Source organism: Pyrus communis, chromosome 6 (genome assembly GCF_963583255.1).
Source record: "Pyrus communis chromosome 6, drPyrComm1.1, whole genome shotgun sequence".
Taxonomy (NCBI): domain Eukaryota; kingdom Viridiplantae; phylum Streptophyta; class Magnoliopsida; order Rosales; family Rosaceae; genus Pyrus; species Pyrus communis.
In genome coordinates, this window is record NC_084808.1 from 24,742,270 (window position 1) to 24,811,968 (window position 69,699).

The following is a 69,699-nucleotide window of genomic DNA, read 5'->3' on the forward strand; positions in this document are numbered from 1 at the left end:
AGTAAAGTGTAGAATAATAACGTTAGTGAGTTAAATAATTAATTGTCATATAGAGGGGAATCGGTTTGAATCAAACTTGCATTATGTATATATGCATGGTTGCTTAACGTCATTGTGGTAAAATACTATTGCATAATATTGAGGATGCTATTGTTTGGTTGTTTTTTGTTGAATTGTTTTTTTTATATACAACAATATATTTACACTAAGAAATATGGAGAAATCAATTGATTGCGAACTCATCATTCTTCATATTCAATTTAAGACCTCTCACTTTCCTCGATATTATTCAAGATGTTTAGGTCAAATATTTTAATGTTTAAACCTTGGGGCATTAATGTTAAATACAAGTTTTTTTTATATATATATAAACAGAGCGCAAAGTGAGCAAAAAAAAATCAGTTTATTTACTTGGTGGGTTTATTGTGCACATGTCAACAGATATCGGCATATACCAAACCAATCTTATGAGTCATATAGAGAAAACTTGTTGGGTGCTGTCAATGCAACATGTCAAGATCTACCTATCATATATTACATCAATATTTAGTAGGCACAAAAAAGACTCGTACCAAACATTCAAAGGATTATCGAAAAATCTTCACATGTATGTTTTTCGGATTTGGATGGTCCTGGGACCGCCTTGATCCCTATTTCCACTTGTCCCTAATTTAATAAAATACTATTATTTCGCCTTAAAATTATACCACTAAACGGTAGTACAAGTTACATAAATCATTATGTTGTTAGTTAATTTGTTAGGTTGTTAGGATAAAGTACATGAATCTGTCAAGGTTAATTGACACATTGCAAAAAGTTTAGATTATCACGATCCAGTCACTGGTGGCGTCCACAGAGCAAAGAAAATACAGAGTTGTGGGTTCGTGTCTTAATTAATTACTAATTCAATATATTAATAATTTTAAATTTTTATTACATTTTTGAAGATAACGATACACTTGGATGAAGCCGTCAATTTAATACACAAGTAAAGGACATTTGACCTAAACTTTATACTCGATTAAATCTAAACAATTAGTATAAAAAATTAGTACGTGATTAGAAAAAGATTAATTACGCTATTGGAGGATAATGTTAATTAATACATTGTGGAACTGCTTTTCACTCTAAAAAGAGGCTTAATCGTAGGTGTTTAGGTTAATTAAGATATCCCTTGAGGTTTTGATAACTTCGAGAGCAATACAATTTCCGCACACTTTCTTTCAATGAATAATAATATTTTGCCTTACCTACCCCGCGACACTCACCAAATATTTTAACTTTGGTTAAATTAAGGTTGCCTTGAATTGGTCATTTATTATTATGGAAGACAAATTTGACTACATAAAATTAAGAGAATTTTAACGAAAAGTTATCGGTACTGTTCATTTTAACGAAAAACTATATTTTTACACTAAAAAGTCAATCCTGGTACTATTTACTTTACCCTTTATTATGTCCTTATCGTTAAAACTCAAAGTTTTTCAAGTCATTTTCATTAGTTTTCGTTAAAATTAAACCCTAGTGAAAACGTGAAACCAATCTACATCTATGATCTATACATTTTAATAGGACTAGTGGTATATTGGCTTGAATTTGAAGGAGGGCAACCAACAAATCAACAAGTGACAACATTAAATCTTATTATTTACGGGCTAAGTGCGACAAGTTTAACGACGGCATTGCTTCAAGACTCTTAGGATTTGGTTCATTGAGTTTCGGTGACATGGACTTTCAATTTTTGTACGGATTTTGTTTGTTTTGGTTTATTAGGTTTATTGTTGGAGTTTTTCTAATGAATTTGCTATTGGGGCTTTTGAATCTTAATGCTGGAAGAATATTAAAATTTAATAAAAACTTGATGTTAGATTAAATATTGATTTTAATCTTTCAATGCGTACTTAATTTAAATTTATATTATAAAACAAAAATAGATATCTTATTTAATATCATTACATTAAATTTTAAATTTATTCTTATACACATTTTTATTCATTAATTTTATTTAACTTCCTCTAATTAGTGTACCTAAACGTCAGTATCATAATGTATTTTACTAAAGGGAAGTGTTACTGTCACTTCAAAAATCTCATTCTACACTCCTCACAGGTGTATTTTTGTTCCTAAATATAGAAAGTTTGGAGTGTAGAATGAGGAATTTGGAGTGCCAATAACAATTTCCTTACTAAATTAGTGTACCGATATGTCCATACCTAAATATATTGTAGTGAATTAGTGGCACATAAGAAATATGTAAAAACATAAGTGTACCAAAAATTATGCACCTAAATATATGATACTAAACTAGTGTACTGAAATGTTGGTAACTAAATATATTATACTAAACTAGTATACCGAAATGTCTGTACCTAAACATATTATACTAAACTAGTGTACCGAAATGTCTTTACCTAAATATATTATACTAATCTAGTGTACCAAAATATTCTTACCTAAATATATTGTAATGAATTAGTGGCGCATAAGAAATATTGAAAAATATAAATGTACCGAAAAATCTCTATTTTCTTATATAAGATACTTACCATGATGAGAATTAAAATTTACAATATCTTCATAAAATTTAATTTATGAACACCATAAAATTATAAATAAAAAGGAGAGAAATTGAATATGGATGCTGGCATTAAATAGAGTTTTGGGACTAAAATTAATTTTTAATCTTGTATAAGATATATATTTTTCTAAACTTCATTTTATTTAAGAATTAAAATATAGTTCTCTGTTTACCATTTTGGATAAAATAAAAACTTTTGATCAATTCATTCATTTTATTTGTTCCACATTTTATTTTTCAAATTTTCTTTTGTCTTTACTAAAGTCGTAGCCTGGTAGTTGTCCATCCATAGTCACATAATGAGTCAGACAAATGCGACAAATTTCTTATATATACAAGTAATATTAATGAGGAGAGAATCGATCATAAGATCTAAGGTGAAGAGGCAATGTTTTTAAACTTACAAGTCATTTATGAACATACAAAAAATGTGCGAAAAAGGTTTGAAAATAATAAGTAGATAAATTAATTATTACGAATGCTAATTAAAATTATGTTCCAATTCTATATTTTTCCTTATTTAGCTCGATTGTATAATGGGTGGAGTCGTGTGGCTCCACTCTCATTTTCAACAAGGTACAAATCCCATAACGAAAATAAAATGAAGATAAGATATGGAGGATTTTTGTGCTTTAAATGTTGTGTGATTTATTCTGTTCATAATAAATTGTAGATTGAAAAGTGTATATATCCTTATCCACAACATTAAAACATGTGACCTTTCCTGTACAAAATGGTACGTCTCAATAAAATACAAGAAATGCCTAATGATTACGATAAATAAGTCTCGTATTCAGCATGACACGTCTTAAACTTTGACTTTGGGTGTTGATAAACCACAAAATGAGAGTTAAGGGAAGCTAAAATACTTTTATAAATCTTCCTATCCTCCTAATAATGGACCGCCGTGGTCAAGCCACAATCTTATTTTTTTTTTTTCAAAAAGAAAACGTTACCAAAAAACAAGAAAAACGCCAATTAGCTTCGTACTAGCATAAAACTTTTTTAAAAACTAGTGTATCATTCGTAACGCACTCCTCACGAACTTTTTCAGTTTTTATTCAAATTTAAGAAATGCTTTATTCGCAGGAAGTCCTACCGAATACCTTCCCGCAATCAGAAGAAGAAAACCAAAACTAACACAAACTGAAACAGTACTAACCAGTATCCAGGGGCATTATGGTCATTTAATAGTTTTAATTCTCAACGCTATCCAAATTAAAAATCCAACCCAACCCAATAGTTAAAATAATCTAACCGCGGTAAAAAAAAAAAAAAAAAAAACTCACATGGACCCCAATGCCCTCTCTCCCTCTCTCCCTCTCTCCCTCTCCTCTCCATCATCTCTCTCTTTCTCTCTCTAAAAACTTTCTTACCTTGTTTATATAACATTCCGATCTTTATCTCATTCTTTATTGCAAGTTTGTAACGCCCAGCGCAGCCTCTCTCCTCCCAACGTTTAAAACCATTTCGCCGTTCTCCGATATCCAACGGACCCCCGTCGCCGGACTCTCACCGGAAAGGTGAGCTCTCGCCTTCCCTCTCTGATCTCCCGCTTTCTCATTACGAGTCGGCCTCTTGAATTTTCCTTGCGGTCTGTTCGGTTCCCGAGAATTTGTGTGAGAAAACCATGACAAGTACGAGTCTTGATCTCAGTTTCCTGAATTCTCGCTCTTCACTTGTCTTCACACCACTACTAGCGGCCGTTTCCCGTTACGCACGAGCTTTTTATTTTCTCTAACAGTTTTATTTTCTCGGGAACCAAACAGACGGTATAAAGGCTTTAATCCGAAACGTTTTTTTTTTTCTTGTTCCGGCCGTTTGGTTTATTGAAATTTTGCATTTTTCTGTGTGATTTTTACAGATTTCGGGAGGAAGTTGTTGATTGAAGCTTCTTACGGGACTCTTAATTTCACATGTAAATTTCATTGGATTCGGGTAATGCTCACCTTTTTTTTCATATTACTTTTTATATTTTTTTTTTCACTGCCATCTTCGTTTACTTGTTACTGTAGCATATAGCTTTCACAGCGTACTGTATGTGTTATTTTTGGTTAATAAATTAGCGTTTTCTGGCTTCGAAAACAAGAAAGATTAGAATTTGAAGCATTGGTGTTTGTTTTGGTAGAAAAGCTCATTTTAGGGATTTAGAATATCGGTAGGTTACTGCCGTTGCTGAATTCGAAGGCCGGGGTTTTATCTGTTAGATTTGTGAACTATGATTGATCATTGATCTTCTTTTCGGTCGCCAAAGTTGATAATAGTGATAAAATTTTGGATGCGTATTGTTTACTTTTGTAATATGGAATAAATTGACTTGGTTGGATGTTGCTGCCACTCCGAAAAGGAACGAAGAAAGAAATTTCTTCTTGTATACTCGTGTGTTTTGTTTATCGTTGGTCAATTTTCGGCATCAGATTCAAGTAATACGTGGAGAAAGAATTCAGGGTAGGACAATGGTCAGTGTCTGATGGTACAAGGGGCATTGTATAGGCCTATAATTATGCTTTTTGTATGTCTGTATAACTCTCTTTGCTTTATTAGAAAAAAAAATCTTTGCAGTGTAAATTTCTTTTTTGCTATATCGGGATGCCAATGTGCCAGCTGTTGCAACTTCCTCTCGCCTTATTTATGCCGAAAAGGCATTTGTGCATTGGATGCTTGGTTACGTAGTTATGTTCTACCAATTTGCGTCGGTACTTTTTATTTTAAGATAAAGAAAGAATCGAAACTGGTGTATACAAACATGGGTTTCAATTTTCATAGCATGAGATAGATATTCGAACATGGAAGTAAATTGACCATGCTTGTTAGTTGACTTCCATTTTCAGTATGTTTTCTAGTGAATAAAATTTCTGTATTTCTTATGTCGCAACATAAAATGTGAGCATTAGTGAGCCTAAGCATGCTCTATGGATCATCATTATTTTGATTCTGTTAACCAGCAATAAAACTGGAGTATGACTAGTTTTAATGCTTTTAACTGTTGTAAGCGTGAAAATGGATTTGTTCAGTGGCAGCTATTTACTGATATGATCACACTTTCATTTTTGTTTTGCGTAGGTTTGTAGACTTCTCTGACCGTAGTCCAAAATCTTTTCCTGTACTGTGTTGATCTGTATGATTCAAGTAAAAAGAAATTCTAGCAATCATGGCGTCAAGATCTTGCAAAAACCTTTTTGATTGGGCATCTGGAGGCCTTTTGGATATTCCTTGTACTCCAAGGGCTCTTCCAAGGGTTATGACTGTTCCTGGTATTATATCAGATGTGGATAGTTATAGCAATGATGATGATTCGGATTCTAATTCATCCACATGTCGTGAGAGGAAAATTGTTGTGGCAAATATGTTACCGTTACATGCTAAAAGGGATCCAGAAACGAAGAAATGGCGTTTCAGTTTGGATGAGGATTCAATTTTGTTACAGTTAAAGGATGGGTTTTCATCTGAAAGTGAGGTTGTATATGTGGGGTCTCTCAAGGCTGAAATAGATGCCAGCGAACAAGAAGAAGTTGCGCAGAAACTGCTGGAGGAATTCAATTGCGTGCCAACTTTTCTGCCTAGTGATCTCCAGAAGAAGTTTTATTTGGGGTTCTGTAAGCAGCAATTGTGGCCTCTTTTTCATTACATGCTGCCCATGTGTCCAGACCACGGAGATCGCTTTGACCGCTCACTGTGGCAGGCCTATGTATCTGCCAACAAAATATTTGCGGACAAGGTGATGGAAGTTATTAATCCCGAGGACGATTGTGTCTGGGTTCATGATTATCACTTAATCGTTCTCCCAACATTTTTGAGGAAGCGGTACTACCGAGTAAAGCTTGGGTTCTTCCTTCACAGCCCGTTTCCATCTTCAGAAATTTATCGAACTTTGCCTGTCCGAGATGAAATTTTGAGGGGTTTGCTAAATTGTGATCTAATTGGGTTTCATACATTTGATTATGCGCGTCACTTCCTCTCATGCTGCAGTAGAATGCTGGGGCTGGACTATGAATCAAAGCGAGGGCATATTGGGCTTGATTATTTTGGCCGCACAGTGTACGTTAAAATTCTGCCTGTAGGTGTTCATATGGGTCGGCTTGAATTTGTGTTGAATCTTCCTGATACAACTGCCAAAATTGAAGAGATTCAAGAGCAGTATAAGGGGAAAAAACTGATTCTTGGCATTGATGACATGGATATATTTAAAGGAATCAGCTTAAAGTTTCTAGCTTTGGAACAACTCTTACAGCAGAATCGGGAGTCGCAGGGCAACATAGTACTTGTTCAAATTATAAATCCCGCAAGGGGATCTGGGAAAGATGTACAGGAAGCAAAGAGTGAGACATACTTGACTGCCAGAAGGATAAATGAGGCTTATGGTTCACCTAATTATGAGCCAGTGGTTCTGATTGATCGTCATGTTCCTCAGTACGAGAAGACAGCATATTATGCTGTAGCAGAATGTTGTATAGTGAATGCTGTGAGGGATGGAATGAACTTAGTTCCTTACAATTATATTGTTTGCAGGCAGGGAACACCGCCCATGAATGAAGCTTTAGGCGTGACAGCAGATTCTCCTCAGACAAGCATGCTTGTTGTGTCTGAATTTATTGGTTGCTCACCTTCTTTAAGTGGAGCAATCAGGGTTAACCCTTGGGACATTGATGCTGTGGCTGATGCCTTGAACTCGGCAATCACCATGTCTAAATCAGAGAAAGAGTTACGTCATGAGAAACACTATCGTTATGTTAGTTCTCATGATGTGGCTTATTGGGCGCGAAGCTTTGCACAGGATTTGGATAGAGCATGCCAAGATCATTATAGTAAACGATGCTGGGGCATTGGATTGGGCTTGAGGTTTAGAGTGGTTTCCCTTTCGCCAAACTTTAGAAAGTTGTCTATAGACCATATTGTTTCGGCATACAAAAGAACAAGCAGAAGGGCCATATTTCTGGACTATGATGGGACTGTTATTCCTGAAGCTTCCATTATTAAGGCCCCTAGCCCAGAAGTCCTTGCTCTTATGAATTCCCTGTGTAAGGATCCGAAGAACACTGTTTTCATTGTTAGTGGGAGGGGACGGACTTCTTTGAGCGATTGGTTTGCCTCATGTGAGACGCTTGGAATTGCTGCTGAACATGGGTACTTCTTAAGGTATGCTTGTAATATATGTTTTGAATGTTCAGTTAGCCCTTTGATATATATTTTTTTAAACTGAACTAAGGTATTTTGTTCTGTTCTTTGATGTAGGTGGAATAGAAGTTCCGAGTGGGAAACCAGTCCTGTTGGTGCCGATCTGGATTGGAAAGAAATTGTGGAGCCTGTGATGAGATTGTATACAGAGGCAACGGATGGCTCCAACATAGAAAGTAAAGAGAGTGCTTTGGTATGGCATCACCAAGATGCAGACCCCGACTTTGGATCCTGTCAAGCCAAGGAATTGTTGGATCATCTGGAAAATGTTCTTTTGAATGAACCAGCAGTTGTTAAGAGGGGCCAGCATATTGTCGAAGTTAAGCCACAGGTAAAACTGCTTTCACACAGTCCCTCTCGTCGCATGTGCATGTACACTTACACAAACACAATCCCAGTTGTGTAATTTGTTTCACTAATGCCTCTGATACATGCAGGGAGTAAGCAAAGGATTGGTTACTGAAAAAATTCTTTCGAGAATGGTCAACGATGGAAAGGCACCCGATTTTGTGATGTGCATTGGGGATGACAGATCTGATGAGGACATGTTCGAGAGCATATTAAGAACAGTTTCTTGTCCATCTTTGCCTTCTCCTCCCGAGATATTTGCCTGCACAGTCGGAAGAAAGCCAAGCAAGGCCAAGTACTATCTCGATGATGCCAGTGACGTGGTGAAACTACTTCAAGGCCTTGCTACTGCTTCGAGTCCAAAGCCAAGGCATCTCCCCCATGTCCAGGTTTCTTTCGAAAGCGTCTATTGATTTGAACAGTCACTGTATACTTGAAGTCCAGGAGGAAGTTTGGGATTCTCTTTAACCTCACAAGTGGTTCGATGCGAACGTGAAGAAGGTAACTTTTCAGTACGTGTCGGGACCGCGGACTTACTATTCTTGTTTTGTACATGGGGACATCAATATGGTATTTATCGGTGCCCAGGTAAAAAAGAGTAACCAGATGTTTACTGTTTTTTTTATCGTTCGCGGGCACCATTTAACTTGCATAAATACAATGCTCTTTGTCGCAATAGGTAATGTCTGGTTCGATCCATCCTAATTGTTAACTTCAGTTTCAGGTATATCAAAATGTCAACGTTTTCGTATGGTGTGTGTGTATATTGGTGAACCGGTTGAATGTACGCTCAAGAATTTATGAATTTGTTGACTCGGTATAGTGTACGTTCAAGAATTTAGAGAGATTTAAAGGTCAATCGGAGCCACCTAAGTGCAATTTGTATATAAAATGGAACACGCGTTGGACGTAATTAGGTTCTCAAACAGTGACAAACTCTAAAGACAGGAAGAGGACAATCCAGCCTGTATCCATCATGAAGGTATCTGCCAATATTCAAAGTCAATGGTGGAAAAGTTAGGTGGTCCACGGTGACTTTAAGAGAAGCTTAGGGTTCGGAACTTTCTAGATCGACTGGAATTAGTAAGATCACGTGAGACATTATTTAAGATTCGAACACCCAACCTTCATTTTTTAAGAGTCGAACACAAGACCTCCTTAACAGTCTATCACACTCTTTTGTTTTCTCAAAGACACATCGAACTTCAAATTCAAGTACTAAGATAAATGTTACTAAATATTTAAACTATAAATCTTTAAATTTTTAACCCTACGTTTGGTGGGCTGCCTAGTCCTGGACCTCCCAATAGTAGTGGGACTGTAGGATGCAAGCACTAGCCTGGGTAGGTGAAGATTGACATTTGCCAATCTAACATCGTTGGGCCTGGAAATGGGCCTCATGTTTCGTGACTGGGCCAAGGCCATAACTCACTTATCAATTCCTACGCTTTTTGTTTAAATTTTGTCTCTAATGTGAACAACTATAAATGTTTTCCATGGGCTTGCTTTTAAGCAACATGTTGGGTTGTGATGCTATTTCATTAGTCTTTCTTGTGACTTCATTTAAATGACCGTCTCGATTCACCTATTTCAAATCAAGACGCAAATTTAAATTAGAAAAGTAATTACTCTTCTCAATAAATTCATTATCAGAAACTGTCCAATTATAAAAGTTTAGGTGGCAACCGACTAAAAGCAAAGCTTATGGGAGAAATTGGCTAAAATAGAAGTTCATAAGAGAAATTAACAGCTCCTTACAAGTTCGTTAGAGGAAATATTCTATTATTTAGTGCATTTGAGTTTGATATGTTTTATTTTATTATCTTAAAGTTGGACGCTTGCGAATTTGTACCACGAGAATTTCACTGCTCTAAAATAAAGTTAGTGATTCATGTTAGGTGTTTTCAGCCAAAATAATTTATGATATTAGTATAACTTTTTATTTTGGTTCTTAGGATTTAAAATCGATAGAAATGCTTTATGAGTTTATCCACCGTCAATCATTTTTGTCACTTTATGAAAAATCTCCGTTAAATAAGACCAAAATAATTAGAATATTCTTAAATTTTGTCAAATCATTTTTGTCCATTGTTTGTCAATTTGAGGTATTTTTGTTATTTTGATTCTTATTTAACAAATTTTTTTTATGAAATAACTAAAATAATTAATGATAGACAAACTCAATGATTATTTTATCAATTTTAAATCTCAAGAACTAAAGTCACTCAGTCCTACGGTCTGTTGGTATTTCTCTTTACTTAGAAATGAGAGATCTTAAATTCAAATTCCGTAGATAACGAATTTGATATTGAATTAAGTTGTCAATTATATGCCTTCGTGTTAGATATGACACTTTTACGTTATGGGTAACAGCTTCATCCTCAAATTGTCTCTTTCACTTTAATAGGTTGCAATTTGCATCGGAATTGCAACCGGTCAAAATGGTAGCTCTAGTACGGTCAAACTGTTGAAACAAAGTTGACAAAAATGAGCTGGATTCTACAATAAAATACCGTTGCATTGGACAAGAGGGCAGCTGATCCACTGGGACAATAATACAGATGAGGATTATCTTCGGATTCTTAGGGATTTTAGAGATCCTTATATTCTAACAATTTATCGTATATTGTATGTTCAGTTTTTGTTAGATACTATTTATATTTAATTTTAAATAAAAAATTCAAAATGATTTTTGACTTTACGATGTACGATAAATAGTTAGGATGTGAGGATTCCCATAATTTGGATCAAAATGAAATCCGAATCCCGATAATCGGACCCAAATCCCAATAATACTAGTTACACATCTTTTTTAAGTAATAATGTTAAATTATAATTAGAGAAAAAATTGTTCTTAAGCTTTAATTCAATTGGAGTAATAACTCATCAACTAAAACTCCGTGACTATTATTCTCTTAAATCATCAAAATGTGTAGCTATTGTTCTTTTTGTCAACTCCGTCAGAATTCCATAAAAAAGACTCATGTTGGAATGACTATTGCTACAAATAGGTTAAAGTTAAGGAACAATTGCTCCAATTGAGTTAAATTTTGAGGGACCGTTGCTACAATTTTTTTCATTTGGTTTTCCATATTTGTCTCTTGATTCAGCCTCATGTACGTGACATGTGACTTATTTTGTCGAAAATTTTAACGGAATTGACGAAAAGGATCATAGTTGCATGTTTTGATGAATTAAAGGGACCACTAGTCATAGAATTTAAAGTAAGAGATTATTGTTCCAATTAAGTTAAAGTTGAGAGACCATTACTTTAATTGAGTTAAAATTGAAGGATCATTGAAATAATTTTATCTATAATTACAACCATAAACAAACATTAATAATAACAAGTAAAAAACAAACAACGACAACAGCATGTTGAAAGTTGGATCGGATTAATAAAAAATTTATTCCAAAAAGGGAACGTGCTGAGAATTTGGGTGGAGAATAACTGTTGCATGCTAGGTTGGATTCATACAAAAAAAAAAAAATTACTTACACGCTACGTGAATTATAGATGTTAAAATAACGGTATTTTAAAATAATTAAACGTTAGTATATAAGAAAATTATACGTAATATGTTTTTTTTTTTTTAGAAAATATGCGTAATATGTTGAGAACACCTCTCACACTTTCGTTTCATTTGAGTTTTTACGATAATATCTCTCATATTATTATATAAATTAGAGTAAGAGAAGATAATCTAGTAAATAAAATTTCATGACACAATCACTCTTACAGAGAATATGATTCTTTCACACTCTCGCCATTCACTCTCGAGTCCCCACCGAGGCATTTGAGCTCTCTGCTTTTTCATCTCTTCTTCCCCCTTTGCCTTTTTCCTCTCTCCTTTTTCATCCTTTGTCTCTTTCATCTTTTCACACACAGTGGCTTTTGCACACTGTGTTTTTTTCCAAACCCAGAAATTATTTGAGGAAAAAAGCATCTCTCGCTTCTTACCACCCACATTTTGCAAAAACCCATATAGGATTTAGGGGTTCTCTCAATGCTGGCAGCTTGAATGTTTCAGCTCTTTGGTGTTGTGGCCTCCATTGGAAGAAAAGGAGTAATGGGTCGGAGTTTCTGGGCGGCGGCTCTCATCGTTTTGGTTATGTTTGGCGGCGTCTCGTCAGCTGCCCCTACTGCCCCAGCAAGTGAGTGACTCTTGAATTTATGTATAGTTGTTTATATATACGTATATATGTGACTGAGCTCAGCTTCTGCATGATCTGCTTTTGGTTGTGGAATTTTGGTTTTTTTTATTATTAAAAAATAGCTTTTTTTTGTTTGCTTTTTTTTTTTTTCAGAGATTGTTGGTGGGTTTTTCTCAAATGCTGCGTCTGCATTCATGAAATGGCTGTGGTCGCTCAAAGCAACTACCAAAACAGGTCTAGATCTCTGAAGCCACCCACATTTTATTGTTATTTTCTTCGAATTTTTGAGGGTTTGTTGTGTTGTAATCTGGAATGTTGGGGATTTATGAAATTTCTGTGTGCAGCGGTTTCGGGCCGTCCGGTGATGAAGTTTGAGAGTGGGTTCAATGTGGAGACGGTGTTTGATGGAAGCAAGCTTGGTGTTGAGCCTTACTCTGTGGAGGTTTTGCCAAGTGGGGAGCTTCTGATTTTGGATTCTGCTAATAGCAACCTCTATAGGATCTCTTCCTCTCTATCTCTCTGTAAGTTGCTTTTGTTTTGTGCAATGCCTTGGTAAGTTGGTTTTTGGTTTTAATTGAACTTGCAATCTATGAAGTATGATTTGCGCAATGTGCTGCTTGGCCAAGTTACTGAGGGACTCACGTTTTCTTGAGTTTTGTATACATACTTTAGTCGATCTTTCGAGCCAGATGTCTTGATTAGCAAGTTTTTGCTTGTAGTTCGAATGCGGTTTTTCTTTGTTATGTTTGGATTTTTCTTCAAAATTCCTGGTTGTGCTTCCATGTGCAATACTATTTGTGCAATGAATCTCGTATTCCCTAAACTGGAAATTGCCTTTATCTTCATTAGAAGCATGCTATATTGTGTTGATGTCTTCAGTCTACCGCGTGATACAAACACTACTAGAAAATCGACTCTTGTATTCTTGTTTTGGATACATTGAACTTCTTAGAGCTTGCATATCTCCAATATTTTTAATCTAATTTTATTGGAACACTGCAGACAGCAGACCAAAGCTGGTTGCAGGATCTTCTGATGGATACCCGGGACATGTAGATGGGAGGACCAGAGAGGCAAGAATGAACCACCCAAAGGGGCTTACAGTTGATGACAGTGGAAATATTTATGTTGCAGACACAATGAATATGGCAATCAGGAAGATAAGCGATGCTGGTAATTGCTTTATTAGATTTCTTTGAAGAATTGGTTTATTTATTGATGTTCAGCATATCAATGAAGCAAATTTGCTTCTTCTTTCTTCATTGTTTCACTTTGACACGTACTAGTATGTAGCATATCCCACTATATATTTGTATGTGTAGCATATCCCACTGTATATTTGTATGTGTGTATATATGAATATACACATTTACGCTTGTTCTGTCAAGAATCATTACAATAGTTTGTTATTTAGTACCTGCCACCACCAACATTATAAGATTTTTTCCAATTAAGTTGGTAGGAAGGCGTTTAATTTTGATGTCATTGAAATTTGTACTGTTAGGGGTTACAACAATAGCAGGAGGGAAATTGGGCCGTGGGGGAAGCCATGTGGATGGACCAAGTGAAGATGCAAAGTTTTCGGACGATTTTGATGTGGTTTACATTGGAAGCAGCTGCTCTTTACTTGTTATAGACAGAGGAAATCAAGCAATCAGGGAGATCCAACTACATTTCGATGACTGTGCTTATCAATATAGAAGTGGTTTCCCTCTTGGTAACTTATTTTACCCCAATGTTTTCTCTTGCATGGTGTAAATATTTAGAAATACATAGATACTGATTTTCATCATTGCAGGAATTGCAATGCTTGTTGGGGCTGGCTTCTTTGGTTATATGTTAGCATTGCTACAATGTAGAGTTGGTACAATTGTCTCTTCACAAAATGTGAGTACTCAGTTTTTTCTTCTGCCTACTTTATCGACATCTGTTTGTGGGGTAGATGTTGGCTTCTGTGAGGTTTGCGCCCGTTGTTCTCGCAGGAACTATTTGAAGTTGCTTTTGCCTTTGGTTTGTGAATAGGACGAGTGGATCCCGTAAATGTACGCTGACTTCAGATTTTGTAATTGTGTAGTATTGATACCCGAGAGAAAACTCTTTATGAAAAAGTACCTTGATTAAATATTATGCACTACCTTTCTGACATTGCAACCTCAAATCATAAATCAAGATTTGTAGTATCTTATATGATAGCATGAAGCATTCTTATGCCTTTTGTATTGCATTTTTGAAGGATCAAGAGCCAATGAAGACGAGCATTCCTCCAAGTTCATACCAGAAGCCTCTGAAACCAGTCAGGCCACCTTTGATTCCAACTGAAGATGAGCAGGAGAAGCATGAAGAAGGCTTCTTTGGATCCCTTGGGAAGCTTTTGGTCAATGCCGGGGCATCTGGTATGGAAATTCTTGGGGCAATATTTCCCGGTTTCAGGAAAAAGCATCTGAACTATCAATACCAAAGTCAGCAGCAACAGAAGTACTCAAATTCCTGGCCTGTGCAAGATAGCTATGTGATACCAGATGAAGATGAGCCACCTTCCATTGAAACCCGAACTCCCACCCCTCGCAAAACCTACCCATTCATGGCCAAGGATGCTGAAGCAATCCATCAGTTGCGGCAAAGTCGAGTTTTCTCTAATGGGTGGGATAATCTTCAGCAGCAGCAGCAAAAACAACCGCAGCAGCATTATCATCGGTACCAATCATCAACCCCAAATACTATCTATCAGCAGAGTAGCGAAAATACCACCGAGGTTGTGTTTGGTGCAGTTCAGGAGCAGGATGGGAAGGGTGGAGCTGTGGTCATTAAGCCTATTGATTATGGAGCTCCATTGTTCAATCACCACAGTTTCAGGTCCCGAATCAATCCGAACGGCTATAGTTATACCCATGGATATTATTGATCATACACGTAATAAAGATGCATAGTTTTGACCTTATTATATCCTTCATATAAATCCTTCAAATTTTAGGTTATAGGCAGTAGCAACCATTCCTGGTAAGTTGTATGTGGAAGGTTTTCAGCCCTTTTGCAATGTGAGGTATCTCACTCTGGTCAAAATATACAAGGTTTTTGTTCAATAATATTGGTCCCCTAATATGATTTCTTTCTTTGTTCAAGGAATGTGGTGTTCTTTTTTTATTTATTTATTTTGAGTGGGAGGAAGATTTAAACTTGGGTGCAGAAGAGCAAGACACTGCTCTAATAAACTTGGCTGCACTTTTAAATGTGATACTCTTTGATGCTTTACTAAGGCCTTCCACAGTACGTCGAAAAAAGTGTGATACAAATATATTGAACTCATATAGAAATCGTACTTTATAGTGGGTTGGAACATTTGAGTGTGATGCCAATTTATTGAACTCACGAGTTCATGAGTTCGATATATCAAACTTATTAGTGTGGTATCAATATATTGAACTCACACTAGTGGTGTTATAAAAATTGAATTCAAGATGACAGATACCATTCACCTGAGTGTGGTATCAACATATTTATAACTGACAAAAACATATTCAAAAAGTTCACAATCCTCACAACTGGAAATAAACTATATATACAACAGACGTCTTCTTGTTTTTTCACTTCATCTCCTTTTAACTAAACCCGAATTACCGCCCAAAACCCCATCCACCAGACTCGTTTCTTTAGCTCCCTCCACAAATCCCATAATATTACTGTCTATCAGACCCTCTATTCTTCCATGGGAGCTAGATAACACATCGCTCGTCCCATCACTACCGTCTCCTTCCTTCATGCTGCACAGTTCCAGGCTTCCATCGAAACCCGCCAAATCCTTAAGCTGATCCACATACTTGGACGACGACTCTGTTATCTCAAAACAACTACTACTACTGTTATCAACATCGGAATCAAGCAAAGACACACACTCCTTGGGCGGAATCCGGGAATCCTCTACGTAGTTAATCCTAAACATAAGAGAAATTTGAGAGATGCCCAACAGATACAGCTGCCTCAACAACGACAAAACAGGGCCATAGCTAGCAGTTGAGCCTCTGACGGCGAAGCAAAGTGTCTGTACTACTTGCTTCCCCAGAATGATTCGGCAGCGCTTCCATGTCGCGCGGGAGACGAGCCGCTTCCAGCCCTCCTGTCTAACAAATCCCAGTTAACAACATTAGACACATTGCGTTATAGTTGTGATCTTGGCACTCAAAGCATCACAAACATCAATCAAACACTTACATTGGGGAATATGTAAGGCCGCATCACAAATCCAACAACAATTCCGAAAACACACGACAAGCCGAGACCCAAAATCCAAATCGAAGCTGCTCCAAATTCTGCAAATTGCATATTGCATGATGCAAAAATTGAATTTCACAACTAAATTGCACGAAACTATTGCATTTGCAGGAAAAACTAACTGGACGGATAACTCCTGGCGCAGTCCTCCGGCTTGAGATTAATCAACCGGACCAACTGATTCCCGCGATCGGAGACAAGCAGCGCGCACTGATCGGCAGCAAACGCGAGCTCAATGTCCGGTGAAAACGTTGCGTTTTGAGCAGGGCCGTCCTCGCGCCCAGGCTTCACCGAGTACCCTCCGGCAATCGTGCTCACACCTATCCATCCAATGCAGCAAAAACACAGAGATGAGTGAGTGACTATTTACGATTATGCCACGCTAGCTAAAACCCTAGAAGAAAGAGAGTCTCTCAGGTCACCTGAAGCGCTTATCTTCCGAATGACGTTATTGCCCTTATCGGCTACGAAGACGTTTCCTTTCGGACTCACGGCGAAGCTCCGGGGCTTCTTGAACCGGGCCGAACCCGACTCCCCATCCGAATATCCGTCGCCGTTGCCGGATAACCGTTTAATCACACTCTCTGAAACGTTAAGACTCGTAGCTAAGCGTAAAAGTACGGTTCGGACTTCGGAACTCAGAAGTAAGATAGTTTTACTGTTTTGGAATTTACCTTGGGATCCGGGCGTGGGAAATGGTACGGCGTAGAAGGCGCTACCGGAAGAGTCGAGGACGAGCAGATCGGACGATCCAGGGGGAGCGAGCACCGCGTAGGGGTTCACGCCGAGTTTGTGGCCGTCGATCACCGTCGTGAATGTGTACCCGTCTTCCAGCACCACGTCGGCGGAGACTGAACGGAAATAAAAGGAAACCGAGGGAGTGAAACGCAAATATAAATATGTCCATGTCATTCAGGGCTTTTTATTTGAGAAAATTACGGTTTTACCTCGAGGTGGGGCGACGCTGAGGAGGAAGACGAAGAGAGCAACGGCGGAGGACTGGAAGCGCAACGCCATTGAATCGTGACAGCGACGGCAGTGGAAGCAGAAACTTTCTATTGAGAAACTTTACTGAACCAGGCAGGTGAATAGAGGGCAACTTCTCATCTGGACCGTCGGATGATTAGGCACGGATTCGCGCCACGTCACCACGGGTTCCACAGTTAATTCGCGCCAATCGAATCCACTGAGAAAAGGGATAATTATACTTTGCGCCCCCTTGGTTTTGAATCTAGTAACAATTTGATCCATGTTTTTCAAAACTTAGCAAAAACCACCTTTCTAAATTTGCAAAGTTGTTAATTTGTTGAGATGTTCAAATTATTCAATGCTACATGAATTACTCTCTATCATGTTGAGGAGCCTTTCGATCGTGAGGGGAGGATCTTTTGGCTTTATTAGGGTCGTGTGAAATTTAACTTGTTGAAATAATTACGTGATAATTCAAGTTCGAAATAAAGGTAGGAATTGGGAAAAACTGCAATGAGGCTCACGTGATGATGCAATTGCAAAGTGAATGTAATATCCTTCATAAGACAAACGAGGAACAAGTGATCACAAGCTCTGCTAAAATGCTCAACCAACCAAACTAATGTAGACTTTAAACTACCTGTAATGAAATTTACCCAAAAAAATATAAAGGATTAAAGAATATACCAATGGCAAGGGTGGACCCATCCAACTCACAACAGCGGGTAACTCAATCACCACTCACAGAGAATTTATGTGCCAATTTTGTAGGAGGCAGTGTGCTCGTGTTTGAGTGTCATTTTTATCGTTTTATATTTTATGCGATAATGGTTAAGTCATATCAATATTTTATATTGATTTTTTTATAAAGATAATAAGATCAAAAAACAGTAAGAATATAAAATGTTAATGTTGCTCAACCGTAACTGCACAAATAAGAGGGGATGAAAAGGCATCCAAATAGAAGGGAAGACAATTTACCTTTGATTTTGTAATATATTAATTTTTTTGGGTGCATATTTTTTATTTTATTTTATTATTTTTCTGTTTTACAAAGACCAAAAAGGAGATTTTCATCGTAAATGGAAGGAAGGGACCCTGAAACAAAAGAAAAGAGAGAAACTCAAAACACAATACTCTCTCTCAGATCCAAATCTCTCCTCTCTCTCTCTCCCTACACTTTCTAACCCAGATCTCTCCGGTAACGTATTCGGATCTCGGATTCCGAATTCGAACCATCCAATTTGCCGCCCGAATCAGTTGATTGATCGCCGCTGCTGCTAGGTTTGCCTCCCATTTGCGGATCCGATTGAGCTTTCGCGGAGCTTCAACCACGGACCCAATCATGAATCCCTTCTCGTCCGGTACGCGCCTGAGGTAACAATCCACAAAACCCTTGCTCATTTCCCAATTGTCAGATTACTTGTTGAAATTCATATGTGAATACGTACGTATTTTAATTTTGTAAAATTTGGTTTGTTTTCATTGCTATTTTTTGAGATTCGGGAAAATTTTCCGTCGCCGCAGTGTAATTGTGTAGTTAGGAGTGCATTGTAGTTGAAATTACTGGGTTATGATTCGATTCTATGATTTATCAGTTTTAGTACGTTTGGTCCAAGTAGTTGGAGCTGCTTTTATTGCAAAATGCGTGTCGGGTTTCGTTGCTTCATTAGGGGATGGTAGTTTAATTTACCTAAGTAAGTGTTGGAATGTGTGGGCTTGTACACTACGTAGCTAATTGCATTGTTCTTTAGGTGTGTAATTGGTTTGCGGCATCATAGGCTGGTGTTTGCTTCTATGGAAGGAGAATACTTGATCTATAGTTCTTAAGAATTCCTCAGAAGGTGTAGAAGTGTCGGGTTTGTTCTTGTCAAGATTCTTAGAAAGGAGCAAAGGTGTTGACAAGGCGATTGTCCGAGTTGGTTTAGTGAAAACTCTATGTCAGGGAAGCATAGTTCCACTCTTGAGTATGATTGGGATATATGTACATTCAAGGTGTTTGGCATTGTGGCGGTAGGTTCTTCTTGCGGAGTGGTTTGTTTTGGCTCTTTGCTTTGTCAGTGCATAGATATGACTTTTGAGTAAAAGGATACATCGGGCAGATCAAGGTTTTTGTATTTTGAGACAATCTTGAACATTTCACAGCTCAGCTAAGTTCTAAGACTTTTACCTTTTTGTCATTTCTGCCGCTTAGAAAGAGCGAACCTGATTTTTATGTTGGAAGTTCACATTATTAGCAAACTGTGGTACCTCTTAACATGGTCAGAGACTCATGAAGCATGATGTACCTTGATAGAGGGATTCCCTGGTATTCTGATGGTTCAATTCAGTGTCACCATAGTGGGTTTGTGATTTTGAATGCTTGCCAAGTGCTTGGAAGGGTGATTAGCTGCCACTAGGGAACTATTTACTGTTCTGAATTAGGTTTGCAATCCTAAAGTAATGTCAATAGTATTAGCTAAGCAAGTTGGCACATATTAGCCGTTGAAGTTTCTACATGATCTTTGAAAGATTCTAGGAAAAAAAAATGACAAATTGCGATGTCAGAGTTCAAACGTATGTCAGATTCCATCTTATCTTTCTTTACTAAACAATAGTCATTATGATCTTGCTTTCATTATAGAATAGTTCAATAGAAAGCTTGAAAGAATTGGAACCTAACAGTCAGCTGAAGTTAATGGCCCTTAGGCCATGAAGGCACAATGTTGAAGTATGTAATTTACAATGTGTCAAATCTTCTCATTCCTCTTAGAAACTGGGATTGGCTGGAAAATGAAGTGATTTCAAATATTCAAGTCACTTTTGGGATTTCACAACCTATATAGTTTCCAAATCATAGCATTTATTTTTCTAGTTTTGAATATTTTTCCATGAATTTTGTTAAAGGCACTTCATATTGTTAGGAATGATGTACCTGAGTAAATTCTAAATAGTTAGCACCTTGTTAGTATATTTTCTTTCACCCAAGATGATTGACATGCATAATTGTTGACCTAATCACACGTGTAATATGTTATGTATTGTTTAAATGCAGGGACATGATTCGGGCTATACGTGCTTGCAAAACTGCGGCAGAGGAACGTGCTGTTGTAAGAAAAGAGTGTGCTGCTATTCGTGCATCCATAAACGAAAATGATCATGACTACAGACATCGTAACCTTGCTAAACTCATGTTCATCCACATGCTGGGTTATCCCACACATTTTGGTCAAATGGAGTGCCTGAAATTGATTGCATCTGTTGGTTTTCCTGAGAAGAGAATAGGGTATCTTGGCCTCATGCTGCTTCTTGATGAAAGACAAGAAGTTCTGATGTTGGTCACAAACTCATTGAAACAGTATCCACCTCTTAGATGACTATTTCATTAGAAAAAGCATTGCTCACTCTGATCTGCTTTTCCCTTGCTTTAATATCAATTAATAAGTTTGTCAAAGATACAATACTTTCACAAGCACACAAGATAGTGTAAATTTATGTTTCCTTGTAGCAACCTTAACTTATATGCAGAGATCTCAATCACACCAACCAATATATTGTGGGACTTGCTCTTTGTGCTCTGGGAAATATTTGTTCAGCCGAAATGGCTCGTGATCTTGCACCAGAAGTGGAAAGGTTGCTGCAATTTCGAGATCCAAATATCCGAAAAAAGGTGAGTTTTACTAATATATTTTCATCTGGCCAAGATTTTGTTGTTTTTGGAACTTGCGTATGGCATCATATGTTAATCTCACAAGTTTGGAAAATATGGAAGGGAGAAGGAAGAGCTATAATTATTTTAAGCGTTGAGAGTTGAGATTAATTTTACCATTCCGGAAAGTGTTGACAATGACCTTCTTTGAGTGTCCTTTTTATTAAACTTTCTTTTATAAAAATGTACAGTTAATGGGCACTGGCCTGGAAACCATGACATGGTTTCCTTATCAAATTATTTCATAACTAGACGCAAAAAATATATCATATGATTTAATCTTCAAAGTTCATTCCTTGAACAATGCCAAGATTCTGCACTGTTTATTATACACATGGCTGAATTTCTTACATATTGTTTTGTTCAGGAATAAAACTAAATGTCCTCTTATGAATATCTGCTACATATTTAGTTAATGTCTTATAGTAGTTGTTATGGTCCGCAAACACTTGAGCTATCTGGTCATTGAGTTTCTGCGCAAACCAACCTTTTTGTTGCATTGGTCTGCTTTTGGAACATGTTTTGACAAATTTTTGGTCCGTCTCTTTGCACCTAAAATGCAATTGTCTGAAGCTGTATTAATACTTATATGTAAGTTAGAATTTCTCATGCAGTTTGATTCCTAATTGCCAATGTTAAATTTGTTGTACATATCATCTTTTTCTGGTGGCTTCCCTTTCTTTGTGAAGAGCAAAAACCGTCAAAGTGTTGAAATTTGACATTTGATCTTGTTGGGGAAAAATTACACTTGTTTTTTTGTCCCTCAAATTGTGTTTGGTAATTTGGCATTTTGTCTTCTTATTTCTTTCCTGGATTCCTTATGTTTCATTTATCAGTTTTTCCTCTTATTTTGAACTGACTACCCTCCTGTTAAATGTAGGCAGCATTGTGCTCTATAAGGATTATAAAGAAAGTCCCTGAGCTGGCGGAAAATTTCATTAATCCTGCTGCTACGTTACTTAAAGAAAAGCATCATGGTGTTTTAATAACAGGGGTTCAACTTTGTACAGATCTTTGTAAAGTCAGTGAAGAAGCCCTTGAATATTTCAGAAAGGTAACTTGACTACCCTTGAATATTTCAGAAAGGTAACTTGACTATGGCCTATAATGGATCTTCTATACAACTTAAAAAGAGACAACTCAGAAATGGTGTTCTTATGCAATATGATTGTTATAATTGGGATTAATTTGGCTATGTTAACTAATAGGCTGTTTCTCATGCCTTATTGTAAGTTGTACAGTGTTCATATTGGCTAGTATGCATACAAGTATACAACTACAAATATCGTATCATGTTGATTCCTTGAGCAAGATAATTTAGCTTTACAATTGACCAGTTCTTATTGCGCTACAGTACTGGTTCTACTTTCAGGATTATTGTAGCAGATCTAAATTTTGTATGATGAACTATGGTTAATCTAGAACATATGGACTTTAGCACTTAGCAGTTATGTGTAATGGATGCTCCTATATAGAGTTGTTTATTATTTTAATTTGAAAGTGTTGTTTTAAGGAACTTTTGAAAAGTTAACCTGAAAAGGGGAAAAATGTGTTGTTTTCTAATAACTTGAACTAATTGTTAATGCAGAAGTGCACCGAGGGCTTGGTTAAGACACTTAAGGATGTAGTGAATAGTCCATATGCCCCTGAGTATGACATTGCTGGGATCGCGGATCCTTTCCTACATATTAGATTGCTAAAGCTTTTACGTGTGTTGGGCCAAGGAGATGCAGATGCTAGTGAATGTATGAATGACATACTTGCCCAGGTAAGTTGCTACAGAGTTTATTTCATGCCATCTTTGCTATTAGCCATTGCAAGCTATTAATCTTTAGTTATTACTGCTGTAAAAAGATTTCGTACCTTCAAAAGAAAATTTTCAACCTCTTGTGTTGATGATAATAAAGGATTAAAGGAAAGCAAGAGGAAAAGGGGGAAAAAAAAAACCCTCACTAGTCACAACTAGCATATCGTAGCTAATTTTTCAGTATTGAATTCGGGCTGTGAGAACTGAGGAAATACTATCACATGCATTTAGTCCATGTTTCTGCAATATCTATTGCCATATAATAAGCTGATGTTTCTGCAATATCTTTTCCATTGTGTAACTATTAATCTGTAGTTATTAATGTTGTAAAAATATTTCAACTTCGACATTACCTACGAAAGAAAAACTCCAACAAGAATATTCCCAAAACTATTAACTTTGTTACCATTGTGTTTCGTAATTTTAATTATTCTGTGATTTTCTTTCTAAAGTTGACTCTCATTTTTTCCTAGGTGGCAACAAAAACCGAGTCAAACAAGAATGCAGGAAATGCAATCCTATATGAATGTGTTGAAACTATCATGAGCATTGAAGATAGTGGTGGCTTACGTGTGCTTGCCATCAATATCTTGGGAAGATTCTTATCAAATCGTGACAACAATATCAGGTCCTTTTATGATACCTTAACTTATGCAAAGCTTTAGTTCTGTCACCATATCAGTTTTTACCCTTCTTATCAAAAATTGACAACAATATCAGGTCTTTTGTGATACTTCAACTTGGACAATGTTTTATTGTCTGCTACCATATCAGTGTTGAATTTTTCCAACTTTGGCAATTGTTTAGACATTATACTTTAGTGCATTGGGGTTCTCAACTTGGTTTGTCCAATTAACCCTGAATTGCTTACTGTTTCGGATAAATGTGACAAACCAATACTGAGGTTTTGTGATCATTTGACTTTATTATGTTCTTGCTTAGCTGTTTTCCTGTTTTGTTATTTCATTGAAATTTTATTTTATTCCTTCCAGATATGTTGCATTAAACATGCTGATGAAGGCTATTACAGTTGATGCACAAGCTGTGCAGAGGCATCGGGCAACTATCTTGGAATGTGTAAAGGTATATTGTTTGCTCATGTTTTACGAGAATTAAGAAGGCCTCTTTTTCCAATAAATGTTGACTCAAATGCCTTATTTTTCAACTTTTCTTTAGGACTAATGTACAACTTGAAAATCTTGTGACTTGAATGTTCCTTCAGGATTCAGATGCCTCAATTCGGAAAAGGGCCCTTGAGCTTGTTTATGTGCTTGTGAATGAGAGCAATGTGAAACCTCTAACAAAAGAGCTTATTGACTATTTGGAAGTCAGTGATGAAGAATTCAAGGGAGATCTTACTGCGAAAATTTGCTCCATTGTTACAAAGTAAGATATGCACTTTAGTCAGACAAAATCATAAAAGAAAAACTTATGCAGTTTAAATTTAGAGTGGGTTGTTTTTTCTTTTTAAATTTAGCGAAAGAGCTCATTTACTATTGGGGGAAGGGTAGGGTCGTGATGCTGCTCCGTATTGTAAGATTATTTTACAACGACAAGGTTCAGCATTTCATCGCATTTTTATTTTAGCAACTATTATTTAATGTACATTCACCTCTCATGATTTAGGTTTTCCCCTGAGAAGATTTGGTACATTGACCAGATGCTCAAGGTTCTCTCTGAGGTATAAATCCAAATGAAGTGTTGTCAGTATTAAGTTGTATTTGTGCTGGTCTTGTATCTTGCACATGTTTTTGGCATGTTATACCTAATGTCTGCTTGTTGAATTTCTTCATTTACTTGATGGTTATTTCTACTTTTATTTCTTTAAATACTGAACTGGGAATTTGTTTCAAAGAAGTACTGATCTTTATGTTGTGCTTAGTAGGCTGGAAATTTTGTAAAAGATGAAGTATGGCACGCACTTATTGTTGTGATTAGCAATGCTTCTGATCTCCATGGATATACAGTTAGGGCATTATACCGAGCATTCCAATTATCAGCTGAACAGGTGATCATTGTCTTGCTTTGATAGGATTAATTATCAATTTTAAAATCCCTATTATCTCGAGTATCCAGGTTGCATGTCATTGATGTTTTTGAGTATAATATTTTATACAGGAAAGTCTTGTTCGAGTAGCAATTTGGTGCATTGGAGAATACGGTGACATGTTGGTTAACAATGTTAGCATGCTTGATATAGAGGACCCAATAACAGTGAGTGCACCCTTTCCATGTGTTTGATTCATCTTTTAATTGTATAAAGTTACATGCAGCACCTGCATTTAGCAATTGTTATTTATTTTAACATGAAAAGCATAAAGAATCTGTGCATGCCCTTGTATGCCCAATATATGAGCTTTTAGTAGCGGAGCTGTCTTTTATTTATTTAAAACTTTTCTGAAGTCATCTTTCTTGCATTAGCATAAAATTAATCAAAGACTGCGCTGTTTTCATAAGTTGGAACGGTGGTTCAAGATCTATGATTATATTTAATGTTCTAGCCATCACTTCAAATCAGAAAATGGCTATTCATTTAGATATTTTCTGCAAAGTGTTTGTTTATCTTTTCAAGGCTAGAACATTAAAATATCTAAATGAATATTAGCCATTTTCTGATTTGAAGTTATGGCATAGTGAAACACTTCGTATTTGATTGAAGACTCAAATTTTTAGTTGGTAGTAAAAGTTGGTGGTAGGGAATTGGGGTCCTATTAGTTTGCATGCTTTTATGTTTCTTCCAATTGGAGATACCATTGTTTCTGGTACAGAAGTTCCTATAAAAATGGGAAATGCCCTTTTGGTTCTCCCAGAAAAAAAACTTTCATTTTTTGAACCGATTTTTAAAGAACTGGAAAAAAAAAATTTAAAAATTGCAAAAGAAATGTTTTATAATTCTTGGAATTTTTAACAAAGTTTCCTGACAAATTACTTTATCTGTTAAACAGGTTACAGAGTCTGATGCTGTGGATGTCATAGAAGTTGCAATCAAGCATCATACCTCGGATCTAACTACCAAATCAATGGGTTTGATTGCTCTGTTGAAACTATCTTCGCGTTTCCCATCTTGTTCAGAGTATGTTTTTTTTCTTTATAAAAAATTATGTTCAACTGTTTATCAAATTTCCCAAATGATGTGACATGGCGTTTAATATTTTAATCTTATTTTCCTTTATGACACAAAGCATGATTGTTATCTGAATGACTTATGTAGGAGGATCAAGGATATAGTTGTTCAATACAAAGGAAGCCTTGTCCTTGAATTGCAGCAAAGATCCATTGAATTGAACTCTATTATTGCAAAGCATCAGAACATTAGGTATCCAGGTTTAAGAAGTTAGAACTATTTTTTGTAACAGCATAATCTATGTTCTGCTCTTTCTCCCTCTTCTCACCATGCTCCAGCAGCCCTTCCGTTAAACATGAAATCTGACAATGAGTTTGTGCAGATCTACACTTGTTGAAAGGATGCCGGTTTTGGATGAGGCAACTTTCATCGGAAAGCAGGCTGGTTCAATGCAATCTACTGTTTCTTCTCCTGTTGGTGCTTCAATCAATCTACCAAATGGAGTTGCCAAACCTTCTGCAGCTCCTCTTGTGGATCTACTTGATCTAGTTTCAGATGATGTGCCAGCACCTAGCTCCTCTGGTGGTGATTTGCTTCATGATCTTCTTGGTGTTAATTTGGCACCAGCTTCTAAACAATCTGGTTAGTTTGGAAAAGATAATGTCACTTTATGGGCCAGAAGTATTTAACTGAACCACTATCCTGATTCGTCATCATTACATGGAGCATCTTATATTATGTTTAGCCAAAATGTTAGCAAGTGGTAAAATATAAAAGGTTTTGGTACATCGGCTAAGTTGGGGTATTTGTAAAACCTAAATTTAATCTGATATAATATCCCATAACTAGTTTTGTGGGCATGGGTTAGGTAGTGCTTTCAACTCTCTACTTTGAATCTGAAGTCATATCCCATAACTAGTTATTTTATTTTTGAGCATCGTAGTGCATTGAAATGAAATACTTAATTCTACCAAACCTCTCTCTGGTCCGTGCTTGTCTTTGAAATTTTGATTTAGTCCTATGAATGATGTAAGAAAACCTTATGAACTTATGAAGGGTAGTGCCTCCCAGCAACCCATAGTTAACTGTAATATTCTTCGTCTTAAATTGAATCTGTTTCTTGCTGTGGTGATACAAGGAATAATTTATATGGGACTGCAATTGTTTTGGTGTTGCGTTATATAGATATACCTATAGACAAAAGGGAAAGAAGAAAAAGTATTTGCATTATGTCTCTTTTCTCAATTCTCAATCCATGTATTGCTTGTTATTCTGTTAGGTGTAAATCATTCTCCAAATAATAATGGCACCGATGTTCTACTGGATCTCTTGTCTATTGGTTCGCCTACACAAAGCAGCTCATCTCTGCCAGACATGTTATCCTCCAGTCAAGGAAACAAAACACCTGTTTCACCATTAGGACTAGCATCTCCCTCTTCAAATTCAATACAAGCCACTTCTTCTGCGGGAGCTGCCCCTGTGATTGATTTGTTGGATGGCTTTGCTGCTAGCACCCCAAAACATGGTAAAATTTTATCAACCCGGAAAAGTTTATTTTTTAGATATGATTGGGTTTATTTCGTGATAGTCTTATTTTTTAAATAAGCAGAAAACAATGGCACAGCTTATCCATCTGTAGTGGCATTTGAAAGCAGCAACTTAAGGATGGTTTTCAACTTCTCAAAGCAGCCTGGAAATCCACAAACAACAGTGATTGAGGCTACATTCACGAATTTGTCCGCTAATGTCTATACAGATTTTATTTTTCAGGCAGCTGTTCCAAAGGTGATTTTGGTTACTTAAATCTATGCTGTAACTGTTCTTTCTTTTAGGTTGTCTGTTTTCAATGGGATTTCCCATTCTCATGTAGTTTAGATGCAAAGTTGAATGTCTCTTCTAGAATTCACAGAACTTGAAAACTTGAACCTTGCCTTAAGTGTATCCGAAAAGAAAAAAAGAGAAACTCTGTGTGCTAGTAAATTCAGTCATGAATGAAACCCGAGTGGTCCTGTATAGATTCCCACATCGTACGCACGAAATTCTTTTGTGCTTTGTTGTTGTACTCCTCTGATGGTATGGTAACCATTGAAAGTTTGCACACGATTTTTAGTTGAAGCCTTTAATGTTCTCATGGATTCTGTTTATTTGTTGTTAATTTCAACTTGCTGTTCTGATTTTTTTTTTATGTGCTTCCAATTTGCAGTTTCTTCAATTGCACTTAGAACCAGCTAGTAGCAATACTTTGCCCGCAAGTGGTAATGGGTCTGTCACACAAACTTTGAGAGTTACCAACAGCCAACATGGAAAGGTATGTTCTGAATTTGACTGCTGCGTCATGAGAAAGCGAAAGCAATTCATTTCATGTTAATTCTTTTCATTCCTTTCCACCTTTTGAGAGTTACCAGTGGCTACCCAAAATTTTGTTGTTGTTTAGTTGTGCTTTTTCCTTTGTTCCATCCATCCCCTTCCATTCCTTGTATTATGAGATGCATGTACCAGATAGAGCCAGTCATCCGTAGGAGCTGACCATGAATGTAGTACAGCATGACATATAGTAAAAATTGTAGTAATCATGGAGCTGTTTTGACATTAATGGTTGAGATGCAATCATTGAGTTAATCCTTTGCTTACGTTAGGCCCCGTTGGATCACCTCCCTATATTTTGATATCTAGAACACAATGTTGTATGGTTTATATGTATGTTTGGAACCCGTGCTGTATTTTAGTAACCTCAACCCAACAAGTTTAGTCCAACGACACTGAGTTGGGGACGTAGATCCTTAACGTAAGAGCTACGGTTTATTTCTTTTTATCCCCTTCATTGTTTGGTGGATGTTAAGAAAATTCACATCTTTTCAGAAATCCCTTGTCATGCGCATACGGATAGCTTACAAGATGAACAACAAAGATGTCTTGGAGGAAGGACAAATCAGTAAATTTCCCCCGGGTTTATGAGGTTGAGTAGTTTGCACAGATGGGTAAAGACAGAGATTCAAACAGACCGTGATGTCGGTCCAGTGTTTCCCTTTTGTTCATTTGCTCTGTTTGGGGTGGCATGTTCTGTGGCAATCGGGAATGATTTTTCTTCGGAGCGGGGTTTTATCGAGTGGCTCGGTACGTCGCCCGTTCCCATCCCCTTGTAGGAGGTTTTATGTACATTAGTACAAATTATTCTTGTACGAAATTGTGGGAATTAAATTTTGCTTTTGATGCACGAGAGGAGGGAGCTATGGTATCTTACGTCGAGATCTTGAGGTGCTGTTCCTGCTTATATTTTTTTTTTGTTAGTTTGGATTTGCTCTCGATTAGCGTTATTGTTTGAGATCATATGTTGCTTTTTAACAACAAAATCAGTTTATATATTCTATATATCGCTTTAAATGTAACAATCTTAAACAGTGTCATTAATGAAAGCTGATTTTGCTTCTTGTTTCTTTTCTATTGTACTCCATTTGTTAAGGTCGGTGTTGTCTACGTACTTGTTTTTACTTCTCACACATTATTTTTAATTTTCGGATGTTGGGTTGATTGAATTGAAGATGATTCAATAGACATAAATTAACAAAGGTGTTGGAAGGTAAAAAAGAGACGTGTGAATAGCAGTACCATTTGTTAATTTAATCCTTTTATTTCATTTATATTTAAATTGTCAGGAGGAATCATTACCATTCTTCGGTTGATTTCCTAAGTTGGCTAGTAAAGCTATGTAACTAGAGATAAATGCAGGGTTACATACCGCAGTGATATTGAAATGGTCTGTGTGTAGAAGTGTTTTTAAAATAATAAAATAATAAAAAGCTTTTTATCTCAAAAGTGCTTCTGTCTATGTTTACCAAAAATGTTTTTGGTGTTCTAATGGTGCTTTTAGCTTGTGCAGAAGAAAAGGGAGCATTTTTACTCACAATCATAAACTATGTTGTATGTTTATCATACACTTATCATTTGTTACGTGTCATTTCATTTAACTTTAGTTAAATTTTTTCAAAATCCAAAAAATAACATTTAATAGGAAAGTTAACTAGAGTCAAGTAAAAAAAACAAGATGATTAGATGCATGATGAACATACACTATAATTATAATGGCGAACAAAAATATTCCTTGAAAATGAAGTGTGATTAGATGCAGGTTATGACTTCTGGTACAAGTTGCTTTGTTTCTTAGGTTTTAACAATCTTTCGAAAACAGAGTTTCGAGGTGTTGGCATGTTAAGTCGTTTGAAGACGAAAGTTCGGTCTTAACTACCGATGTGATAAAGTGTTGAAATTCTGGGTTTTGAATGATTCAACCTATTGAAAAAATGACGTTGGGCGGGTAAAACACAAAAGACCTTAAATATAAAAAGCCAAATATTCTCCTCTCCTCATATATATCTTTCTCCTAGACTTGCAGCTGCTGGTTGATCCCATTGACCCACTTTGCATCGGGCACGTGTCATTGTTTACTCAATCCTGGTAATCATAACTTTTGAATAGTGAGGAAACTCGCCGGATCCTTTTGTGAGGATTTCTAAAATCCTTATATTATATCCGATCATCATATATTATGCAATCATAAATTATTATAAATTTTTTATTTAAAATTAAATATAAACAGTATCTGACGAAAATTATTACATAACATATGATAAACAGATTTAATTAAAAGATTCCTAGAATTCTTATTCACAATGAGAATTCGACGAAGATCATCTCTCACTTTTAGTTGAATACTACTTGGTCAAATTAATAGATATTTGGTAACGTAAACGTAGCAAAATTGCAATCATAGCAATTATTCAATCATATATTTAGAACCAAACACATGGAAGTGGAAGGGCCTTAATCCCTTGGATTCTTTCAAATCCCCATAAATTTCAAACGCTACCTATGACCTGTTACCTATTGCCTATTCCCTCACTGAACTGATGACGATATTTATCTGTTCATGTCTGTTGACTTTGTATCTCGTGGAGTTGTTATTATCGGCATCACAAGAAAGATCATCACCGACAACCGACGCCATCATATTCCATTTTTTATGCCCGTTTCGTGGCGCTTTGCAACATCACAAAGTATGCAAATCAAAATCATGAACTTGGGGCTACAATATCATCATCTCTAACCAAACCCACCTTCACATCCAGTGGTTCCCTCTCACTTCAAGGGCTCTACCCTTTATTAATATCAGAGAAATTCTAGTATCTGCTGTCTAGATCATCGGTTTCTTAACGTACACACTTCAGAAAACTCACATGACTCACCCCTCCAAAATTGAGGCTCACCCATGCGCCATTATTTGACTCATCTCTCTCTCTTTGGGTCTTGTTTGGTGTTCGGACAAAAGAGTTTCTCTTAATATCGGGCATTCTATTTTATTAATCCCAAGCTCTTTGTTTACCAGAATAATAGAAAATCACAAGTTCTTTCCTTTTCACCCAACTCAGCTCATTTTCTGCAAGTGGCCCTTTACCACGGTGGTGGAAAGGAGTTGAGCTCTTATATGACGACGTGAGTTTGAACTCCGTCGGTTGCTAATCTAATAAAATCTTTCGTTTTACAAAAAAAAAAAAAAACTCAGCTCATTTTTCGACAATACGATATTTAAGATTATTCTAATTTATGGGGTTTCAAATTTAAGACTTTTAAGTTTTAAGAGTAAGGAGGCAGAGGAATTGTGCTAGTCATTTAGTTATCTAATTCATCCTATGTACATTTTAAAAAGATTAAGTATTTCCTAGGAAAAAACAAGCAATGGTTAAGCCTAAATTGTTGAAAGGAAAACTAATGAAAAATGTTTTAAAACTTTCAGTTTTAACGATAAGGATAAAATAAAAGGTAAAATGAATAATACCAGGATTGACTTTTTAGTATAAAAATATAGTTTTTCGTTAAACTGAACAGTACATGAAACTTTTCATTAAAGTCCCCATTGTTTAATGGTACAAGACTTCCCTAAGAATGGTCACATGGTTAGATTCGTAGGAGGGCACAAGAAAATATTAAGATCAATCGCAACTGTGTGAGTTGATCTTAACCATTCATATTTGTAAAAAACGAAAACCAAGAACGGCCAAGATCAACCCACGAATAAGTGTGAACTCGTCTTAGCACATTATGGTTTATGACCCCACCCTTCACTTGTTCTTGTCAACGTTTCAATCCTAGCAGGCACACCTTCATCGGTCATCAAAACCACAAGAGTCCCTCATACTCCTTTTTCACGATCCCACCACCACTACAATCATTATTATATCTATCACTTCGTTTGAAAGTGTTTTTAAAATTATTAATAAAAATATCTTTTGAACCTATTAAGCAAGTAATTTTTGAAAAAGTAGTTCAAGTGCTTTTAGAATCCTTTTTATTTATTTATTTATAAAAGCAGTTTCAGTCATTATAAAAACACTTTTAAACAAACCATATATCCTTCTTACAAAAAGATTTCACAGCTGGATCTAAAGAAGAGAAAAGAATGGAATTTTCCAAAAAAGAAGGAAAAAGAAATATATTCTAGAGACACCCAAAGCAGCCAAAAACCAACACTTTTGATATGAATTCCCTTTATATTTCCTACAAACCAAGTAATGCATGTAAAAAGGCTTCGGCTTCTTCTTTTCCCTTTTTCTTTTTCTGTGTATATAGACATCGCATGGTTTGATAAGACCCCATACTTTGGAAGAAATGACTGTTTCAAATAGACAAGGATTCTCAGCCCTTCCACTTTCGGTGTCCTCTCGTGCCCTCTTGCTTGTGTGATCACAGTTAAGTTACGTCAACATTTTATATTACTATTCATTTTTGTCTTATTAGCTCTATAAAAAAAATAATATAAAATATTGACGTGACTTAACCGTGACCACACAAAACAGAAATGCACCGAAAGTGAGAGGGCACACAATACTTATCCGTTTCAAATGCATGGAACTTGGAAGGTAGGGTTTCACATTTTTACAATGCATTATCAACGTTACGAGAAATACCTGGCTGTGATAGGAATATATCCCTTCCAGCCGTCACATGATGAGAGTATATATCCCCATCTTTCCATGCAACGAGTGCTACAAGAAAATGCTAAAATGAACCCCAGCATAATGCTAAAGTTTAAGGTAAAGTAAAAGAATTTCTCAAAGTCTCACATCTGCATCGAATTTTACTGAAAAGATAAAGTGCTTCTGCAGCAGCACAGCAGTGAAGGCATGAAATTTTGGAAGAAAAGCAAAAGCCAAGACTCCTTTTTTGAACAAAAAAAATGTAAAAGTAGATATTATTGATATATGGAAAAGAAAAATACATATTACAGTGAGAAAGTTCATCATGCACCCTGAGACCTATCACTCCATGGAAAACCCACAGTAACAGAGGAATTACCCACATGGGTTTCTGCAGAATTTGGAAATTTACCCTTCTTGGGCCACATCCAAATCTTAGACACAGAAAAGCTTTCACCTTTACTTGCACTGTTAATTTTCTTCCCTTCAGCATCTCCACCTCCAACACTGTAATTAGTAGAATTCCCATTTTGTCCACCTCTCCCTCTCACAAGCCTCACACTATCACCTGCCCTTTTGGGCCTCAAAGCCACCTGCAACTCCAAATCTGCAACCACATATTGGTACGATCCCATGGAGTAACATCTCCTTGCATCCAAATTGCTGCTGCTGGTTTCTCCCTCTACTCTCTCTCCTCCTCCTCCTCCTCCTCCTCCACCACCACCTCCCTCCTCATTTGTGCTTCTAAATTTCCCTAGTCTCACAGAAAACAACTTCTTTTCACCAGCAATCTCATTCTCTGCAGACTTTTGACCAACCCCATTTCCTCCATTTCCCAAAGAACCATCTTGTTCGATCAGATCATCAAAATCGAAAACCGGGTTTTCGATAGCAACCCCTGGCGTGTAGAGGGTTCCTCTACAAAGAGGGCAAGTCGAATTAGACAGCAACCATGTGTCGATGCAATCAATGTGAAAAGCATGACTGCAAGCTGGGAGCAATCTCAGCTGATCCTTCTCACAAAACTCACAGAGACAAACTGGACAATCAAATGGTTCTTTCAAACCCTTTATCTCTTTGTAAAGGAACACAGGGAGAGCATCAATGAAAGCTTGATCTAAGCCGGAATCGTGAAGGTGGAAGAGCTGCTGTAATTGTCTCTGGAAATCTTCAGAGCCAGGCATTTCTGGGTATCTGTTGGATTCAGATATGGATGAAGATCTATGCTTTGTGAGAAATCTAACAAGCACGTGGATGATTCCGGATACGAAAAATATAACAGCTAGAACAATTATGATAAAAAGAACCGATGGGCTAATTTTACCCCCAGAGGATGATGACGGTGGAGAGGAAAGCAAAGTCCTTTCTCTGATTTGAGCTTGATTCCAAGACATTTTAGGGTAGTGGCATACTAAATTCACCATCAAATTCTAGGATTTTCTCAGAAACCAAACACCCTACACTTTCTCACCTTTTTGTAAAAACCAAGAGAATCAGATTCCTTGCTTGCATTCAGATCAAACCCAACTCATACTTCGAAGTAAGCAACACAACAAGCAACTGGCACACTATTTCTTGTAATATCAACAAACCCAATTCAGATTTAGTCAACAATGTGCAGAAAAATAAAAACTTTGACCCATTCAGAAGTCTACCTACAGCCACTGGTTCTAGAACCACCACCACCTCTGTGTTTTCTCAATTTTCAGTTCAGAAATGCAACCAAAATACTGGAGTTGAAGTTGAAGAACATAAAATAAAAAATAAAAAAATAAAAAAAAAAGAAGCCAGGAGCTGTCCAGTTTGCAGTTTACCGACCTGAAAAACTGGAAAATCTGCCATTAACGGAGCCCATTTGAGTCTTTGACATGTGCTTCTTGTCTTGGACTTGGACAGTGTTGCAGGTGATGAAAAATAAAATAAAAAACCCTAAATAATATGATTTGGGCGGGGGTGGGGGGTACATTGAGATTTGAGGAGGGGTTTTAATTTATTTATGTTGGAAGGTAGTGTGGTTAGCGGCAACAAAAGGAGCCAGTCCGAGGGTAAAATTGTCAGTTGGAAATATAAGAACAGTGACCTCGTACGTGTCAATCATGGAAGGACCCAGTTTTCTTTAGATTTTTGCCAATTTTCTGGTACATGATATTTGGATTTTGTTGCCGATTTTACTGTGCAAGTTTGGCATCCCTGCCTCTGTGTTGGCTTTTTTACCAACCATTGTGATTGGATGGTGCCCATTTCTTTGTGGGTCCAAAATTATTTGGTCAATGGACTTTTGATAGTCCAATTTGAAGATCTTGCAAGTTGAAATGGGGCTCAAAAGCCCAATCACTAGATGCACCTGCCTATTGTCTGATTTGATTCGAATAAATTTATGTCAAATTCGTTATCTATGGTAGTTGAATGTAAATCACATTGTGTGACTTTAGTTTATACTTCCTATTATGATGGAGGTATACAATGAATTGATATTATTCTGATTTTCGACTTCCCTGCACATTAAAACACGTAAAGAAACAAAAGACATTAGTGGGTGACAAATTAAAATTAGTAATCGAACAATCAAGTATCAGATCAACTAGAAAGACGCAACTAGGTATCTTTCTAATTAATAGCTTTTTCAATTTGAAATGAGCAAAATCATGCATCTAACAAATCAGTGCTTATTGTACAAAACCAAGCAATAAATAAACTGTCTGAAAGATAATATTTAGGTACTAATTAGTGAATATTTTGCTCTCTAGAAATAGAGTTTTATGTTTTTTTTTTTTTTTTCATCAATTGTTTCAATGCATCTTTATTTGATCTTTTTCGTAAAGTTTCAAATTTCCAAATGGGTTTTCGAAGACCCAACGTAGCAGAGGCCAACGCTGATGGAAGATTTCCTTTTTTGATCTTTTTCGTAAAGCTTGTTTTTCCTTTATAAGAACTATTAGAGTTTTAGCCGGAATATACATGAGATAAATAAGGAATGACAGTAAGGTTTAATTATTGGGTGTGGGTTTAATTATAAATTTTAATTTTATTGTTAATTTTATCTTGTATTTTATGATAATTATACAATAAAGTAAAAAAATATAATTAACGTTTAAAGTTTAAGTTGGATGAAGAGAAAGGCATATGAATTCAAATAAAATTTCGTTAATATTATTGAACAAAATAAAAAAAGTAAGGACTCACTAATAAATTCTGAAGTATTATTCCGAAGAAATCAAACAAGAGTCTATAGGACCTGGCGGCTAAATCACAATCACTGTCCTCCCTATATATACCTCCAAAACTGACGGGATAAAACAAGCAGAGAAGCCAGCTGTTGCAGACACTTGATAAAATGGCCAATGGGTGTTGTAAGTCAAAGATCTCTTGATATTTCAACCGGGTCCATCTTCTTCAATTGACACCTAATATTGTTTTTGCATGTATATATTTGCCCTATTTTCCATTTTCTGTGCTGTCGAAATTAGCATCTGCGCACTAATTAATCAAATAGACGCAAAATTAAAACCCATACATTTGAGTGCTTGATGATATCTCACATGTAAATGTAGAGAGATATAGAGAGACGCAAATGATTCCTCTTCATTGATGAAATGACAGTTTTTAAGTATGATTTAAGTAGTATTAGAAAATCACTTGTGTTATTAAACGTACATCGAGTTTGTTTTTGGTTACTTTCAAGGTTTCGACACTCGTATCATTTCTTCTCTGAGAATCCGACCTATTCCTCGTAAGGCGCCTACTATTCTTCATGTGATTTGGTCTCCTCCTTGGTTTACTTGGATTTTAACTTAATATAGATGGTTTGTCTAAAGGAAATCTTGGTTCTGTTGTATGTGGAGGAGTTTTCAGGGATTGCCATGGTTAGTTTTTTAGTGGCTTTCGCCAATGCATTGGTGTTCACAACTCTCTTTTTTTGCAGAATTATCACCAATTATTATTGGCGTAGAGATTGCATATCAACGGAGTTGGTATTGTCTTTGATTAGAAAGTGATTATTTGAGTGTTATCTCCACTCTCCAATCGATCGATTTTGATCCCCCTTTAGCCATATGTTGATTCACTCATTCATATTATAACACGTGCATTAGTAAAATCACATAGTGATTCGACCGTCACGCCAAAAAAAAATTCTCCATGTGGACCTCATGCCAATTATTAGAATCATGTACAAAAGCTCAAGCCTGGTCTACGTTTTATGTCTAACTGAAAGATGAAGCTGCTTGTATATATCTGAAAACCAATGAATTCAGTTCTGTACATATATTGCTGGAAGTTAATGACGAAGCTCGGATGGTAGGCCATGGAATACCACGTTCTTTGGTCTGGCAGTTGTATCTTTTCTGCCAAGCACTTGTTTAACTGGTACAAACCATGAAACTGAGTACTTTATGCGACCTACTGGAACTTTTTTCTTTTCATCTTGAGTTACTTTGTTACACAGATTTTGTAGAGCACATATTCTGCATGAAGAGATTAGATACACACCAAATGGTGTAGAAGTAAAGCTCCTTACAGACATGGCTGGCCACTTTAGGAATGTTTTATTTTCCACCCTAACATACTTTAAATTAATTTGCTTCGATCAGTTAAAAATAGATGTAGATTAGGTTAGTTGCAGTATATTTGGCCTCTTGCATCCAAAGCTTGAAGCCCCTCCTTATAAATTTCATTAAGAATGTTGTGTTAATAGAAAATAATGGGAATTAATTGGCCACATGATCAATTTTCCCATCCTACTTGCTGAAAATGATTAGAGTTCAATCTGTCGTCAAAATTTGTTCGCAATGTCATCAATCTTTAACAACCAGCTCGTTGATATCCATGAATACGTTGTCTATATTTGATTTTAATCAGTTCAACAATTGAGATTTGATCTCCAATCATTTCAGCCGATGTTCCAAAAAATAATTGACCTTATGGAAGCCAAGTTAGGAATTAATGTAGGAATTGTGGTGGATATTACAACCAAAATAGAGACACTAACTTCCCAACTGCTTTAGAAGTTTCTTTCATAAGATTCATAAATATAATGCTGGGTTCGTTTACTCTTCTAAGTGACTTGTTGTCTAGGGAACAAAAAATAGCCTCAACATCTCTCTGTCTTTTCATTGCGTTGTTGTTGTGATTTAACCTCAAACTTGTCCAGGTTAGCCAAATCTTAGTAAATAAAAAAATCTTACATGTAACACTAAATTTTCACTTATCCAAGCGCTCAAAACGCCCATCGAGTTCCACTCAAAAAATTGCTCAAACTCTTCATAGCAGCAATGATAGTGCAGTATCATTTAAGCATTCCAAGCATGTAAATTATTAAGTTGATTTGGGATTCCCATATTATTTTTTAAAGAGAGCTACGAAAAGGATGAAAACAAATATTCCAAAATCGTGGGGTTTCAATCTACTGGAATTCAACTCGGATTCAGTTCAGCCTTATTCGCCGCAGACATAGATTACCTATGGCTTATACTTATTAAATCGCTGCAGATTATCTGTGGGTTCCTCTTTGGTGGTATCAGACGTATTATTCAGGATACAATACAATCGGAATATTCTAACATGTATGATATCTATGCCTATTGAGCAACAAACACAGTGTATATTGAAATGTTGAATTCTGCAGGCTTTGCCAATTTTTCCACTAGTGTACGTTGCATACGAGAGATTACGCAGTAAATAAGCTGGGGTAGCTAGACTCCCTCCCTTAATGAGAAAATTATATATCTCTCCAAATTTTGATTGAATTGGCCTAAACCTCAAACCTGCAGCATTGCGTGCAGGGAAATCTATGTTAAATTCGAAGCGAGGTGGATCATCAGTTCGTGGTAATTAGAATAAAGTCTCAGGATCTTAAAAAGAAAAACCCTAGCTAGAAATGTTACAAGCTGCGGCCAGCAATAGAAGAGAAGAAACGAAATTCGATAATTATCTAGAAAATATCCTAGCTACTTCAAAAAACCAATATATGGAACCAAATGGCATTCGATCAAGACCATACATATATATATAACAGGCATGGAGGAAAATTAATATATAGTTATAAGGATTAGGAGAAAGAACACAAATTTAATTACCATCATACATAATTTAATAAAACCGATTAAGATCGAAATGCATGGCATCACAAATTCACAAGTAGACTCATCTCATAGCTTGTGAATCTTGGAAAGCGCTTGCAAAACATTAAGTTGCAACCTCAGCTGGAGTATATAATCCGCGGTTTGAAGAAAAAGCCGGTCCGCCTTCAACCCTCTCCCTCCTGGAATCAACATTTGTAGCTTCTTCACCTTCACTTGCACCATCGACATGCCTCCTCCGCCACGACCTCCCACCGCCTGCCTCCGCCTCCTCATCTTCATCGTCTTCATCTTAGATGAAGAAGAATAACCTCTCAGGCCATGAAAATTATTCATAATGTATGGTAGTTTCCAATCTTGCTAGCAAGTACAAATAATGTTACCTGTACAAAGGCAAAGGCAACACAAAAATTGCCAAAGAAACCCAGAGAAAGAATGATTCGTTGAAAGTCTGCTTCCAGAATTGAGAGAGATGATGAATGATGGGAGAGGGCTGAAGGCTATGCTCTATAAATGAAGGCAACACTAAATAGGACGACGGGACCATGTGAGCCGAGCAATTCATGCCTTTTTTTGGACGTGTGTGGGCCGAGGGACACCTTCGAATTTTCTCTCACGAACACAATTTTGTTGTCGTTTGCAGTATGGGGGGACCCCCTTTAGACTTTGCCTCCAAAGAGACCCATACACGTGTCTGCCAGCCTCTCTAGCTAGGTTTTCGATATGACTACTATACCGTGTGGAAGAATACAAATTTTTTTATAGTGGTTTATATTCAACTTTTAATTGCATCAAGAATGTTTGTCATGAAATTTCACACTTAGTAAAATTTACAAAACTATGTAAATCTTTTTGGTCTCCAGAAATATAGACTGTAGTGACGAAACCACCAGTTAGTTCATTTTTTAAAGAAAAAAAGTTGGAAACAAATATTTGATTCAACTTTTAAATTTTTAGATGTACTAAGGTTTTTTGTAATAAGATTTCACGCCTAGTTCATTGCACATGTAATTAAGTTGGAAACAATATAAGTGTAATTAGTAAAGAGTCGTTGGTTTGTCTCTCAAAATTTTGACATCATGTAGCATTAGTTATCCTACTCAAGACTAAAATGGATTGATTTAGTATTAAGAGAATTGTGAATCATGTGATTGGAACTCCGAAAAAAAATTTGCCCTTCATTTTTTTGGTACTTATCAAGGAAGAACGTATGATGTTTTCCATACTCTAGATTAGAATTTTTGTTAGGTTAGTATATCAACAATGTCGTCTTATAACATATAAATTAATAATACTAATTAAGTTAGACCAATGTCGATCACACTTGAAAAAATTTCTTTTGTTCACTCGGACATAAAATTCTTAGACAACGCTCATATAGTGATAAAAATCCTTACGCTGCTAGAAATTTAGACATACTTGCATGTAATTAGTGATACGAGGGAATTTGAGAATCTCTCTCACCACACCACTCTAGGTACTACGTATAACCTTTTGATTTCTAAACTTGTACTCGTCCCCGAATCCCGACGGTTGGCATCCCCACACGTGTCCAGATGTAATCCTCCACGTCACCCATTTCTCGAACACCCATATCTTGGGGCTCATAACCCAGCACACTAGAAATTTAGTATTTAGTTTGGAGGTAATGTTAGACAGATTATTTATTTAAATTTTGTTTTTTTAAATTATATGATGTGATGGTTGTTGAATTTTTTGTTTAATTATTCAATATATAAATCAACATCAACCGTCGTATTATATGATTAACAAAATATGATTCAAAAATATAATATTCTTAGCATTTTCTTTAGTTCGTTGTCCAAACTAGGTTCTAGGAGAGTTCTTAGCTATACACGGGATGTGAAGATTTAGAATAATAAATTGAGGGTAGTGCTATCTATAAACCTATTTTTAATTTAACATCTTTTTTTCAAGTTCTGACAGTTGGATCGAAGAATTAAATAAAATTAATAATTAAAAATTAATAAAATTATGAGAGGTAAAAATAGGCGTATGAATTGCACTATTCTAAATTAATTAATTAATTTGTGCCATAATGTGTTGGCTGGCGAAAATTTGAATTGAAACGTAACCAATGTGAATGGATAATTTATCAAGTGGGTTTTGTAACGTGGTTGGACCCAATAGGGCATGTTTCCTCCTCATTGTCTTCAAATATCCACCTTCTTTTTCAAATGAGTAATACAAGGAAGACTTAATTTGTAAATTAAATGATATGGAAGTTGGTGATTGAATTATTACTTAATTGTTGATAAATCTGTTCATCATTTTGTATTGATAACATTTCATTTGGTTTGCTAATTTAGTCTTCCTAACATTTCTCTTTCCAAATATATTATGGTAGATTAGAAAACATGTGTTATGTGATGAACAATATTTTTCTTATTTAGGTAAACGATGATTGAAATCAGAAATAAGTATGAATGGAAAGAAGGTAGTATGGGCACGATCTTTGCCAACTTGTCCAATGTCCATAATCATCGATGAATAATTATAGCAAACAATAATGTTTCAACATATCACATTTTCGTATCACATGATTTGATCAGTGATTTGTACATTATCTTATTAGATTTTGATCGTATATATACACCACTTGCTTCATCATGTGGTATTAAAATATGACACAAAAATGCAGTATGTTTAGTTATGAAAGAAAACAAAATGTCGTGTGTATGTTCATCATTAAAATTTCTCTGGAAGCGTGTAGGATACACAACGTGACCTAAATCCTAACGCTATAGTATTACATAACAATTTTATACCACATTTTACTACTTTATTATGTGTAAATGCATATCAATTAATAAACATATCTTATTGAATATTATCTAGCTACATATATCATGTATCACGTCATCTGATATAATTACAATGTGATCACCCTTTGAATCGAAGGCCTTATTAAGGCTAAAATATTTGAGCTTGGAGTATACAGATCAACTTGATGTTGTTCCACCGGAACTACAACTGGAGTCTAGAGTTTATGCTCAGGGAAACAAAATAACTTGGTTTGGCATTAGTCCATGCAACATTAAAACAAAACAGAGGATTAAGTGATATTAACCTTTTGAAGTAGGAAGATGTGGAATGTGAAACGTCGATCCTCCTATCAGAATGTAGAATACACAAATTCTAACCACGTCTCGTGTATATGAAACTAGCAAGGCCAACCCTAGCAAAAATGTTCGGGTTTAATTGCACCCCTCCAGCTAGCCTATGGACTGCATAAAAACAAATCTCGGTGAAAAGATGAATTATCACACCAGCTATTTTAGTGTATATATATATGTATGCCCTAGCGGTCCCCAGGCCGATCGGAAAATTTTCCAGGGCTTAAGAGCGACATTGAACACAAGCATGTGAGGTATGATGATGACATATGTATATATACACTTCATGAATGTGTGGGGTTTTAAAATCCATACAGCCGACTTCACTTCGTAAGATAAAACTTGATTGTTGTTGTTGTTTGTATATATACACACATGTGGCTCGTGGGTTGAGTTAATGCAAACAAGTCGGCCGGGGGTTGAAGAAAAGGATGGGATTGAAGAAATCATATGCATTGTCGCAGAGAGAAGCCAATTATTATTTAACATTAAGAAGCATGCTTGCTGGCAATAATCTGGATTTATATCAAATACAGCGTTCGAAAATAGATGTTTGATCGCATTGACATTACTTGACTTTTAGTCTGAACCGACTAAGGAACGGATCCGGTAGGCATGTCATGTCACCTTCCAGCTGGTTGCGATAGCCATTTGATGTTGAATGAAGCATATTGCAGGCGACATATGTGTTGTGGCAATTTGATCATGTTTAGTTGAGCAAGAATAGAAATTGAGAGATGATATGCACCCTCTTTTTAGCCTCTTACACATCCATGTTTAATTTGGGTAGTTGATTTCGTTTGATTTATTCGTTTTGATTGCCGAAATAAAGATGGATGTGTGAGAAGCTAAAAAGAGTGTGAAAATTACTCTTTGCAATACAAGAATTTGCTTTTTTAAACACAAAATTTTATATATTACAAGAGATATAACAATTCTAAGTTATAATACAGAAGAAAAAAAAAACCTAAAACACAGTAGATTAGAAAAAATTATTATCTACTGAGGCAATGCACCACTTGCTACAATGTAGTTAGAAAAAATGGGAGACTTTTAATGCAGTCTCTAGCTGTCAATGTTCAGTGATTGAAACCTTGTTGGCTTTCAGTTTTTTATCAAAGTCCCTGACATTAATGTAATGATGTATTTCTATGTGAGTTGTTATATTTAATTAAAAATTGAAATCTGAAGTTGTTTATATTAATGAGATTTTAAATAAAACACATAATTTGTGGGATTAAAATTACTAAAGGATAAATTAGACTCTCCAATATATTATATGTATAAACATAGGTGCATTCATCAAAATTAACAAAAAAATTATTGTACCAAAACTGTTAACAAACTAATAGCTGAGCTGGCATTGATGATGTAACTAACCACAAAAAAGAAAACATATATTAGGCTTAAGATCATTAAATTTCTATGATTAAAATTGACATGGATACATTTTCAAATTAATCAACAAAATAGAATGTACCCATATAAGTCTAAAAAATGGATAGAAAAATATTGAATGGATTTTATTTCAAAAAATGGGTACATTTTATATTAAAAAATGAGTACATTTTAATATTAAAAAAATGATACATTTTACATATAATAAATTGATATATTTAAGAATGGATACATTTAAGATTAAATTAAAAAAGTTATATGAATGTACATTTAAGATTAAAAAATTATATCTTTTTATTAAAAAATTAATGGGTACAAACTTATTCTAATTTATGTTTTTATTTTGAAAATATTTGGAGTTGAAATTTAATTAGAAGATTAATAAGGGCGTGAGTATTAAAACTCTAAATCAATTACTAATTTTTGTTTTAAAAAAATTATGTAACTTACATGCATGTAAATTCATCAACACATTCAGGAACTTCGATTAAAATCTAAAAACTAATAATGTCTCAGTCAATAAACATTAGTAAATAAGGACCATATTCTAATTTTTCTTAGAAATGAAAAATGAATATAAATAAAGGAAAACTAATGAAAATGACTTGAAAACTTTGAGTTTTCGATAAGGACAAAATAAAGGGTAAAGTGAATAGTACCATGATTGACTTTTTAGTGTAAAAATTTGATTTTTCATTAAAATGAACAGTACCGTGAGTTTTTCGTTAAAACTCCCTATAAATAATTTCATATATCTACATAATGCTTGGAAAAAAAAAATATATATATATATATATATATATATATATATATATATCTACATAATGCACGGCTTAAAGCTTTGACATGATTTTTTGGAGGTCAAATTGGTGGCCACTTACATTCTGGATTCCGGAACCGGATCATCTCTGAATCCCAATAATCTGAGTTCAATAATTATTTGATCCGAACTGTTAAAATTTGATTCAACGACTAAAGTTATTATAACTTTTAGAGGAGCCCTTTATTTGTAGCCGTTGGATCAAATTTTAACAGTTCAGATCATTTGATTTTTAAGCTTAGATTATTGGAATTCGGAGAGGATCCGGTTCCCGCATTCCATATACATGCACGTGGCATGTCAACTGATCTGTTGTCACTATTGATTCCATATTATGGTCACAAAAGAAGTTGTCAACACTAAACCTAAAACTATGATCATTGACATCATATTTGTTTTAGAAATTTCGCGATAAGTTGTTGCGAACATTCCATCGAGTCAATATAATTAATTGATCAGGTGAAAACCAAGGGAATATAATATATAGAAATCATTTGACTTCTTATACACAGAGAGCAAGTTTTTCGTGTATCTAAATTATCATACCAACTTTACTTTTATGATTTTATGAATTAATTACAGACACACACACACACAAGATTGTAATTTACACGTAAAAATGAATAAATACATATAAGACCTGACAACATTCTATTATATTTCTCTGCTTATTAAGCAGCTATTGGTGATGGTTTGGTATAACATAAAGACTGGACCGAGATTCTATCTGGAACTCGAAGTTTGGAGCCAGTAGACTCAAAGATTTGGGCGTTCAAGGGGAGACAGAGATTTGGACTCTTAATTTGCGTGAGGTTGGCCAATAGGATGGGCTAAGGGGGGAGAGGAGGGCACAAGATTTAAAATGAGTTGTCCAGATCTCGAAGTCCGCGGACTCTGAATACAGAGATCCGAAGACAATGTTAATTAATAAGGACTAACTGTGTGGTTAGATATAATAATGATCCTACTGTAATGAACAACTGTAGACACACCACGTTCCATCGAGACAACGTTATGGAAATAGAGAGATCGAGGTACACGAGCTGCAGATCGTCAGGAATAAAAACCAAAAACAAAGTCACATGCACAGGCGCAATGTGGTGGGGGACCTCATATAATATGAATTACAAACCCATATGAGACTTGAGTCTAGTAGGGTACCCAGTAGTAGTAGTGGTAGATCGATCAAGCTAGTAGCTTTTCGAGATCTAGTGGTTGAGGGATTCAAAGGAGTCTCTTTGTCCACCTGTCTAGCTATATCTAAGCTTAGCTTATCTTAGCGAAGTTGGTGCCTCTAAGCTGGTTGAAAGGTACCCAAAACTCACAAGTGTCTAATGAATTTGATTAGATAGGACTGTAACTTTGTAATGCCATGGATTACATTTGACTGGAGAAGATAAGGTTGATCGAATCCTATATTTTGTGTTACACATGACTAAGAGGATAGATTGAGTTTGACTTTCATGTGTATATGGTGGCTTCGGCGTACAGAGTTTCTTGAGCTGAATCATAGGCTTTAGGGTTCTCGAGTTGAATCATAGGTTTTAGGGTTCTCGAGTTGAATCATAGGTTTTAGGGTTCTCGAGCTGAATCCTGGACTTGAATCTCATGTATGGTTCCAAGGTTCGAATAGTGGGGTTAGGTCATCCATAATTGATCAAACAGAAAATGTACGTCATTAAACTTCTGCGAGATTGTTCATTATCTTTATTATTCAATTATGGTGTTTATACTTTGAAACGATGACACATCGTGATTGAAAAATGAATGATTGAGGTCATAAACCTAAGAAGTATTTGTCCTTAAACGTATCCAACCACTAGGCTACTACTTGTCTTGTCCACCAAACTAGAAGCTATAACTAGCAGTAGTACAGTGGGCGCCGTTGCAATTTGGTACTTAGCTGGAGTAGCCTTTGTGGTGGGAACGGAACGCACATGGCAGTACTTGTGTCCATATTGATGGACTCCGTTGTGATAAAACCCCGTAGTAGACCCACGACAAGACAACTTGGTTTTTTTATTTGGTGCAGGCAATTCCAATGCATGACTTATTTCTTACTACTAACCTGCATTCCCAAAGTTAATTTGTACGATGCCCCACTTCAAATTTTAGCATGCATTTGTTTGTCCTAATTCCACAACTCCATTTAGGTTTTAGCCTTATAATTGCACAAAGGACACTTGAGATTGGTAACACTAGTCGATGTAGAACAGACAGCAGAGCTGATCGAAGAGCACCTCGAAAAATAAAAAAAATACTTTCGGCAGCAGACGAAACTATCAGCGTATATAGCTGCGGTTCCAAATACCAAATACTCCCCCTTTAGATATATATAATTTTCTCAAAAAGCTCCGAGAAGCACATCCTTATATGTAGGCTATTCTCCCCGGAAATTCCCATAGCCTGTTCTCTTTACAATGAGAAAGTTGATGCGATCCTAACTCATGGTGTTAAAGAGTGATCTATAAAGATCCTGGGTACGGCAACGGGAGATACCGAAATTTAGGAACTCAGTACAAAAGCCCTCGGAGATCAACGCATTATATAAAATGAAACTGAAGGCCAGTGCAGACTCCCGGTTTGTACTTTTTATCGATATTTTTGTTGGCGTTCCGCTTCGTGTGCCCATGAAGAAAGCAATTGGTAAACAATCTCAAGCGCATCCCTAAGACGGGGTCTGTTTGTTGATTCTGGGTCACGATAAGCCCAGCGAAGGATATTCAAGATTATGAAATCTGAATAATTCAGCGTCGGTGTATCTAGGTACCAAATCCCATCTAGAGATTACCGAGGTCGAGCATGTCCGGTGGTCGGCTCTGGTAGTGGATGGTCTAGCAACCGGTGGAATCTATTTCAATCTCCAAAATGAAATTGTTTACCGCATTACAGTCTGAAAAAGTCAACTTCGAGAAGGGAAATTTTTTAGATTGATTTGTAAGTATTCTACGTATAATAAGGAGGATATTCTTGAAATATTTTGGAATAATGTATACAAAGAAATCAAAACTGAAAACAAATCTAGTAATATTCATAGTAATATAATTAATTTATTGAAATATAATTATTGTGATAATATACAGCCTGATACTTTGGTAAAATTACAGACTGAAATTGAAAATATTACTTTAAATTGCGATTATCAAAGTTTTTATAAGCACTATCCTGAGTTGATGCGGAAATTAATTGATAAGGAAAAGCAAACTGCAAAGGAATATCTAAAGAGTCAAAATCTATCCGAAAACGATTTTATTTTGATTAATGACTTAGGTCAATATACACTAGAAGCAGTACTTCTGAATGTACTAGGGAAAGTGTTCAACAGTTTTGATCATTTTTTCGGTTGTTAAGGTTGCTACTATGCTTGAACAGATCCAATCAGCTGTACAGATAGAAACTAGATACAACAAAGTTTATAAAGAAGATGATAATAATACGATAAAAAGAAATTATGTTATTGCTAAACACTTGTTAGACTTCTTGTGTACGAGAGATTTGATCCCTTATGAAAATATGAAAATTGATGAAGCACCAAAGATAAAAGGTAAGAATTGTTATAAAACGGCATATTGTTATGCGTTGTTCAATTTCGACTTATCCCAACTCCCTCTTAAATTAAATATACCCATGATTTCTATGCCGTTACCTTGGAATCTAAGTTGTTTCACCTTCAACGTTAGCTGATATGCAAGGGGGGTACTTAAGTGGAATTACGGGATTCTCATATAATAAGTTTCGTCTATTAACTTCACGTGACTATAATAACTTCTATATTAAGTTGACGGATTCAGTAAGTGTGTGCAATGTTTTGAATAAGCTTCAGTCTCAACCCTTTGAGATAAACAGTAAGGTATTGTTATTTATTTTGAAAAATCGTGATGCCTTAGAAAAAAAAGGTCTTCTTATGAATAGAAAGCTAGCTGAGTTGAATATAAAAAACGCTTTAGACATATTGAGGAATTGTTACTAAAGACAAAGCTGTTCAAGAAGTGCGTGACCTTCAAGTTTTATTAATGGATTTTATTAAGTGGGTGCAGCAAGCTAGGTGTGAAGACTTCGTAATAACTCTTTCGAGTGCATACTCGGGTTATAAATTTTATCTACCCGCATTCGTGGACTCCCGTGGTAGCATCTACCATACGGGTGTATTGCATTTTCATGAACGTGACTTGTCAAAAAGTTTAATTGTATTTTCGAGTGATGCAAATATTAACAGAAATGCAGAAAAACACAGAAATGTAGAAAGAGCATGTATCAAAGAAGAAAAGAGAGAAGGGAATAAGAGAGAGAGAAAGTAATTGATTACATCGATACTGAATTAATGTTTACAACTATGAGAATACAGTTTATATAGCCATCATGACTAGCTTGCAGCCTAAGTTATTTAACTAACTAATTCAATAACAACTCTAACAACCTTTCGGCACGTGGATATTGCCAACAGAAAAATCACCTGAAAATAAACTAAGCGAAAAGGAACAATATACTCTAAGAATGAATTTAGCAACGGCTGCGGCATTTAAGTATAAAAAATTCGATTCGGAAGGTGCTGCTCTTGATTGGTATCTAAAGAACTATGAAAAAAATCAGTGAATCGGACGAGTGTTTAATTAACTCTGCACTACAAGCTAGTGATCCATTTCAGTTCATAGCTAAGTTGCTTTGTAACGAAAGAGTTAGTTATACCGAAAGAATTAAGGATTAAATATGATTCCAGTGACTAAAGATGCTGCTGCTGGTGCTTATCAAATCATAAGTTTCTTATTACTTAACAAAGAAATAGCTATTCTAACAAATCTTCTTCCTTCTTCTCAAAATGAAGAATCTCTTAAATTACAAGATTTGTATTGAATTTGAAAGACGAACTTCTGGTGTTCTTGCGTTCAAGAATTGGAACATAATAAGTATACCATCATAGAATCTCTGTTAACGAGAAAGCTCGTCAAAGCGCTATTGATGCCGTTAATATATGGTAAGACTATTAGAACCATGATTCATGATATTCGTGAGGTTTGTGGTTCATTGCTAAGTTATCAGGATTCCGATCAAATGGGTAAGCTTTGCTTAGACTTTTGGAAAAATAAATATCCTGACATAGTCAATTTAATGAATTTGATTAACCTAATTGGGTGGTTTTGTTCAGTATTGGATAAACCAGTGCACTATAGCATACCGTTCTTCACTACAGTGCAGGATTATATGCGTAGCGATACTGCAAAGATCTGGGTGTATGATAGTGCTACCCCGTCTTAGGGATGTGCTTGAACCAAAATGCGAAAGACCCCATGTATCATATACTTCTTTCGTCAAAGCATTTGCATGTTTGAAGGTACGCACGTGTTTCTGTTACATCTTGTCATCTGCATGCATATATTTTGTTCGTGTGTTGAATTACCCTGTGAAGTGTCATTCCAGTCTCAAAGATCGCCAGTCTACAATGATTGAGTTTATGGCAAATAAAAATCTCGAAAATTACCCAACCTATTGCCACCCAAAAATAAGGGTGGGCAGACGGGTCTAGGATCCGATGGGCAGGTACAGGACGGGATTGAAATTTGTAAACTCAAAACGGGGTGGGGCGAGTCCAAATCTCTGAAAAAATGGTCCCTGGCCCGGATTGTTTTCACCGTCCATCTCCACCATATGGAGATTAAATATGCACTGTTTATTTCTTTCAGATCGGGTTAGGTCCAGTTTTATTTTTGAAAATTAACAACCCGTCCTGTCCACTTCATTTCCAAATGGATCCGGTCCAGTTCCTCCAAATTTAGACCTCGCACGGCCGGTGTCCACCCCTACCCAGAAACGACCAAAAACTAGTGTGGAAAAATCAGGCCTAGTTAAGTCACACAACTTTTCAGCCCATTACATGGAATCGGGATGGGACTGGACTGACCTGGACTCAGTTCAGCACAGCCAATCCATTCCCCAATCAGCGGACAAAGAAAAAAAACAAGGGAAAGGTCAAAACACTCGGCAACGAATTGCTTGATGTCCACGCTGCCCCTTCCAATTTCAAATCCTCCGTTTGGAGAGATTTTTTAGTGTGGCCGACATACGGATGGTACATCATGTGTTATTATAAAAATAGTAGGATATGTGTGTTAAAAAATTATTAATTAAAAAAATAAAATTTTTCATCACTTATTTAAAAATATATAATGTATCATCCATGTTCTCGTTACAATAAATTTTTTTTTCTCCGAGTAGGAGAACATATTCCAAAACGACCAATCCCGTGAGGCCCAAACTACATGTCCATCCCTATGCAGCTGGTCTCCCTTTCTAAAACCTGGCCAGCAGCAGCAGCTTTCTCTTTCTTTCTCCGCCGTAACTCCTACTCCCCATTCTCCTCACTCTCCACTTCTCATCCTCCTCTTCTTCCCCAGCTACCTACGGACAGCGCCGCCATGGCGCCCCGCCCGAAAGACGACGCGTATCTCGAGGCCGTAATCCCGAAGCGCATCAAGCTCTTCGAGGCCATCCAGGCTCAGCAGCTCGCCCACCGCCAGTCCCTTCCCTCCGATCCAATCAAGTAAGCACTAAACCCTAAGCCCTAACTCTTCCGGGTTTTGGGTATTTGAATTTTGATTTTTTGTTTGGGGTTTTGTAGGATTACTTTGCCGGGCGGACAGGAGAAGGAAGGGAAGAGGTGGGTGACTTCGCCATTTGACATTGCCAAGGATATTTCCAAGAGCTTGGCTTCCAGCGCTGTGATTGCAAAGGTCAATGGGGACCTGTGGGACATGAGCCGTCCTCTGGAAGGGGACTGTGAGCTTAAGCTCTTCAAGTTTGAAGACGATGAAGGGCGTGATACTTTTTGGCATTCTAGTGCTCACATTCTCGGACAGGTATGAAAGTTGTCGAATTTATGGTTTGTTGGATTGGATTTTGAGGGTTTTATAGTGTTTTTGACTTTCGATACGTTGCAGGCACTTGAGGTTGAGTATGGATGCAAGCTCTGCATTGGTCCGTGCACTACTAGAGGAGAGGTTTGATTATGTACCTTTAGCCTTGGATATATTACCATGCTGATTGACTTTGAGTTTTTGAGTTATTAGTTTGTTTATGCTATGTTATCATGTGTTTTCATTTGTATGACTTTTGGATTATGCCAGTTCTGGTTCTTCAAATACTGTGTAAATTTTCTCGTGAAAAGTAATCTAGTCTTGGAGACGATTTCATTAAAACTTTTTATTTTCAAATTTACCATGCAACACGTCTAACCGTGATATAATAGTTGTTTTCTGTTGTCTGTACATGCTTCTGTACTTGTCTACTCCGTGGTTGACATTGCTGTTTGGATGAAACTCTATGTGCTTGTGTTGTTCTTTTCATTTGCAATTTTATCACATGGATATTGAACTTTTGTGCTCCCACTCTTGGAAATGAATTTGTATAGAGTTCCTTCACTGCTATCAGTTGCTGGATTACTCATTTGGGTCGCTTGTGAAATTCAATAACAGGGTTTCTATTACGATGCGTTCTACGGTGATTTGGGCTTGAATGACGAACACTTCAAGGACATTGCCTCAGCGGCAGACAAGGCTGTTAAGGTATTGTTTGCACTCTTGTAGAAAAGTTAATGTACACCTTTCTTATGGAGGAATTGCTTGCTCCTTTACGGGTAGCAAAATCAATAAGTTGTTTCAACATTTTTGTCTTTCTTGTTGAGATTCCTTGATTGATTGCACATTGTTGCTTCAGTATTTTTATCTGGTTTGTTGAAACTCCTTTGACTGGTTTGTTGCATCTTTATCCCCAGGGTAAACAACCTTTTGAGCGTATTGAAGTCACAAGAGAACAAGCCCTTGAGCTTTTCTCTGATAATCAATTCAAGGTAAGTGAAGCTGATCAGTTTGTTTCTCATCAGTAACTGATTGTTATCTACTCTTCTTATCTGCATTCCATACTCTCAAATAGCAATATCAGATGTGTTTTTTTCTTCACTAATTTTAAGCAGGTTGAAATCATCAATGATCTTCCGGCAGACAAAACTATAACAGTATATAGATGTGGCCCCTTGGTTGACTTGTGTCGTGGGCCCCATATACCAAATACTTCTTTTGTCAAAGCATTTGCATGTTTGAAGGTATGTGTTCTCATGACATTTTAGAGCTGTAGAATATGTTTATTCTTGTATGCATGCATTGTATGTGTATGTTTAACTTATGAATGTGTAACTTTAGGCTTCTTCAGCCTACTGGAGGGGAAATAAAGATCGTGAAAGTTTACAGAGAGTCTATGGAATATCATATCCTGATAAGAAAAGTTTGCAGGTGATATTTTATTTTTTTAACCTTTTATGGGGTTTTGGATTTTCTTAGCAGTATCTGAAATCTTTTCTCGTCATGTTCACCTTATATTGAAGTAACAAATACCATATCAAAAGATGTGGCAGGTCTGATGATATTTATAGAAATTGAGAAGTAGTCAGGTTATGAACTGTATTGGATAGGACTAGAACCTATGCCAATATCTTCTATTGGATATTGGTCTTGGATTATTTTACTTACCATCATCAACTTTATCTGCAGCTATATATCCAGAAGCTGGAAGAAGCAAAAAAGTATGACCACAGACTGTTGGGTACAAAGCAGGAGCTCTTTTTTTGTCACCCACTTAGGTATGTATGGAGCTAATACTTCCTCATTCTATAAGTGATCAAGATTCCCCATGATTTCCATTTGATTTTTTCTTCTTGTCAAACTCAGCCCAGGAAGTTGGTTCTTCCTCCCTAATGGAACTCGGATTTATAACAAACTAATGGAGTTTATAAAAAATCAATATAGAGAACGAGGCTATAAAGAGGTGACAAGTAATGTTCGGTTTTTACATCATCCTAGTACTCTTAAATAATTTTAACCTAATTTGCTATTCTTTGGTAGGTTATATCACCAAACATGTACAATATGCAACTTTGGGAAACATCTGGTCATGCTGCTAATTACAAAGAGAATATGTTTGTATTTGAGGTGAGTTTTGACATTATAGTATTGTGATCAGTTATATCATCTTTATGCTTAACTTAAAAGAACTGAACGTACGATGACATATTTTATTTTTTCTGGATATGACTAAAGAGTGAATACCAAATTTTGGCTACATACATCTTAATCTGATGATAGCTAATCCTGTGCCACCTAAACTTGTCTGGTTGTTTACGGGAACTTTGTATACCTGATGTCATGAAGGGGTCTCTTACATATGATTGAGATTTTCATTGAGTAGTTATTCTGTGTGGCTGAGCAGGACTATGTTTAATTACCAGACCATTACAATATTTGCTGTGGAAATGACCAATATGTTTAAATTGCTGGATATTGCATTTTCTCTTGCAGATTGAGAAACAAGAATTTGGATTGAAGCCAATGAATTGCCCAGGGCATTGTTTGATGTTTCAGCATAGGGTTCGCTCATATAGAGGTATGCTTTTTAACAAAATTTTCTTTACCTTTTCTTTCGAATTGCTTGATAAGAAAGTCCCCTGTATAAGGAGGTCATTTTATGGATGCCTGCCTGATCTTTTACTTGGATTTGTCTTCTTTTTCTCTAAGGATGTAGTTTAGGGGCCATTTGATAACCATTTCGTTTTCAGTTTTCAGTTTTTGTATTCATTTTTTTAAAATTGAAATCTTGTTTGGTAACTACTTTCTGATTTCATTTAAAAAAAAAAAAAAAAAAACTGAAAACTACTTGAGTTTCAAAATTTGGCCTTGAGTTTTCACTTTTCTTTTTTTTTTTTTACTGAAAACTGAAACTGAAAGTAGTTGCCCAACAAGTGAAAACTGAAAACCAAAATCTAAAAACTGAAAATGAAATGGTTATCAAACAGCCCCTTAGTTTGGCCTTGTTGGCTTGGACCATCTCCTAAGGAGATGTCAAAAATGCCACATAGACGTATAACAGTAACAATTAACATACCATTTACTCCAACCGAGATGTCAAAGATGACATGGACAAAGAGATGTCAAATTTGAAGCTGCCTTCAAATTTGATTTTGCTATTTCCAAAGGCATTCCACTTTCCTTACCTTAAATGCTAGCATTTTTTTAGTATTTTATTATTATTTTTAAACCGATAACAACCCAACTATTATTAATTTTGTTTAAAAAAAACATAAATAAAGCAATAAATTTTGGCATATTGGGTGGAAGAAAAATCTTGACAATATGTCAAATTGCCAAGTCATCCATCAAATTGAAATTTGATGTTTCCTTTGGAGATGCTCTTAGCAGTTTTCTTGTTTCTCTTTGGTGTAGTTTGGGGGCCGTTTGATAACCATTTCGTTTTCACTTTTCACTTTTTTTGAAAACTGAAATCTTGTTTGGTAACTATTTTCAGATTTCATTTAAAAAAAAATGAAAACGGAAAACTACTTGAGTTTCAAAATTTGGCCTTGAGTTTTCACCTTTCATCTTTTTTATTGAAAACTGAAACTGAAAGTAGTTGCCCAACAAGATTTCAGTTTTCAATAAAGTGAAAACTGAAAACCAAAAACCAAAAACTGAAAACGAAATGGTTATCAAACGGCCCTGTAGTTTGGGCCTTGTTGGCTTCTTGAGCAGTTTTCTTGTTTCTTTTTGGATGTTCTTGTCTTTCTTTATTCGGACAGATCTCTTGTACATTTTGTGTTGTACGCTTTTTTAGTCTCTAAAATATTTCCAGTTCAGCAAGAAAGTCATTAGTTTACATGATTGAGTTCGGTATAATTTTGAGTTGTTACTTTTGGCTTGAGTCTCTCGGTATGAGTTGTTTCTATGTTGCATTTTTCTGGTTATTTCTTAATGTAACATGACTGTTAAAGTTTTTTTTTGTTACAAAGAAATTTTAAAGTTTTTATTGGGATGCGGGTGCTTGGTATTTTTTTACCTTATTAAAGTTGTGATAGCCCATGCTTTGCTTCGGAGTACTAGAAATTGCTACTTTATGTGACATTTTTGCACCATACGCATTTTCATCTGTCTTTTTTTTAAACCTTGATGACAGAACTTCCACTTAGACTGGCTGATTTTGGTGTTTTGCATCGCAATGAGGCCAGTGGTGCACTGACTGGATTAACACGCGTACGGAGATTCCAGCAGGTATACTTTCAATGCCTTGGTTTTAGCTTAACCTAGCTGTTAATTTAGGTGTCTCATGTTCATCCTGAACCTGCTTTGTAAACAAATAAACAATTTAGATTATCCTGGCTTCAGATTTGTTAGTTCATTAGGAATAGGAGTTCATATTTCTTTTATGCTTGCCAGTGCCCCTAATGATGCACTTTATTATCGGAAGATTTATATTTTTCGTCAGTTCTCTTCTATTAATTTTCTGATTATATATACTCTTCTGACATGTTTTAGTAATATCCAACAGGATGATGCCCATATCTTTTGCAGGGAGTCCCAAGTGAGTTGAGCTTAATTAAATTGTACCTACTGTTTACAACTTGACCTTTTTTTTATAAATTTTTTTGTTTTGTTTCGTTCTTAAGACTTTTGGTTTTTGGTGCTTCTGTTGTCAGGTGAAAGATGAAGTAAAGCGTGTCTTAGATTTCATCCAGTATACTTATAACATTTTTGGCTTTTCTTTCGACCTGAAGCTATCAACAGTAAGATTCTTATTACCTGTGCTTAAAGCTTCAAACCTCTTGACTTCATTACTTAAGGATGCAGATTCAAATTTGTTGTGTTGTACAACATCTTGTACTTATGTTGCAGATGCCAGAAAAACACATGGGAGATCTGGCAACATGGGTGAAAGCTGAGGCTGCTCTTGCAGATGCATTAAATGAGTTTGGCAAGCCTTGGCAGGTACTTTTACCTTGTGCTTTAGTCGCTCTCAAACATGGTGGAGGATTCTCTCCCTTTCCCTCCCCTCCTATTTAAACAGTTACGATTAAGTCACGTCAACATCTTGTATTGATTTTTTTTTTATAGAGACAAAAAAAAAAAAAAAAAAAAAAAAAACTATGAGAGGAGGGGAGAGAATTTTACTCCTTCAAACATATAGTGAACTCCTCCTTTGGCACCTTATGCAGTATGAACATAAAGTTTATACAATCTTCATTGTAGGTGGAGCCAGGGTGGTTATATTTCTTTTTTAGTGTAGTCCAACCTAGTTCAAACCTCATTGTAGCTGAGCAGCATATTTAATAAAGCAAAATTTGTTTCGCTGGAACTTTGTATTGAATGGATAGATTTGACTCATTAAGCCATTTTCTACTCCACCATTTTACCATTGACATAAATTGAACTGAGTTCTTTCTGTTATTGCTTAGTTGCCAATCTGGTCCATTATCTGTGCTTTGTTTTCTTTAGCTGTGTGTTAGGGGCCCCTGAATTTCTTGCCTTTGTCTGAATGCTTACATTGTTAGTCTTGCTACACAGATAAATGAAGGGGATGGTGCATTTTATGGACCAAAAATAGATATCAGTGTATCTGATGCACTGAACAGAAAATACCAGTGCGCAACACTACAGGTACTAATGATCAATTCTTTGATGGTTACACCGCTTTCAGTTTTTCTTCTTGTTGTTCCTCCTATGTAACTATCTAGCTATCATTGAAACAATATTCTGGTTGCAGCTTGATTTTCAGCTTCCACAAAAATTCGAGCTGAATTACTCTGCAGAGGGGGAAGAAGGCAAGTTGGAGAGACCTGTTATGATACACAGAGCTGTTTTAGGCTCCGTTGAGCGTATGTTTGCTATACTGTTGGAGAACTACAAAGGGAAATGGCCCTTCTGGCTTAGTCCACGTCAGGCAATTGTTTGCCCTGTCTCAGACAAATCCCAACCTTATGCTCTGGAGGTAGTATGTTAGTGCTTTTCTGGTTATTGGTTGACCACTATAAGGTTCTATGAACTTTTTTCTGTTCCCCTTCTGGATCTTAGATCTATATAAATGCAGTTGATGATGTACATACACTTGCTGGTTTTGATAGTTGATGAAACCGAGGGCTGGTTTGGTATTGTTGTGCTTTGAAAAAATGTTGCTTCTGCTGTGCTGTGAGAATAAGCAGCAGAGTGTTTGTTTAACTTTTTTGTAAAAGTGCTTTTGAAAAAAAAAAAGCAGTATTATAGTGTTTGGTAAACTTTTATGTAAAACAGATGTGAAAAAAAGCCGGTTTTTCAAAGCTGGGTTTTGCAGCTTCTTGTTTTTGGCTTTTTTTCACCCAAAACTGTGAAAAAAAACTGAAGCTGAATGTTTACCAAACACAAAAACAACTCCCAGCTTTTTTTGATACCAGTTTTTTTTCAGAATCACCTCAGTACCAAACCAGGCTTGAGTATACTGCTCAGTTTTTAAGTTCAATTTATCTTTAAATGCATCATGTTATGGGTAGTATAAAATGCTTGAGTGAGATTTACGGCGGTTTAAATTATTTTATATTATATTGTGAATAAAAACTGTTGCAATTTTGTAGGTTCGGGATCGTATCCATCAAGCTGGTTATTATGTTGATGTTGACACTACTGATAGAACCATTCAGAAAAAGGTAAGAATTCATACTGTTGTCCTCTGCACCAAGCTTGACTTTTTTGGTCTCGTTTTGTTTGTATTTTTACGGGTTATTGGACGTCCGTTGGGCTTATTAGTAGTTCCGTAGTGGGAGCTGGCTCTCTCACATCTCATAAACCCGGCCAACTCTGGTGAAAACAGGATTGGTTCAATGGATTGTTTTTTGTTGCCTGACTGTTTGGCTCTGCAGGTACGAGAAGCTCAGATAGCACAGTACAACTACATTTTAGTTGTGGGCGAGGAAGAAGTCAAGAGTGGACAGGTTCTCTTCATTTCTATTTCTCTAGATTATTTAAGTTATCCTTCGACCGGTCTGTTTTGGTTAATTTACATGATAAACAAAACTGAAAAAATTTACTTCGAGAGCATCAAACAACACGGGTCACGGGTCACCTCAGTATCTGGTTCCTTCTCGTGTTAGTTATGCTGAACTTCTGCTATTCTGTTGAGAAGCTAATCTTTGATTCGTATTGTTCCAGGTGAGCTTACGGGTGAGAGACAAGGGAGATGTCACCGTAATGACTATGGACAATCTACTCCAGCACTTCAAGGCCGAAGTTGAAGCGTTCCATTAGAAAGATTTGCTTTTTAATTTTCTTATTTAAGATTAAGATTGATGGTGGGTGACTTCAGGAATTTAGAATACTATGAATGCGTTTGTTGTTTTACCATTGTTCTAACGATCCTTTCCATCAGCTGTACTGCCCATATTTGTTTTCAATTTTTATTTATTTATAAAGTTTCTGTTCCCACAACTCAGCTCTCTTCATCAAATGTATACATCCTCTTGCCGTTTGCAGTTGTCCTATTTTCTGCGAGCCTTTGACTCGTCCACAGACGAAGTAATTAAACAAGTGCATTATTCATCGGGTGCATTTTTGCTCATCTCCTCAAGTGGCGATAATGCTTACTACTCTAATTGTAACATTGGATGTGTTTAAATTTTGAGATTTGTGGCTATCTCTTCTACTGATCTCAAAATTTAAACTCATCTAACGGTGTAAAGTAGGGTGGCGAACTGAAATACTCCCTTATTCATAAGATCAAGATCGCCCTTACATTATAGTGTAATAATAGGATTATATATATGAGAGCTTGCTAATTAACAATGTTAGAAATAATCAATCTGCATTCCTATATATAAATTAAGCTGACGACCAAATAAAAGCAATTAAAAACTACTAATACTTGCTTAATTAATAATTAGTCGTGATGGAAATGCTGTTGCTGTTGACGGGAATAAGCAGACATAGAATTGCTGGTTTCACCGACGTTTTGGTAATCCGACGGCCTATATTCTTCGTTACGGTCATGACCGTCATCATGATCAGTAGTCTCCTGCTTGGCCGCTTTCTGCTTGGTCATTGCCATGAAGTCCACAGGTCCATGAGATAACACAAACTGGGATTGATCGTGCGGCTGTGGATGATGATGATGATGATCGTCATTCGTCGGCACGACGGAGGGAAGCTTAGAGAGGAGGGCTTCAAGGCTGCTCATAGAGGGGGTTATGTTTTTCAGTGGAACTACTTGACTAGGGTTGAGATATTGGGGATGATCATACATGAAGTCATGAGTTGGAGGTGGTGCAAGAGGGTTTGTGCCACCTTGGAAATGCCATGCATGTTGAGGATGATTATGATAATCTGGGGTGGGACCGTATGCATAGCCATGATGACGATCAGGCTTGAAGGGGAAGGATGGAGATGATGGGTGAGGGAGAAGCACTCCGGGGATGCTTTCGATGTAGCTGAACTTCTTTCTTAGCAGAACTACATAGCTCAAGTCTTCAATCACCTGCAGGATTTGCAAACATGCAATAATATTTTGCAGTCTTTGATGTACGGTTAAAGTTTATCTCATGATGTCGTTTTGAATCAATTTATGTACAGTTGCTTTAGTTTAGAGAAAGAATATCGTTTCCTATAAAAAAAACAAACATTCAATAGCATTCAATAGTACTTGAGAGAGAGAGAGAGAGAGAGAGAGAGAGAGAGAGAGAGAGTCCAGAGCCTCACCTTGTGAACAGCTCCTAACTGAACGACACCTTCTCTAACTGCTATCAGGGCTATGGTCTGCAGGATATTTTAATCAAAATCAAATCAAACATTTAGAAACAAAATTATTATAAAAAGATTTTGGAATTTTTGTGATGTGGGGTTTAAAAATGCTTAATTAAGTACCTTTATGCCAGACTGGAATTGGGCTTCCCATGTTCTAGGTTGCTGAGGCAAAAAAAGTAAAAATTAAAAACCTAATGACATGTACAGACAAATTGTATTGAAACAAAACTGGGGATCGAGGGTGTAGTTATATAAAAATTTTGGATGTAATTAATTAGTATATGCCACATGAAATGACAAACTGAATCATATATAGAACCATTGATCAGGAGCAGTTAAATTAATTAATAAATTTCGTATTATATTTATATACCATGTCTGCTGAGTTATGCCATCCTGATAAGAAGTTGATTTCTTGATCATTTGGTTCTTTGTGTATCCACTTATGACCATGATCTGCCGCCACTTTCCCGATCAACCTATATAACAACAATCACCAGTTGATTAATTAGTATTGTCAGAGATCAGTAATCAGGTACACCCAGAGAAAAACAAAATTAAAACCAGTCCAATATTTAATTGGTTAATTAATTAATCATATATATATATATATATATATATATATATATATATGTTTCTTCATAACTAGGTTAATTACCCTTCTCCATAGTTGTAGATCTCATGGGACATCTTGAAGAAAAGCTCAGGTTGCAGGCCATTGTATTGTTGAAATTGATCGCTTAAGTTGCTATACATTGATGAAGGTCCCGCAGGGCACTGATCAGAACTGGAGTTGATCTGATCATGAGCCGGTGAGGAGGCACCAAAGTTGCAGAATCCATCTTCCCAAACCAATATCCTGCATGTACACATATATAAACCTAGCTATGAGTCTATTTTATACTATCAAACTAAATTAAAAAAATTGATTAAATTAATATATACCAGTTCCTTCTGTTTCCTCTTGACCTATCATAAGCTCCATGACCTTCCCATCTGTTATAAAACCAAAATTATTAACTAAAATATCAATTTTAATATACTAACTAAGTGGGAACTGTAAGAAAAAGTACGAAAAAAAACCATTTTTCTGTAATTATTTTGGAAACATTTTCAGTATTTTGGTCTGCTTACTTGGGCGGTGGATAGTTTCTAGGGAGGATCCTCCAGAAGACTGCATAAATCCACTGAGAGTTTTCGTGATTGCACAAGCTTCTCAGGGTGTGTTGAAGCAGATGAGTCACAGCGAAGGGGTTCAGATGTTCTTCCATATCTCTCAAATGTTTTCCTTAATTACCTTCTTCCTTTCTCTCTCCTCTTCCAATCTTTACCTATCTTCAAGAGAAGCAAAACCCCAACGTCCTATCCCCCTTTATATACTCTTCTCTCTCTCTGAGTAGTGTGAAAGACTGAAGTGAAATAATTTTTTCTTTGGTTACTTTTACCAAAATGTTTCCCTGAGGCCCCACCTTGTATTTCTTCCCGTTTCCCGACGGTCTTGATTTCTACCCCTTGATTCAAAAACTACCATCCCATCTCATGAGCAGTATTAATTATTACCTCATTCAAATTATGATGAACTATTAGAGAAACGACCAAACCTTATTATTCTCATCAAACTACATCATGAGTAGTTTCAGTATCATTTATCTGACTTCTGACACACTTATTTCGAAATGTGAAGCTGAAGGAAGTTTGCATTTTATCGTAAAGGGTGTGCTATCTACACATCCCATTTTTACTTCTCACAAAACTCTTGTTAATTTTTGTCATTTGATTTTCTTCAATTTATCTGATTCAACGACCAAAATTAGAAGGTTTTGTGAGAAGTAAAAAAATGTGTGTGAATATCACACCCCTTGTCGTAAAATAAACTGATCATATGAGTAGTACGTAAATTAGCTATTTATAAGCACATGCAAGGTCTTTCAGTTAATTGACATGGGATTCACACTCTCAACAATGACCTCATCAAATGTGCAATCATTTAAGTCAAACACATGAACAATACACACACACACACACACATATATATATATATATATATATATATATATATATATATATATATATATTAGGTGGTGTGAGAGCACATAGGCCATTTGGCTCAACACATGAGTTAACCTTCTTTAACTATTAAGGAAGTTGAAATTCCACAATAACCAACGAGTAGGGAGTGATCCAACTCTTTATAAGCACATACAAAGTTTTTTACTTTTCCGACGTGGGATTCACACTCGTTAGGTACATGCATGCTGACTTGTAGCTAGTGTGCTATATATTTATATATATTATTGCTGCTAGAGTCCGATAGAGATATTGTACATGTAGTCAAAACAATGGACGCAAGAGCTATTAGGGTTTGAGTAGGATAAGGATCCTCTCTAGATCTTCTTTGTAGGGATCCGGAAGATCAATCAATCACGACAGTTTATCGTACATCGTGCAGTCAGAAATCATTTTAAATTTAAATTTTAAAATTGAATATAAATAGTATCTAACGAAAACTAACCGCACGATATATGATGAACGGTTGTGATTGATGGATCCCTCGGATCCCCACAAAGAGGATCCACAGAGGATCCTTTTCCGTTCGAGAAACCTTAGTCCATAATACACGTACAGAGTTGCAGCTTGTAACAGTACTTACCTTCCGTTACTTCATAATGTCACTTTTACAATTATTAGAGGGACGGCCATTACCAAGCTTTGCAGATAAGGTGGAAAAGTTGGAACCAGGTTAAGAACAGTACTCGATCTCATCGCTGAGACGAACCATGTTACATAAAAATGTTGACGGTAACAATTTTCGCACTTTTGAGTTTGACGCTTTCAACGTTTCAAATTGAATATTTTATAATTGGCCTAATTGGATTAATATTTTTTTGTGGTGATAAGGTAGTTGGAAGATAACTCCTGTGGTGAAAAAAATTAGGATTTAAGTCAATGTGGTAAAGTCTGTTAGAATTTATGCACTAAATTAAAAATTCCGTCAAATTTTTGTTAATTAGTAGCACGTGAGCCGCACATATTAGGCTAAAGCAAAACTCTCCTTACACGTATTAGGCTAAAACGGACTTCTCCATTAATTGTTAACGTGTGAGGTTAGCTCACGTGCTAATAATTAACAGAAAGTTGATGGAACTTTCAATTTTAGGCATAAATCCTAACAAACTTTACCACGGGGACTTAAATCCTATTTTTTTTACCACATGAGCTATCTTCCAACTACTCTATCACCACGGGGACTATTAATCCAATTAAGCCTTTATAATTTTTTAACTTTAGTAAAGAGTGTTAGATTTTTAAAAAGGAAAACTAATGAAAAGAGTTTGAAAACTTTGAGTTTTAACGATAAGGACAAAGTAAATGGTAAAGTGAATAGTACCAGGATTGACTTTTCAGTGTAAAAATGTGGTTTTTCGTTAAAGTAACTAATATTGGGAGCTTTTCGTTAAAGTTTCTTTTTAAAATTAAATACAAATAGTATCTGACGAAAACAAACCGCACAATGTACGATGAACAGTTAGGATGTGAAAATCTCTAAAATCCCCATAATGTGGATCCGGAGAGGATCCTCTTCCTTCCTTTGTAGCTCGATCAGATCAGTCTCAGTTAGTTAGAGAATTCAGATCATAGATTAAAAGAACAAGCGCAGTGCAAAGTTGAAGTGCTTGAGGCTTTGAGCTCTCTCTCTCTCTCTCTCTCTATCTCTTCCACTGTTTTTGTGTGCAGAACATGATGACCAAAAGGAGCTATCAGTGGTTTTATTTCCCCACCCTGACACAAAGGAAATTTTGACAGAAACATTGTACCGTCCCTTTGACCGCCCTTTTCTTTTTAGTAGAAACCGTCGTCTCATTAACGCCATGCAGTAAATGTCATGTGTAAATTTTAGTTACAGCAAATAGCCAAACATTTGATAGTGACGGACATTGCCATCTCCATAATTTTCTCTGTGGATTCTTGTCACCAAGCCAACCCCTCATGTATGTACTGTCCTCTATGAGAGAGAGAGAGAAGAAGAAGAAGAAGAAGATTATAATTCATAAATGGGTTCTTTTATTGTCATTTTTGGGATCTTATACTGCATGAATTTACGAGTAAATTAATAATTTGGAGACAAAGTCTGATGGTGGTGATGCAAGCAAAAGGAGGGCAACAATTGAATGGAATTTGGATTTTATTGGTGGTAGTAATGGTTTCTTGTCTACACTATATATTTTTGTTCTGTTCAATATTTGAATAGCTCTCTTCCAAAAATTGATGTTTGGGTTAGAAGAGATGGTATGGAAGCAAAGAATGGCACAAGATAGTGAGAGTCCTCATGGTCAAGGATAAATTGTCCCATCCCCTTCTCCCATTTTAAGAAGTGGAATCTCTGCTCTTCCCATCCTTTCCACACCTCCCATTTGACATATTTTATATTTTTGGTTGGTGCATACAAATTTTTTTTTTGGACAAGATATATGTTCTTTATTAAAAAATAGATTGTTGATATAAAATATTGATAAAACATTTACAATTAGTAGAAGGTATACTAGTAATCAACGTATCAAAGCAAGTGTCCACGTTATCGATACAAAATCCTTTGTTTGTACACAAAATATTTTGGATAAATTACACTTTACCACCTCAGGTTTGAGTTCTATTACAATTGCATACAAAATCTTCAAAACATTTCACTTTCATACCTCACCTACTATTTTATTTCAATATAGTACATTCGTTACATTTTACATCTATTGATCCGTTAAGAGCTGACGTGGTTGCCATAATTGTGCTATGTGGCTGCCAAATTTATGCCACGTGACAAAAAATAAATTTTTATTCATTTAAAAATAATTAATTAAAGAAAGAAAAAACCAAAAAAAAAAAAAAAAAACCCAAAACCCAAAACCAACTTCTTCCCCAGACCCCCCTTCCCTGCAACCTAAACCGTCCATCCCACCCCACCCCCACCCCCACCTCCTCCGCAAGCCCCCCACCCCACCCCATCCCCACCTCCCCGCAACCCCCCCACCCCAGCCCACCCCCCTCCACCGCAACCCACCCCATAGAAAACCTTCAAAAAACCCAGCTGAGTTTTTTGGAAGCGAAAGTTGCAGAAGACACACAGAGGTGCCCCCACGGAGACAAGGAGAAGAAGACGGCTCGGGTCTTGTAGCTGTTTTCTCCTTCTCAGTCCACTTCTCTTCACTCACTCTCTCTCTCTCTCTCTCTCTCTCTCTCTCTCTCTTTCTTCTTTCTCTCTCTAGAATTCCCTTTACTTTGCCCTTCCCAAAACCCCTACTCCCTCATTTCGTCTCGGGAATTCAATTCCCCCTTTTGATTTTGGGGTTTTGGGTGGGGTGGGGATGGGGGGTGGGGGTGGGGTGGGATGGGGGTTTAGGTTGCAGGGAAGGGAGGGTCTCAGGGAAGAAGATGGGTTATGGGTTTTTTTTTTTTAATAACTTTTTCTTTAATTAATTATTTTTTTTTGCCATGTGGCATAAATTTGGTAATTATGTGGCACACCTGTGGTAGTCACGTCAATTCTTAATGGATCAATAGATGAAAAATATAACGGATGTATTATATTGAAATAAAATAGTAGGTGAGGTATGAAAGTAAAATATTTTGAATATATTGTATGAGATTATAATAGATCCTAAATTTAAGATTGTAAAGTGTATTTTACCCAAATATTTTTGTATATATATATGTGTGTAGCTTTATTAATTTGTATGGTGATTATGAGACAATAAGAGACAGTATCTTAGTAATGCATACACTAAAGCGGGCATATGATCTCCCTCTCCCACCACACAACTTCAGTATATATTTAAATTGATTACTTTATGTGAAAGGTTGGTATAGGAGCAGAGAATGGGAGGTGGGGGATCAATGTAATTTGATCTTGTTTGGAATGTTTGATATTGTATTTTATTTTTAGAGGTGATGGGTTATTGCATTGGGTAGATTGCCTATTTTGTCTTAAAATGGCAGAAACATTAACTAGGGCTCAGTTATTTGGTTATTTAGGTTCCCTGTGATTTTTTAATGTCCAAAACTCTAAATTTCAGGTTTTCTTGGAGTGATGAAATGTCTTGTCCATTTAACCAAATGATTTGTTTTCACATTGATTAATAAAATGGAATCCACACTCCCAAAATGCTTGTGTCACAATTCGGTGGTTTTTTTTTTCCAAGAGAAAGTGATGAATTGCGTTCATAAAATAAAAGCATTACTGTCCTGAGAGAAAAAACTTTATTCATCATACCATAAGGAATTAAGTGCATCAATCTACACTAGAAATTGCGACTACTAATACAACCTATATCACTTCTACTCAGAGCAATTGAAAGGAGACACGCTTCCGATGGAACGATATTTGTTTCCCTAAAATATACAAACTTAAGAAAACCCATTTAATTATTTGGGTAATTAACTGTATTTTACATCATAAAATTTGGAATCATTTGCAAAATGAGTTACATTTTTTTTTTCTTTCAATTTTTGCATAAAACCCCACGTGGTACCACTTTAACCTCTACGTGAATTTTATTGTTTAGTTACGTGCTGATGTGGCATAGACTTAACACATATTTTAAGCACTTGTTGACCGTCAATTTCATAAAAGGATTAAAATAGTAAAAGAGTAAAGTACTAAACATTGAAATTGACGGTCAACGAGTGCTTAAAATGTGAGTAAAGTCTATGCCACATCAGCACGTAACGTCTAATTATTAGACGATAAAATTGACAAAGGGGTTAAATGGGGGCAATTCAAAAACCATATGGTGAAAAATGTAAAAATTGAAATCTTGTGGCTTATTTTGCAAATGACCCCAAAACCTTGTGGTGTACAATACAGTTAACCCTAATTATTTATATAGTCATAATCCTCAAGTAAGCATTTAACGGAAAGTTTGGAATTCCTAACTGAAGTCTCTTCATGTCAAGAAACATTCCAAACTGAACTAAACGGTGAGTCATATATATTTCTTTATCTATTTTTTTAGGCTTAGTTGATCTTTAGATCGAAAGGCTTCTTTTTGTTTTGTGCACAACCAATCAACATACATGAAACTATTTCTTTCATTTAATTAATGCATTCATAGTGTAGGGTGATTAAAATGTGGGAAGAAGATGCCGTAGAATCCAACGAGAAAGAAAGTGTCCAAAACTAGGGTTTTTTTTTTAAAATTTTTTTTATATAGTGTGACAGAAGTTGGTCAAATGCATCAAAACACTTGGAGTTTTTTCCCTTAACAAAGAAAAACTGCAAGGCACCACGTGAAGGCATAACTGGTCACAATTTTGGCGCAGGAAAGCTTTTATGTACACATCCAATAACGAAAAGGAAAAGGGAGAAGATCAAAGAAAGATATCCCTTTTCTGGTAGCTTTTCTAACCTTTTTCATTGCTGTAAAATTGAGTCTGTCTTTCAAAGACGAAATATTCTTGGCTCCCACGCACCCCCAACACCCCCACACAGCCAAGTTTCACATATCATCAATGTAGCAAAAAGCCATCCATATATAGTACCAAAAAAGTGGCTGTAATTCAAACCTGCAATCACAAAATGGAAGATGCCCTTTCGCTCTTGGCCGTCCATCACAGGGGACGAATTAATTTAAGGTGTAGAAATACATGAGAATATTAGGGGAAAATTTTGAAAACTAGTTAAAATTCCTGTTTTTTTAGACTTAACAATTTTAACTACTCGGATGGAGATTCGAGCATTGCTTGAGAGGCGTTGAGATAGCACTCATGGATAAAGTGTGTTAATCACTTCGCCCACTCAAGCTAAACCTGGCTACTAAACTCGCACATATTAGTCCACTAAGAGATTCTAACCCCAAATCCCTATTGAAAAAATTAGGTTGCCCATCTCACAAAAAATTTCTGAGTCTGCTTGAAAGGGATTGCTGGAGCGGCCTTGAAGAAGGCTAAGTTTTTAATGCGATGGTAAAAACGGTTAGTTTTCTAAATTTTCTTATGTTATTTAGACATTTATATATATCAAGAAATGACTAATACTTCCCCCAATGCATTCTTTTAGGTTCACAGCGTTCTTGCAAATTGAAGGGAAAAAAAATACAAGGGAAGAAAAAAATTAAAACATGCAAGTGTGTGTGTATGATCGTTTTTGGGGCTGTGAAAGTCAGAGAAAGGATATATTTTTCAGTGTAATGGGAACACAGTCCGGTACATCAAGTGTCATATTACAAATGATTGGTATTTTTTTCAAATATTCAACCACTTGTATTATAATACTTGATATATTAGACCGTATTCACGCTACACACTTGTATTATACTCATTGTTTGCTTTTGTACTTGAAAGAATGGAAAATGATTCATCACACCGTGAAAGTTTGAAGCATGTCAATCTAGTGGACGACCCATAAGAGGATCCACCTACCCTTTATTGTGAATACAGATGTTCTACACAATTTTTAATCAATCTTTGGGGCCTTGTAGAGATTCATCCAAAATCTCCTTCCTTCATCACCATCCCTTTCACTATAAATATCATCATCTCATATCATATCATCCATCAGCATCATGAATAAAGTGACTCGGGACAACCAAGACACAACTAGTATATATTTCTACTGGTCCACTTATAAGCTGTCATCAAATGTGTGACATCCTTAAGGGAGTAGTTAATTAGTTTCATTATCCTCAGTGATTAGCTAGTTAAGGGGCAGTTTGATAATTATTTTATTTTTACATTTCAATTTCAATTTTCACTTTTTTTAGTTAAAAACTAAAAACTTGTTTGATAATGAAAACTAAAATTAAGCCTAAGAATGGACTGATTTTGGAAAGCAAAACTCATTAGAGCTTAATTTGGAGATGACGTGAATATATATATATATATATATATATATATGCTTAATTTAATTGATGAAACTTGGAGGTCTCCGGTTCGAAACCCGCTTCTGGTTTGGAAGCCAAACTTGTGGTCATGGGAGGCTAAAATGTCTATGTGAGTCTTTCTAGCCCCTGAAAAGGATGGATAATCGTAGCTTACCATCAGTTGTCTCCTTTAAAAAAAAATGACAAAAATAACATGCATGCATGCAGAATATTCGAATTAGATTGACAATTAGAATATGCTAATTAATCGCTGATTAAGGTTAAGTGAGATGCATGGATGGCCATGATTGCACTCATTTTAGTTACCCCATAGAGCTTAAGTTGGAGATTACAAAAATATGTATACTTTAACTGATGGAAACATGCATGCAGAATGTTTTGGATTAGGTTGACAATTAGATTATGCTAATCATTAATTGATTTAAGGTTAAGTGAGATAGATATGAATGGCCATGATTGCACTCAATTGAGTGGGGTTGAAGGATGATGTGAGCTTCTTTGGCTAACAGAAGACTGAAAGGGACTAACAATCATAGAGAGATGGAATAGCTTAGGGCATCTATATCTCTGCAGTTGAGGACAATATGACTGAGATGTGTGGGGTTACATGGAGAAAGAGAGATGGGGACTTGATGATCAAATCACACAGAAACTGCCTCCTCATCCCTTTTCTTCTCAGTTCACTAAAACCCTATTTCTCTCTCTCTTCATCTTCTAGACTGCTTTTAGGGTGTCTTGATTTATGTTCTTAGTATTATTATTGACTCATTGAATCTCTCTCTCTCTCTCTCTCTCTCTCTCTCTCTC

The 69,699-nt window shown here is 36.0% G+C and overlaps 7 protein-coding genes across 10 annotated transcripts; 4 read left to right on the top strand and 3 right to left on the bottom strand.

Annotated features, from left to right (window-relative positions):
* The first annotated feature begins 3,950 nt into the window (after positions 1–3,950).
* On the top strand, positions 3,951–8,902 carry LOC137738217 (probable alpha,alpha-trehalose-phosphate synthase [UDP-forming] 10). Of its 2 annotated transcripts, none has more exons than XM_068477851.1 (5): positions 3,951–4,101; positions 4,443–4,516; positions 5,642–7,714; positions 7,811–8,084; positions 8,191–8,902. In XM_068477851.1, the coding sequence occupies exons 3-5, from the start codon at positions 5,730–5,732 to the stop codon at positions 8,512–8,514; spliced, it is 2,583 nt and encodes an 860-aa protein (XP_068333952.1). In that variant the 5' UTR covers positions 3,951–4,101; positions 4,443–4,516; positions 5,642–5,729; the 3' UTR covers positions 8,515–8,902. The 2 variants fall into 2 exon arrangements, with proteins under 2 accessions (XP_068333952.1, XP_068333953.1); XM_068477852.1 differs by having other exon boundaries at positions 3,990–4,350.
* A 3,102-nt stretch (positions 8,903–12,004) lies between these two features.
* Positions 12,005–15,375, top strand: LOC137737931 (uncharacterized). The gene is made up of 7 exons (XM_068477518.1): positions 12,005–12,256; positions 12,410–12,490; positions 12,601–12,777; positions 13,259–13,429; positions 13,761–13,973; positions 14,055–14,143; positions 14,490–15,375. The coding sequence occupies exons 1-7, from the start codon at positions 12,124–12,126 to the stop codon at positions 15,156–15,158; spliced, it is 1,533 nt and encodes a 510-aa protein (XP_068333619.1). The 5' UTR covers positions 12,005–12,123; the 3' UTR covers positions 15,159–15,375.
* Positions 15,376–15,705: 330 nt separating this feature from the next.
* Positions 15,706–17,606, bottom strand: LOC137737603 (protein SUPPRESSOR OF QUENCHING 1, chloroplastic). Of its 2 annotated transcripts, none has more exons than XM_068477138.1 (6): positions 17,470–17,606; positions 17,197–17,373; positions 16,945–17,106; positions 16,645–16,842; positions 16,463–16,560; positions 15,706–16,367 (listed from the first exon to the last, which is right to left on the bottom strand). In XM_068477138.1, the coding sequence occupies exons 1-6, from the start codon at positions 17,537–17,539 to the stop codon at positions 15,843–15,845; spliced, it is 1,230 nt and encodes a 409-aa protein (XP_068333239.1). In that variant the 5' UTR covers positions 17,540–17,606; the 3' UTR covers positions 15,706–15,842. The 2 variants fall into 2 exon arrangements, with proteins under 2 accessions (XP_068333239.1, XP_068333240.1); XM_068477139.1 differs by having other exon boundaries at positions 16,107–16,371.
* A 950-nt stretch (positions 17,607–18,556) lies between these two features.
* LOC137737230 (AP-1 complex subunit gamma-2-like) lies at positions 18,557–29,483 on the top strand. 2 transcript variants are annotated; one of them, XM_068476655.1, is made up of 18 exons: positions 18,557–18,868; positions 20,526–20,828; positions 20,999–21,140; positions 22,060–22,233; positions 22,768–22,947; positions 23,460–23,614; positions 23,979–24,069; positions 24,209–24,372; positions 24,613–24,667; positions 24,872–24,994; positions 25,105–25,200; positions 25,932–26,059; positions 26,198–26,302; positions 26,433–26,692; positions 27,330–27,575; positions 27,660–27,835; positions 28,254–28,358; positions 28,910–29,483. In XM_068476655.1, the coding sequence occupies exons 1-18, from the start codon at positions 18,837–18,839 to the stop codon at positions 29,003–29,005; spliced, it is 2,631 nt and encodes an 876-aa protein (XP_068332756.1). In that variant the 5' UTR covers positions 18,557–18,836; the 3' UTR covers positions 29,006–29,483. The 2 variants fall into 2 exon arrangements, with proteins under 2 accessions (XP_068332756.1, XP_068332757.1); XM_068476656.1 differs by lacking the exon at positions 18,557–18,868 and having other exon boundaries at positions 20,692–20,828; positions 21,001–21,140.
* A 3,796-nt stretch (positions 29,484–33,279) lies between these two features.
* On the bottom strand, positions 33,280–34,967 carry LOC137738053 (RING-H2 finger protein ATL46-like). Its single transcript, XM_068477656.1, has one exon. It carries the CDS (start codon positions 34,440–34,442, stop codon positions 33,342–33,344), a length of 1,101 nt encoding a protein of 366 aa, XP_068333757.1. The 5' UTR covers positions 34,443–34,967; the 3' UTR covers positions 33,280–33,341.
* A 15,727-nt stretch (positions 34,968–50,694) lies between these two features.
* LOC137737126 (threonine--tRNA ligase, mitochondrial 1-like) lies at positions 50,695–58,714 on the top strand. Its single transcript, XM_068476512.1, has 20 exons — positions 50,695–50,985; positions 51,064–51,301; positions 51,383–51,442; positions 51,917–52,006; positions 52,216–52,290; positions 52,414–52,542; positions 52,640–52,729; positions 52,988–53,076; positions 53,165–53,261; positions 53,339–53,425; positions 53,792–53,876; positions 55,440–55,534; positions 55,812–55,844; positions 55,960–56,046; positions 56,156–56,248; positions 56,825–56,917; positions 57,024–57,248; positions 57,865–57,936; positions 58,150–58,221; positions 58,439–58,714. The coding sequence occupies exons 1-20, from the start codon at positions 50,705–50,707 to the stop codon at positions 58,532–58,534; spliced, it is 2,187 nt and encodes a 728-aa protein (XP_068332613.1). The 5' UTR covers positions 50,695–50,704; the 3' UTR covers positions 58,535–58,714.
* A 247-nt stretch (positions 58,715–58,961) lies between these two features.
* On the bottom strand, positions 58,962–61,347 carry LOC137737127 (protein RICE SALT SENSITIVE 3-like). The gene is made up of 7 exons (XM_068476513.1): positions 61,157–61,347; positions 60,968–61,018; positions 60,681–60,881; positions 60,396–60,501; positions 60,143–60,184; positions 59,978–60,034; positions 58,962–59,756 (listed from the first exon to the last, which is right to left on the bottom strand). The coding sequence occupies exons 1-7, from the start codon at positions 61,291–61,293 to the stop codon at positions 59,163–59,165; spliced, it is 1,188 nt and encodes a 395-aa protein (XP_068332614.1). The 5' UTR covers positions 61,294–61,347; the 3' UTR covers positions 58,962–59,162.
* Between the last annotated feature and the right edge of the window lie 8,352 nt (positions 61,348–69,699).

What these genes read in the sequence shown, in the direction of transcription:
- LOC137738217 (XM_068477851.1), top strand. Translation starts at nt 5,730, where the DNA reads ATGGCGTCAAGATCTTGCAAAAACCTTTTTGATTGGGCATCTGGAGGC. An exon ending in GAACATGGGTACTTCTTAAG is followed by an intron (nt 7,715 to 7,810) that starts GTATGCTTGTAA and finishes TCTTTGATGTAG; the next exon opens with GTGGAATAGAAGTTCCGAGT. An exon ending in TTGTCGAAGTTAAGCCACAG is followed by an intron (nt 8,085 to 8,190) that starts GTAAAACTGCTT and finishes TGATACATGCAG; the next exon opens with GGAGTAAGCAAAGGATTGGT.
- LOC137737931 (XM_068477518.1), top strand. Translation starts at nt 12,124, where the DNA reads ATGTTTCAGCTCTTTGGTGTTGTGGCCTCCATTGGAAGAAAAGGAGTA. An exon ending in TGCCCCTACTGCCCCAGCAA is followed by an intron (nt 12,257 to 12,409) that starts GTGAGTGACTCT and finishes TTTTTTTTTCAG; the next exon opens with AGATTGTTGGTGGGTTTTTC. An exon ending in CAATTGTCTCTTCACAAAAT is followed by an intron (nt 14,144 to 14,489) that starts GTGAGTACTCAG and finishes GCATTTTTGAAG; the next exon opens with GATCAAGAGCCAATGAAGAC.
- LOC137737603 (XM_068477138.1), bottom strand. Translation starts at nt 17,539, where the DNA reads ATGGCGTTGCGCTTCCAGTCCTCCGCCGTTGCTCTCTTCGTCTTCCTC. An exon ending in CGCCAGGAGTTATCCGTCCA is followed by an intron (nt 16,561 to 16,644) that starts GTTAGTTTTTCC and finishes TGCAATTTGCAG; the next exon opens with AATTTGGAGCAGCTTCGATT. An exon ending in GGCCTTACATATTCCCCAAT is followed by an intron (nt 16,368 to 16,462) that starts GTAAGTGTTTGA and finishes TTTGTTAGACAG; the next exon opens with GAGGGCTGGAAGCGGCTCGT.
- LOC137737230 (XM_068476655.1), top strand. Translation starts at nt 18,837, where the DNA reads ATGAATCCCTTCTCGTCCGGTACGCGCCTGAG. An exon ending in ATCCAAATATCCGAAAAAAG is followed by an intron (nt 21,141 to 22,059) that starts GTGAGTTTTACT and finishes TGTTAAATGTAG; the next exon opens with GCAGCATTGTGCTCTATAAG. An exon ending in GCAAAGCATCAGAACATTAG is followed by an intron (nt 26,303 to 26,432) that starts GTATCCAGGTTT and finishes GAGTTTGTGCAG; the next exon opens with ATCTACACTTGTTGAAAGGA.
- LOC137738053 (XM_068477656.1), bottom strand. Translation starts at nt 34,442, where the DNA reads ATGGTGAATTTAGTATGCCACTACCCTAAAATGTCTTGGAATCAAGCT.
- LOC137737126 (XM_068476512.1), top strand. Translation starts at nt 50,705, where the DNA reads ATGTCCATCCCTATGCAGCTGGTCTCCCTTTCTAAAACCTGGCCAGCA. An exon ending in AAGCATTTGCATGTTTGAAG is followed by an intron (nt 52,543 to 52,639) that starts GTATGTGTTCTC and finishes GTGTAACTTTAG; the next exon opens with GCTTCTTCAGCCTACTGGAG. An exon ending in AGAATATGTTTGTATTTGAG is followed by an intron (nt 53,426 to 53,791) that starts GTGAGTTTTGAC and finishes TTTCTCTTGCAG; the next exon opens with ATTGAGAAACAAGAATTTGG.
- LOC137737127 (XM_068476513.1), bottom strand. Translation starts at nt 61,293, where the DNA reads ATGGAAGAACATCTGAACCCCTTCGCTGTGACTCATCTGCTTCAACAC. An exon ending in AGAAACTATCCACCGCCCAA is followed by an intron (nt 61,019 to 61,156) that starts GTAAGCAGACCA and finishes GTTTTATAACAG; the next exon opens with ATGGGAAGGTCATGGAGCTT. An exon ending in AATTCCAGTCTGGCATAAAG is followed by an intron (nt 60,035 to 60,142) that starts GTACTTAATTAA and finishes AATATCCTGCAG; the next exon opens with ACCATAGCCCTGATAGCAGT.